General features: G+C 41.7%; 3 protein-coding genes and 1 long non-coding RNA gene across 19 annotated transcripts; 1 reads left to right on the forward strand and 3 right to left on the reverse strand.

The window, feature by feature from the left end:
- Positions 1–2,867: 2,867 nt before the first annotated feature.
- LOC126985393 (uncharacterized) lies at positions 2,868–12,745 on the reverse strand. Of its 2 annotated transcripts, none has more exons than XM_050840197.1 (5): positions 11,673–12,745; positions 9,323–9,373; positions 8,545–8,628; positions 7,992–8,230; positions 2,868–7,147 (listed from the first exon to the last, which is right to left on the reverse strand). In XM_050840197.1, exons 1-5 carry the CDS (start codon positions 11,815–11,817, stop codon positions 6,185–6,187), a joined length of 1,482 nt encoding a protein of 493 aa, XP_050696154.1. In that variant the 5' UTR covers positions 11,818–12,745; the 3' UTR covers positions 2,868–6,184. The 2 variants fall into 2 exon arrangements, with proteins under 2 accessions (XP_050696154.1, XP_050696153.1); XM_050840196.1 differs by having other exon boundaries at positions 8,539–8,628.
- Positions 12,746–12,913: 168 nt separating this feature from the next.
- Positions 12,914–15,981, reverse strand: LOC126985396 (uncharacterized). Of its 12 annotated transcripts, none has more exons than XR_007738680.1 (4): positions 14,224–15,981; positions 13,579–14,051; positions 13,407–13,535; positions 12,914–13,363 (listed from the first exon to the last, which is right to left on the reverse strand). It is a non-coding gene; the product is annotated as an uncharacterized LOC126985396 (long non-coding RNA). The 12 variants fall into 12 exon arrangements; XR_007738677.1 differs by having other exon boundaries at positions 13,407–13,449; positions 13,493–14,051; XR_007738682.1 differs by lacking the exon at positions 13,407–13,535 and having other exon boundaries at positions 13,536–14,051.
- A 212-nt stretch (positions 15,982–16,193) lies between these two features.
- On the forward strand, positions 16,194–38,425 carry LOC126985394 (MTOR-associated protein MEAK7-like). 3 transcript variants are annotated; one of them, XM_050840198.1, is made up of 12 exons: positions 16,194–16,341; positions 16,779–16,968; positions 20,252–20,421; positions 20,949–21,164; positions 21,514–21,669; positions 22,003–22,173; positions 23,296–23,430; positions 24,715–24,817; positions 29,341–29,462; positions 30,417–30,596; positions 31,255–31,397; positions 35,129–38,425. In XM_050840198.1, exons 3-11 carry the CDS (start codon positions 20,287–20,289, stop codon positions 31,360–31,362), a joined length of 1,326 nt encoding a protein of 441 aa, XP_050696155.1. In that variant the 5' UTR covers positions 16,194–16,341; positions 16,779–16,968; positions 20,252–20,286; the 3' UTR covers positions 31,363–31,397; positions 35,129–38,425. The 3 variants fall into 3 exon arrangements, with proteins under 3 accessions (XP_050696155.1, XP_050696156.1, XP_050696157.1); XM_050840199.1 differs by having other exon boundaries at positions 16,828–16,968; XM_050840200.1 differs by lacking the exons at positions 16,194–16,341; positions 16,779–16,968 and adding an exon at positions 17,000–17,108.
- A 2,182-nt stretch (positions 38,426–40,607) lies between these two features.
- Positions 40,608–65,254, reverse strand: LOC126985397 (early endosome antigen 1-like). 2 transcript variants are annotated; one of them, XM_050840201.1, is made up of 16 exons: positions 65,107–65,254; positions 62,764–62,851; positions 61,628–61,895; positions 61,059–61,222; positions 59,788–59,985; positions 58,831–58,965; positions 54,143–54,226; positions 51,184–51,315; positions 50,122–50,262; positions 49,370–49,507; positions 47,773–48,765; positions 47,323–47,442; positions 46,815–46,985; positions 45,862–45,981; positions 45,514–45,681; positions 40,608–44,218 (listed from the first exon to the last, which is right to left on the reverse strand). In XM_050840201.1, the coding sequence occupies exons 2-16, from the start codon at positions 62,791–62,793 to the stop codon at positions 43,991–43,993; spliced, it is 3,090 nt and encodes a 1,029-aa protein (XP_050696158.1). In that variant the 5' UTR covers positions 62,794–62,851; positions 65,107–65,254; the 3' UTR covers positions 40,608–43,990. The 2 variants fall into 2 exon arrangements, with proteins under 2 accessions (XP_050696158.1, XP_050696159.1); XM_050840202.1 differs by lacking the exon at positions 54,143–54,226 and having other exon boundaries at positions 65,107–65,236.
- Between the last annotated feature and the right edge of the window lie 5,950 nt (positions 65,255–71,204).

Raw genomic sequence — 71,204 nt, forward strand, 5'->3', positions numbered from 1 at the left:
CTTGCCTACGTTAAAGGGCATCTCCCATCTATCAGACCAAGCTGAAATTTTGTGCAAATCCTCTTGGAGGCTTTGCTTGTCTTCGTCAGTGTGAACCGAGTTACCAATCTTTGTGTCGTCTGCAAATTTATTAATGCGATTATTGAGTCCGACATCCACATCGTTGATGTAAATAATGAAGAGCACTGGGCCAAGAACCGAGCCCTGAGGGACGCCACTAGTGACCGGCGCCCACTCTGAGTTAAATCCGTCAATCACCACTCTTTGTTGTCTGTTGCTCAACCAATTCGCGATCCATTGGTGTACTTGACCGTCAATACCTATTTGCTTTAATTTGTAAAGTAATTTATGATGTGGGACTTTATCAAACGCTTTCTGGAAATCAAGATAGACTACGTCCAGTGATTTGGTTACGTCATAAACCGTGAAGAGGTCGTTATAAAAGGTTAATAGGTTTGATAGGCAGGATCTTTTGTTACGGAAGCCGTGTTGTGAGTCCCCAATTAATGAGTGGCTTTCAAGGTAACTCACAATTTTGTCTCTAATTATGCTCTCAAGTAGCTTACCTACAACCGAAGTTAGATTAGTGGGCCTGTAATTACCTGGTACTTTTTTGTCTCCTTTCTTAAAAATCGGTGTCACGTTAGCCTTTTTTCAATCCGAAGGGACGATGCCTTGTCGCAAGGACATATTGAATACGGTTGTGAGGGAGGAGAGTATTTCGCTCTTTGTTTCTTTGAGTAGAGTAGGATATACTTTGTCAGGTCCAGGACTTTTATATGTTTTAAGTGATTGGAGGGCTTTCAAGACTTCATGGGTTGTTATTTCAAAGTTAGGCAATGCATGCTCGGGATTTACATCAGTACTGGTGTTGGTGGTAGTGGTGGGAGGACTGTTAGTATTAAACACAGAGGAAAAATAGTTGTTTAATAGGTTTGCAACGTGTTGGCTGTCAGTCACTAGTGCACCGTCGCTGTTTGGTAAGGGTCCAATTCCACTTCTGATCGCCTTTCTGTTGTTTATGTAACTGAAGAAGGATTTCGGATTATTTTTACAGTTGGCTGCAATAGTTTCTTCATATCTACGCTTTGCCTGACATACTAATCTTTTAACTCGTCGCCTGACATCATGGTGAAGTCTAATGTTTTCGGGCGTGCTTTGCTCTTTCTTTAGCCTGTAAAACAACTTTCTCTCCTTGACTGAGAGAGAGAGAGAGAGAGAGAGAGAGATTTAGTCATGGCCAATGAAACATGCATTTTTCCCATCAGTGCTCGGTGTAATACGGTTGACCTCGAAAACGGGAGAACAATATTTTGTGCCCACCGCTCTCTCTCTCTCTCTCTCTCTCTCTCATCACTACTCACCTGTTATTTGTCAAGGCAATGTCACATGAGCTCGTTTTCCGGCTTTCTTTTTTTTTTTTTCTTTTTCTTTTTAAGTAATACGAGTGACTTATGGTTATTGACAAGTCACTCCACGCACACAAAACACGGGAAAGGGACGCGAAGTATCTCCCCAGTTATTTTTAAGATGTTCTCAATGGCAGAAAGTTACTTAGATGTGCCTTTACGAGTACTCTAACCCCTTGGCTCCATCTCCTTTCTCCTCACCGAACTTCACTTACACAACATCACTCACTACGTATTTGAATTATGGGTTTGTTTGTCCGTTGACTTACTCACCTACTGACTGTGACTGGCTGGCTGACTGACTATGTGATTAACTGAATGGCTGATTGATTGACTGTTGACTGACTTAATAGCCGATTGTGACTGGCTGGCTGACTGTGTGACTGACAAACTGACTGTGTGACTGGCTGGCTGACTGTGAGTGGCTGACTGGCTGACTCAACTGATTGTGACATGAAGTAACCACACAATTGACTAGTTAACTGGCTGGATGGGTTTTTAACTGACTGTGTGACTAACTGATTTTGTGACTATATAACTGTGTAACTGATAGACTGACTGGCTGTTGTTACCTTCCTCACTCACCCCACCAACAAGTAATTAGAATGAGTATGTCACGAAGTCGAGGAATGAAGGAATGAAGGGGAAAGTGCAGAAAGGAAGAAGAATGGCGGGAGTGAAAATGGGGTAGGAAAGAAGAGATGAAAGAGCAAATAATTTAAAAGGAGGAGGAAGATGATGAAGGAAGGAGGGATGAAAGAGTAAGGTGCAATAAGGAAGAAGAATGGAAGGAATGGATGTAAGGAAGAAATGGAGGAGTAAAGAGGAAAAGGGGAATGAATAATAAAGCTGTAAGGAAAAGGAAGATGATGAATGAAGGAGGGATGAGAGGGCAAGGTGCAGGAAGGAGGAAGAGTGGGAGAAATGGAGTAGGAAGAGATGGAGGAGTAAGGAGGTAAAGGGGAATCAATATAATAAAGCTGTAAGGAAGAGGAAGATGATGAATGAAGGAGGAATGAAAGGGCAAGGTGCAGGAAGGAGGAAGAGCGGGAGAAATGAATATGGAGTAGGAAGAGATGGAGGGAGATAAAGTAGAAGAGGGAAGAGGAAGAACAGATGTGGAAGGTAAGGTGAGGAGGCAAATGAGGTGGAATGATAGTGACAGAAAGGAAGGTGTGAGAAATAGGTTAATGACACTCACTGTACTCACAATCACCCCTCCCATCACCATACCCTCCTACTGTCACCATACTATTCGTCACTATATACTCCTGTTCACGATACTAACTACTCACTTGTCACCATCCACTCCTTCTGTCACCATACTCATCATACTAACCATTCACTTGTCACCGTACATTCCTACTCTCACCATGCTCATGATTCATCCCTCCTCACCATTCATCCCTTCCATCACTATACTCACCACATTCCACTCGGGCGTAATAAAACATCACATAATTTTCCTCCTATTATACAAAAAAATACAAGTCCAGAATGACATCCTTCTCACATGTTACACCGTTATTCATAATTAAAGCTTTTATAACTTTTTTTGCATAATAAAAAATATGCCGTTCCTCGGTGAAGACCAGAAGCAAAACGTTTCCACCGGCAACTCAAGCAAGTGACAAGGGATAAGCTTTTTTTTTGTTTTTTGTTTTTTCCTGTCTTTTTATGCATTTTTTGTTTTGCACAGGCTGCAGCGATGAGCAGTGTCCACGTATGTAACAACAAAGATCGGGAAAATATCTATAACCATTCTCAACGGAAAATATCGTTCATTTGTTTGTCATCACTAGCCATCAGTAAAACCATAAAGCAGTTTAAAACTATCAACGTAAAAAAGGAAGTAGAAGCTGCGAGTACGTAGTTGTAAGAAACAGTCAAACGGTTGTCTTCTATCGTGGCGAGAGCGACTAATGCCCTAACATAACCTCTCCTCTCCAGGATTCGTCTTTTTATTGCTCTAGGCGTAATCCTAACACACAGGAGAGAGTGAGAATAAAAAATTATAAATAAATACCATCTGCTAAAAAACGCTGACATCACACACATAAAAACGGAAAAAAAAAAGTTCAAAGGATCACCAACATTCATGTACGGAACCCACGGCACCAAAATTACCTGTACCCAAGAGTGTGGTGAGTTTGGAAATTACCAGATCTATTCTGTACACATAAAGTAGCATTTATGAACAGTTTTAAAGATGAATAACCACACGCTATGTTAATCCACCATACGAGCTTTTAACAATGAACGACCTCACACTACTTTGTTAATTCAGCTACCACACCTCCCTTATAATACAAAGGTGTCAGCTGCCTCTGTGTGTGCTTTATAGTATTGTCACCCACTAAAAAGGTACAGATAGTTTTCTTACTGAGGGCTCCTCATCAAAGTATCATCAGTGTCATTTTATTTGGCTGTTAATGACAAAGGAATGCTTCAGGAACCCATTCTTACTTTAAGGATACCAGAATAAGGAACTATGGAGGTTTTCTCTTTGTCATTAACCAGCAACAGAATGACACAGCTGACACCACAGCACAAAACACACTTAGTACTGAGTGACTTGCTTTGCGTGGGCCTTGACATCTCCACGAACCCTTGCAATGGCAACACACAACTCAAACACTACACACTAAATACTCGATATCTCTCGGGGAACCTGCGCCGTAACTCTTGGGTGACAGTAACTTGGGCTGGCAGGGGGACGGGGATGGGAGGGGGTGGCAACACTACACCAGAACACTTAACTTTCTCGGAGGGGGATGTGTAGAGAATTATTACATAACAGTGATTTGATTTTCCGTACAACGCGCAACCAACGTCACACAGCACCACATCGGATCCAAAAAATTCTGTGCTACGGAACGTTTAAACAGTGCAGTGCCCCAGTGCATCTCGGGGCTGCGTATCGTACAAGTCTTGCGTCTCAAAAGTGAAAAATGGCTAAACTACAGTAACACGGAGTCTATGGCACCTCAACACTATACAGGAAGGTTTTCCAAATACACAGACACTATACCAAGAATCTGAAACCCTCTGGATTAAAGGAACTGAATACGTACATCTCTGTCCTACGACTGTGAACAAACTGGTAGGAAAGAGGATGCCTGTCGTGTGGACTTGTAGTATGTGGAGGAGTGTTCTAGTCTGATGAGTGGAGTGTACTTCACACCACATCACTGCATCTCTGTCGTGGGCGGGCAACTGGACTGTTTCCGTATCTTGTATGATGAGTATTAACACTAGTATGTATCAGGTTCAGCACCAAAGTTTCAAAATGTGGGTTCCCAGAACAGAAAATTCCTTCCACACCTCTAGAACATTAGGCAGCAGTTTCCCATTTGCTGCTATCACAGTCTCTTGCTGGTGGCAAAGCTCTCTAATACTGGACTGAAAAGAAGCAACGAAGCAACACACTTTGCCGGGCGGAAAACAACATCAAGAAAAGATCATCTTCGTCTTGATAGAGATTACACTTCTACTCTCACTTGGTGAGAGCACTTCACTGTAGCACTTCAGTTCCTCCCAGTCGCTGCATCACACACACACACACCTGCACACACACACACACACACACACACACACACACACCAACCAGCATCAGGTCACGTTCTCTACACTACCTCCATCACCACCACAGAAAGTCACCTCAGCCTCAGGGATCCAATAACCTAGTGAAAGCACCAGGATTTATTTCCCGGATTGGACGGGACAGATGGGAGCGTTTCCTTCCTCCCTGCACAGCGGTTCACCCGACAGTGAAGGAAGATGCACTGGGTCTGGAGTGAGCCTAAGCTTCTGCGGTGTTGTCATGAGAAGCAAATTTGGCTGGTGTTGAATATTCTTGATGAGCACCACCCTCGTTGTACAGATTGTCACTGTGCTGTGGCGGGAAGATTCTTCTGCATATAAATGTCTTTTTTTGAATGATTTGACTTCTTTGAGATCTTGCAGCAACTTCACTGAACTCTCTAAGAACAGTGAATTGTCAGTAGTTTCATAATGGAAAACTTGAGATCAGCTACACAGTATCTTTTGTGACTTCCTGGTACAATTTAATGATTGTGATACTTCAACTCCAGCTTTGAAACAGATTTAGTTAGACCTGTCTAATACTGAGCCACAGAATTCCCATGGGAATATAAAGTTTGCAGTCACAAACTTTTCTTGATCAGGAAGGAATAAACACATGCTTCCCACTGAAAACATTACTCATACTTCCTAGTGAATCACAATTGCTTTCCTTTGGCCACACCATATCACTGCATATTCAGATAGAGGAAGAGACAATTCACAGAATCCTCAAGTGACACGGAAGATAAAAGTTAGTAACCAGAAGCACAAACCGTCTTCTCGGCAGCACTTTGCCGAGGAGACAAAGTGGCAGGGAAAAGGTGGACATGAAAGATAGCTTACATTTGGGAAGATGTGAAAGCTAAATTGTACTATTTCTGTCTGTCTGTCTGTCTTTGTCTGTTAAACATGAAAGACTAGTTGGTGACTACACTTTACCTACAACCATCAAATATAATCAAGTACAATCTGATTTTGCCAAGGAGTTCAGCATCGGCATCTGTGGCCATCCAGGTGAAGTCCACAGTGACTTTACCGCAACTTTTGAGTGCTGACCGACCTTTCCTGCCTCGGGGATGAACAAGAGTCAAGTAAGTCAAGTAATGGCAGGCTGGACACATCCATATACACAACATTGTGAGCTTAACATCTATGGAACCAAAGGAGAAATAACAACATCAAACGGAGATTCAGCTTGAGGCGGCCTTGTTCTGCAGCATGATGGACACCATGCGCTCCACCGCACGCTTGAGGCCCAGGATGTTCTCGTTGAGGGAGTGGCCCATGGTGCGGATGTTGGAGTTGAGAGTCTTGAGCTGCATGTTCATGTCTCTCTGAGCCACCAGCAGCTCCCAGTCAGGGCGGCGGAATCGGCTGTAAAAGAACTTGGCTTTCCTCTGCCTCCACTTCCTCCTCTTGCTGAGTGTGATGGCAGTCTTCTTCTTGGGCGGCGCCTCGTCATCCTTAGTGTTGTTTGTACCTTGTGGGGCTGCTGCCGGCAGCTCCGTGGGGACGTTCACCTGAGCCAGTGTGGAGGTTTCCCCGGGCTGGGTGTAGGTGATGTAGCTCTCAGAGCTCATGGACAGCGGCGTTGTACTCTGAGGCTCCAGCGGCACCGAGACAGGGGGCGGCAGCGGCGGGGGGACGGTGGGGGTGTTGAGGATGGTAGGGGGCTGAGGGTGCACTGTGGGGGTGGTGGCTATGGGGGGCAGGAAGTGGTGCTGGGTGGTGTAGTGTGGCGGGTGGAACTGGGAGGTGGCGTCCAGCGGCAGCAGGTGACTAGTGGAGTGTTGAGCTTCTGAAGGTGGGAGGGACGGGTGGGAGGGGTTCACTACGTAGGAGATAGGGCTTGTGGCCAGGTGCCCAGGGGGAGATCTTGTGGACGAGGGGCCGGCCGGGAAGCTGTAGGGGGCGCACGGGATGGTGCTGGGGCACTCTGCCATCGAGGGGGAGGAGGCAGGCAGAGTCTTGGGGGTGGTGACATCAGGGGAGGGGGGACTGGGAAGGAAGTCTGGAGTCACTGATATGGTCTCTGGTCCCGACGCAGGAGAGGCCACAGGGTTGGGGCTCACCTTGCGGGACATGGCCAAGCGTTTCAGGTTCCCGGGGGCCGGCAGTGACGGGGTGCTGTTCTTGATGATGTCATCCATCTCCTGCAACACACCACAACACTGTCAGTGAGCTTTGTTGGGTAATATTAGGCATGTTGTTGTTGGTCAGTGCCAGCATAAAATTTAAAAGATATGGACGTGGAATTTAGCTTGATCATGAATACGTGCATTGGAAATGAGTTATGTAAGAGATGCATGTGGTGTGTCAAAATGGGATGGAGAAAGTAATGAAGACGAGTATAACAGCCACAGGAGTGGATTGTGGAGTGGTTGAATGGGTAAAACTGGGCATTCTGAGGTGGTTTGGACATGTGATAAGAATGAATAAGGATGACTTCCTGAAGTGTGTATGAGGGTAGGATTGAAGGAAAGGGTATCAGTGGGAGACCACCAGTGAAATGGATCAATAGAGTGGATGAGTGTTGGAGAGAGAGCTGGCAGGCAAGGGGCTGGACGAGCTGAGAGGAAGTGCCCGGACAGGGAAAACTGGAGACGCTTCAGCCATGTTCTCCCCCTTGGAGAAGTTCCCACCAAGGGAAAGGACGTCAAAGATGTAGATAGGTAGAGACTGTTATGCAAGCATTGTCCTAGTTCATCTTTTTTTCCATAAACTTTTAGATTCACCATATGGTTAGCTGAAAGAATTATTAACAAACCTTTTATGGTTTGCTCTTTATTCAGCAAAAATCAGATATTTGCTAAAGGCTATAATCACTGACAACCTAAAACTACTAAAATATTTCAGTTTTAAGATCCAGTGCTTGGTTCACATTTGGTAAAACCGTTTATCCTTACTCTATAAACAGAAAGTTACAAGAGAGCAAACAGTAAAGTATTAGCAAACCACAGTAGCCTCCTAAAGCATCAACAAGGCTAGTGTCACCACCTCAAAGTACTCCCAGCTGATTTTCTCATCTCCTTTGCGGATGGCTCGGTAGAGGACATTTTTGTACGCTTTGATCAGGTTGTGCCACTTCTTCTCCACAGTGTAGGGCGTAACATCATAGCCCTTCTGGTTCATCTTGTCTGAGATGTGCAGGAAGGCATCACGCTTCTTGGTCACCATCCCACTCACATTGCGGTACTCATTGATGAAGAAGTGGGTCATCTCGGAGTCCCAGGGAGCTGCAAAAGGAGGGGGTGGGATGGGAGGGGCATGGAACACACTCACAATGAATAAATGGTTGTCTGAGCTGTATTGTATCCTTAAGGATGTTCTGTCTGCAGCCTCGAGACTAACCCTGATAACATTTGGTTTATTTTTGTATCTGTTTGTTCCCTACATGCTTGCAAGTCAGTCTTGTTTACACTATTATATTCAGATTACTAAAGGAACATCAGCAAGGAATGTTTACTATTTATCTCACTACCTAGTGAATTAGTTTGCTGACATCAAGAAACTGTTGCAACATTGATGGCCGAAAGACACTGACCCTCACCTTTGCATGTTTTCTGTGGGCGGTCGAAGGGTCCAGCCGAGCCCTGGCGGGAGCAGTCTCCTGACTGTCCTGGGGAGCAGCTGGCTGCGAGGGTTAGACCAATGTTAACCTTCAGCCTGCATGTTGGTTTAGCTCTAACTCGAGATGTGTGAGCTCGTTTCTTTCTGGTTTGTAGACCCCAACATTTAAACCTACTCATTTGTCATTACTTAAATCTGGTGAAGCTATTTCCTTTCCAGTATGTTTGCCTCATATTGTTGTTACTCCTGAAACCAGTCTGCCATCATTATAGGGCATGTGGTGTTAATGGTTTGGCATAAGGCTACAAGCTGCTACACGTAACCTTGACGAGGCTGTGCTGAAAGCTTTGACTCCGCTTGAACTGCATCATTAACTTAGAACAGTTCTATCCCTAAATCTAAACTTACTGACTTCTGCCCTGGCACACTTGAGTCACAAACACAAACAAACCATTTATTTCTCAACCGTACAAGTCCCTGAGGACACACTTGAGAGTCACAGTACTCCCATAACCCTGTGAGGTGCTGGACCTGAGGCTGCTGTGCAGTTATCAACATTTACAAATAACTAAGAGGCTTATTGAATCATTAGTGGCACATGAAACTGATCTAAACCTCATCGTTGCCTCTGAGGACTCCATTTTTGGCATCCTATCTTTGAGATGTTCATGAAAAAAAAAAAAAAAAAAAAATCATCTCCACAGCTTACCAACCACAAACCAGTAAATTCTAAGCACAACCAACAGCAGCATCTTTACCTTGGTCTTCCGTGCCATGCCCATCAAATACTTCGTGGCAGTACACTGGCTCTAGAAATGATGGACAGCTGTCAGAACATTGGCTACGCAAAACAATAAACTACAAAAATGGCAGAAAAATCTTGCACATAAAAAATGTTAAGGGTTTGAAGTAGACACTGAATTGTTTAGTGTACAATGTGCCTGGAAATGTGTATTGAAATTGTATGTTGAAGCAGGAATGCATATAATTTTATTTAGCCATAACAATGAGTAATTTACTAAACACTGAACCTGTCTTTAAAGTAAACAAAGACGTTCTGTCTACAACATATTATCTATTGAAAAACAATCTGTGTTCCTTTTTACATTTACTTTACTCTGACAACACAAAACCATCTAATCTTAGAACAGCTTGAATATTAGCTGACACTTCCTGTATACAAACTTGATATAAAAATAACCTAACCTAACATTAATATCCATGATTAGTAGTAGTGAAAGTGGAAGAGTTTCTAGTGCAGCAAACTTAATTATTGAGCTAAGCATTGTCAGAGGAATAGCTTTAAAAGTGGGGGCATGTGTGGGTAAACTAAATTAGAGACAAGGCACCCTCTGACTAGGACGACCCCACTTACAGCTAGCCTCTAAAAATAATAAGATGAAAAATAAAGTAACTAGCAGTTGCTGCCCTTTAAGTGTTCATTGTTCAGTGACAGTTTACCAAAATATCAGTCAGTGCAGGGCTGTTAGGGAGGGCCATCGTAGTAAGTAGAGGGCCATGGGGGGGGGGCAGTCATGATGTGTGGGGCCATCAGGGAGGTAGAACTGTCATGGTATTTGTGGGGCCATTATGGAGGGGCATCATGGCATGTGTGGGGCCATCAGGAGGGGGCTGTCATGGTACAAGTGGGCCCATTTGGGAGGGGTGTCATGGTAAGTGTAGGGCCGTCATGACATGTGTGGGGCCATCATGTAAGTGAAGGCTGCCAGGGGGGCCAGTCATGGTGTGTGTGGGGTAGTCATGTAAGTGTAGGGCTGTCAGGGGGAGCCATCATGGTACGTGTGGGGCCGTTAGGGAGGGGCGCCATGTCAAGTGTGGGGCTGTCATGATGTGTGGGTTGTCAGGTAAGTGCAGGGTCATCAAGGGGGGACTGTCAGGGAGTGGCATCGTGGTAAATGTAGAGCTGTCAAGGAGGGATATTATGGGGGGCTTTCATGGTCAAGGGCAATCCTGACCTGACACTGGGTAAGGTGTAGCAGGTAGTGCAAGGCAGTGAAGAAACAGTTAGCTTACCAAGGCATCAAGGGTGGATTTAAAGGTCTACAATTTAGCACATTTGACAGAGGGTGGTAAGGACATGCAATGGGGAAGCCATCCTGGTGGTGCTAACAGACTTGAGATAGGAAGATAAAGGAACAAGAAAAAAAAATCAAATATGAATCGACAGGTTTGACTGATAGGAGGGGCATTAGGTGGGTGGACAATGGCGGGCAGTGGAGGATCTGTCTGGCAGTTCATACAGACTTAACAGACAAGATTAAGAAACATAACAGACAGAATAGTGATAGGAGAGAGGATAGAGACTGGATAGGTAAGAAGAGAGAGGCTAGGAGGGAGGACAGTGGCAGGCAGTGGAGGAGCTGTCTGACAGTTTACACAGACTTAACTTGACAGTGATAGGATAGAGGACAGAGAACAGAGGCTGGACAGCTAAGAGGGTGGACAGTAGCAGGAAGAGGAGCTGTCTGGCAGTTTATACGACAAGATGAAGACACACATAAGACAGAATGGTGACAGAGGACAGAGGCTTGACATTAACACAAGGAAGATGGACAGAGGCAGGCAGCGGGGAAGCTGTCTGACGGTTCATACAGACTGGACAGACAGGATAAGGACACAATATAGACAGAACAATGACAGGGACAGGGATAGACAGTTAAGACCGAGGACAGAGAACAGAGGCTTGACATTAACACAAGGAAGGACAGAGGCGGGGAGTGTAGGAGCTGTCTGACGGTTTGTACAGACTTGACAGACAGGATAAGGGCACAGAACAGACAGAACAGTGAAAGAGACTAGAGGATAGACCCAGGACGGAGAACAGAGGCTGGACATTAACACAAGGAAAGACAGAGGTGGGGAGTGTAGGAGCTGCCTGACGGTTCATACTGACAAGACAAGGGCACACACATTAGACAGAACAGTGACAGGGAGGAGACAGAACAGAGAAAAGAGAGGCTGAACACTAACACTAAGAGGATGAACAGAGGCAGGCGGGCGGTGACCAAAGCGAGTGGCACTGCAGAAGAGCCTCCCCAGCCCGCCATTGGCACTCCCCCCAGAGCCAGGAGAAGCCAAGCCACGTACCTGCCTGCATCTGTGCCATCTCCTTGGGCTGGTACTCCATGAGGGTGGTGGTGACCCCGTTGGCGAGTAGTGGCGGGGACTGGTAACCCATCTTGGGGTCACCTCCCGCTGGTGCCGCCGCTGTCAGGGCAGTGTAGTGAGGCATTGCTCTCCCTCTCTCTCCCGTTTGCCTCCCTTCCTTACACCTTTCACGGGCCCAGGGTGTAAATGGAGACACTTTAAATATCTCCCGCCGCCACTCTTGTGTAGTGAGGCATCCTTCTCTCTCTCTCTCTCTCCCTCTCTCTCTCTCTCTCTTTCTCTCTCTCTCCCTCAGCGTGAGAACTCCTCCAGTATGGTTGCCAGCGGTCACCCTCGTTGCAAGCTCGTTCTTTAATTCATGGCGTTAGTTGTGGGTTTTGGCGTGTCTCCCTGAGCCTGCCCATAGTGCCGGTGCCGGGAATTATTGATGTGATAGCGTACATTACATGCGCCGCCCAGGAAATTATTGCGCATTTATTTCTCACCGCGTCCCTCTCTCCCTCTCTTTCTCTCTTCTCTCTCTCTCCCTCCTTTCCTCCCCCCTCGGCTTCCCTCCCTTTCCTTCCGCTGGCGTCGACCCTCCTTCCTCCCTCCGTTCCCTCCACACATCAATGCAGCTGCAACAATGTCCTGCACCGTTCATCACGACCTGCTGTGACCTGCCTGGCCTGTGACCTGCAGCGCCCATGACCACTGCAGGACATGGATGCAAATTGGCTCCAGGACACACATGGCATTATGATTTATTTCCCGTGTCCTTCTTCCTTCCTCCTCCCCCGTCTTGGCTTCCCTTCCACGTCCAGCAAGAACAAAGAAGGGCGTGGAGACGGTCCCATGTATTGCATATTAATGGCCCCGCGTCGATAATCCACCTTGTGCTCCATTTACCCCTTAATCTAGCTCCACCTGCCCCCCTTTAACTCATATTCCTCCCCCTTAGCTTATACTCCTCACTACCTTTACTTATATGGCTGTATGCTACTTACACGAGGTATTTTAGGTACGGTATATGTGCCATTTACCCCTTAACCCCTTAATCTAGCTCCACCTGCCCCCCCTCTTAGCTTATACTCCTCCCCCTTAGCTTATACTCCTCATTATCTTTACTGTATTTACTTTACTGTATGCTACTTACACTTGTGGTATTTTAAGTACGGTATGTGTGCTCCATTTACCCCTTAATCTATATAGCTCCACCTGCCCCCCCCCCCCCCCTTAGTTCATATATTCCTCCCCCTTAGCTTATACTCCTCACTACCTTTACTTATATGGCTGTATGCTACTTACACTTATGGTATTTTAGGTATATGTGTTCCATTTACCCCTTAATCTGTAGCTCCCCCCTTAGCTTATATCCCTCCCCCTTAGCATATATTCCTTCCTTCTTCAACTGCATTGGGTTCCTATGCACTTATATCTACTGCTACTTACACTTATGGTATTTTTATGTGTATGAGAACATCAATCCATCTTGTGCTCCATGGATCTGGCCCCCCTTATCTCATTATCCTTCCCTTTAGCTTATATTCATCTCTACCTTTACTACTGGGGCTCTCTATGCACTCATATCTGCATTGCTACTTACACTTATGGTATTTCTAGATATATGAGAACATTAATCAATCTTTGTGCCCCATTTACCCCTTAATCTTGCTTATATTCCTCACTACCTTTACCACTGTCCCTTATTTTCTTGCTTATGTTCCTCACTACCTTTACCACTATCCCTTATTTTCTTGCTTATATTCCTCACTACCTTTACGTCTATCCCTTATTTTCTTGCTTATATTCCTCACTACCTTTACCACTATCCCTTATTTTCTTGCTTATATTCCTCACTACCTTTACCACTGTCCCTTATTTTCTTGCTTATATTCCTCACTACCTTTACCACTGTCCCTTATTTTCTTGCTTATATTCCTCACTACCTTTACCACTATCCCTTATTTTCTTGCTTATATTCCTCACTACCTTTACCACTGTCCCTTATTTTCTTGCTTATATTCCTCACTACCTTTACCACTGTCCCTTATTTTCTTGCTTATATTCCTCACTACCTTTACCACTATCCCTTATTTTCTTGCTTATATTCCTCACTACCTTTACCACTATCCCTTATTTTCTTGCTTATATTCCTCACTATCTTTACCACTATCCCTTATTTTCTTGCTTATATTCCTCACTACCTTTACCACTATCCCTTATTTTCTTGCTTATATTCCTCACTACCTTTACCACTGTCCCTTATTTTCTTGCTTATATTCCTCACTACCTTTACCACTGTCCCTTATTTTCTTGCTTATATTCCTCACTACCTTTACCACTATCCCTTATTTTCTTGCTTATATTCCTCACTACCTTTACGTCTATCCCTTATTTTCTTGCTTATATTCCTCACAATCTTTACCACTATCCCTTATTTTCTTGCTTATATTCCTCACTACCTTTACCACTGTCCCTTATTTTCTTGCTTATATTCCTCACTACCTTTACGTCTATCCCTTATTTTCTTGCTTATATTCCTCACTACCTTTACCACTGTCCCTTATTTTCTTGCTTATATTCCTCACTACCTTTACCACTGTCCCTTATTTTCTTGCTTATATTCCTCACTACCTTTACCACTGTCCCTTATTTTCTTGCTTATATTCCTCACTACATTTACTACTATCCCTTATTTCTTATGTCTTTACTGCTACTAACGCTTATGGTATTTTTTTAGGTATATGAGAATATTAATCCAGCTCTTCACCCCTTACAATAGTCTGCCCTTAGCTTATATTACTATCTCTATTTCTATGGCTGTCTATGCACTTATATATGTACTGCTACTTACACTTGTATTTTTAATTATATGAGAACATTAAATCATTTTGTACTCCACTTCGCCCTTCATCTAGCTGGGTCTGCCCCCGAATTGCCTTATATTCCTCACTACCTTTACTTAAATGGCTGTCTATGCACTTATGTCTGTACTGCTATTTACACTTATATCATTTAAAGGTATATGAAAACATTAATTCACCTTGTGCTCCATTTACCCCATAATCTGGCTCCATATATGTTCTCCCTTAGCTTTATTTCTCAATATTGTTTATTGATGACTGATTATGAATTTATATATGTACTGCTAATTACATTCATGGTATTTGTAGGTATATGAGAACATTAATCCTCTTTGTGCTCCATTTACCCCTTAATTTAATACCACCTGCATGTCTCCCCTTGGCTTATATTCATTATCTTCTATGGCTGTCTATGCACTTAATATATCCATACTGCTACTTACACATGGTATTTTTAAGTATATGAGAACATTAATCCTCTTTGTGCTCCATTTACCCCTTAATTTAATACCACCTGCATGTCTCCCCTTGGCTTATATTCATTATCTTCTATGGCTGTCTATTCACTTAATATATCCATACTGCTACTTACACATGGTATTTTTAAGTATATGAGAACATTAATCCTCTTTGTGCTCCATTTACCTCTTAATCTAGGACCACCTGTCTCCCCTTAGCATAAATATTCCTCACCACCTGTTCATTGATGGCTGACTATGCAATTATATCTGTACTGCTACTACACTTATGGTATTTCTAACTAAGATCTGGGTGTCATGGCTTCTACAAAATTATGGTGTTTCTAGGTAAATGAGACCTGAGTGCTTTGTTTCACTTCAAGGTTTGGCTGCTTCCGGTGCTCACAATTCCCTCTCATATTTTATTGTCACGAGTTTGTCCACAGGTCTTATACCAGTGCAATACATGTTAGTTATTACAGACTGACAGCTTGTTATTTGATCAGTATTGTCTTTTTTATTAATTGGGGTGATTGGCTTGGTTAGTTATCCCTGCCTAATCACTTTCTTGAGTTTGACAAATGGTGGTTACTTTTTACATAATATCCTGAGTGATTTGTGGGTTTATGAGGACCATGTTATATAAAAAGTAGGCCATAGCATATCTCTCTACCGGCCGTCTGGGGGGTTGCCTTCCTCCCAACGAAAAAAAAAAAAAAAAAAACGTGTAGCTACCATGTTAGAGATTCAAAATTAACTGAGTCATAGCTTTAAGAGGCCATTGGCGGCTTCCAAAAATGCAGACAAACCCACGTGGCCATGCACACGAGGTACAGGAAGCCCCAGACATAGTTACAGGCTGAAAGCGCATTACAGACCCCCCCATTAGGGAGCTTCGACCCCCGCCATAACCTTGAGAAGAAGAGAAGCACCCAGGATTCTGCATTATCACATTTTAAAATGCCTAATTCTAATAGTGTGGTTGACTGCTGGCCACACTACTCTAGGCCACACCAGTATTATATCACCCGTTTGGGCCATATATAAGACGAGATAACAGGAAGGAGAAGCTAATAGGAATATTAATGACAAACTATTGATTAATGGGAGAGTCTGGCCACACGGGTACTGACACTCCATCTACTACGTGCTCCCATCATTCTTCAAGACCCATAAAAGCTTCAGACGTTAAATAAGGCAAGATAAAAGGAAGAAGTGACTAATAGGAATCTTAATGGCAACTATTGATTAATGGGAGAGTCTTCGGCCACACGGGTACTGATAGACTCCATATTCTACTCCATTATTCTCCAAGGCCCATAAAAGCTTCAGGCATTAAATAAGGTAAGATAAAAGATAGAAGTGACTAATAGGAATCTTCATAACAAACTATTGATTAATTTGAGAGTCTTTGGCCACACGAGTACTACTGACAGACTCCATATATTGTTCCATTGTTCCTTGAGGCCCACAAAAGCTTCAAGGCCGTTTATTAAGGACATTGAAAGTTAAATAAGAGCAAGAAGTGACGCCTAGGAGACATCTTAATCAGCCAACCTATTGATTAAGGGGGGACTATTTGCTTACACGGCTTCTGACACGCCACAGATTCATCCATTATTCTCTGAGACCCACGGAATCTTCAGGGCCGTTTATTGAGGACTTGTAAGGTGAAATAAGAGCAAGAAGTGACGCCTAGGAGACATCTTAATCAGCCAACCTATTGATTAAGGGGGACTGCTTAAATACGGCCACACACCACAGACTACACTATTTTCTAGGGACCAGCAAACCGTGAGCCACTTACTGTAGTTGATCCACATTCGCCAGGCAGTAAGGATAGTCAGCATGGAATAGACAGGCGGTCCTTGCAGCAGTGAGGAAGGCCGTGATGATCAGCTGACCACCCAATCAGCTGACTGTGGGCGGCGCCAAGACCTCCTCGTGGCCCCCTCCTCGCCCTCAGCACAGGTGGGTATTTGGCCCCTCACGCCCCCCTGGACCCCGACCCAAGGCTCTAATTCCCCCCCGTGTCTCTAATTTTCCGGTGTGGCCAGCAGGGGTAAAAAATGGTGGCTTGGGTGGACCTATGACATGACCTTGTTTCACAGGTGGGTATTTATGGCCCGTGTGATCCCCCTGACCCCCTGACCCCCGCCCCCTCATGGTTAAGTTTTCCCCCGTGTGTGTATTGTCCCGGTGTGGCCAGCAGGGTGGATAGGTGGTGGGGGCTTGGGTGTGACATTTGAGGTAGGCCTATGACATGACCACTGCTATCACAGGTGGGTGTGTCAGCCCCACTCCTCCCACATTATGCAGTAAAAATATAGGTGGCCTGGGCAGTCTAATTCCACTTATCTAATTACATTTATTGAAATCAAGCCTAACAATTGTAACCTAACTGGTTGACAGGGACAAATGTCCCTCCCCTCGCCCCATTATTATTTCCATCTGACCTAATGAAACAACGTTACATAACCTCCTATGGGGGGCTTTGCCCCTCTTGCCCTCCACATTATTTCAACCAAACAAAACCAAACAACATTCTAGAGAGGCTTTCCCCTCTCTCAACCCCCAATTGTTTTAATCTATTCAAACAAGACCTAACAACCTCTTATGGGGGCTTTGCCCCCATTAACTTTAGGATGTTTTTTCTTTTTTTTTCCTGGACCTGAGTAGACACAGCACTACACACATGACGCAAGATTTAGGTTGTTCAAAGATTGCTCCCTCCCAATAGCACGGGCCTTTGCCAGTGTTGCCCCGACAGACTGACTATCGGTTGACGTCAGCCGAGCCGACCTAGTCAGTCTATTGATGAGGACTTGCGTGTCTCTGAGATTTAGATGAACCATAAGAGTATTCAGTGTGTGGTGGTACACTCACATCTTCCTGTAAGATATCACCTTATTTTCTAAACTGCTTATCCTAAGTGACCTGACACTATCTTCAGAAATCCTGAAAAGTGAATTATTTAGTCAGTCAGCTCTCTCATTACCTCTTGTTCTAACTTATTATGGTATTACTCAAGTGTTTGCCCATACTCACCCCTCTCACTCAGAACTGGCTGGGGGGCCTGTGGGAATGCGGTGGAGAACACGAAACGCGTCGCAAACACATAGTTTTTGAGTTATGGAGGGGTTGAAAAGTACCTTAGATGTAGGGAAATACTGTGATAAAGTCTAGATAATGATAAATTCCTGGGGTAGCTTGCCTGCAGACCCAGCTCAACCCGACCATTTTGCTGCTTGTGGTTCTACAGTCATAGACACCCACATTTTTTAACTTTCATATAGCTTGTGGATATTTCCATGAGTAGTTGTATGACTGAAGTTATAGTTTGACAAGGCATGAACATGAAAAGACACCCATGATATCTCGACTAATCTCCTTTTCTTTAAATTTCATGGTTAGTTCAATGGCCCAAGACTTGGATAAGTATGTAAAATGAAGGCCTTAAGGTTTAAGAAGTGGCAGTTTCTCCCATTACTGCATATTTCTGACCCCCTACCTCTTTCCCCTCACTCACTAATAAATCACTCACTAATAAATCACTCCCATGTGTATAATGCAGGGGTGTGGAGTCGGAGTTAAAAATTTTCCGACTCCGACTCCGACTCTGGGAAATTTTAAAGTTGCGACTCCAACTTGTTATTTTTTATTTATTTATTTATTTATTTTTATTTATTTATTTTTTTTTATTTATTTATTTATTTATTTTTTTTTTTTTTTAGATGCTGCCTGTAGTGCCGATAGACTCACTTGAGGACCTTTTTCTTACATGTATTTACATCCAAATTACGTGTACTCTATATAGACAACATCCAGATAATTTAAAAGAAAAAAACTTCACAACTACATTACTCGATAAGTGATAATGTTAAGGAGTTGGAGTCGGGGGTATTTTTACTGACTCCGACTCCGGCCAAAAGTAGCCGACTCCTCCGACTCCACACCCCTGGTTTAATGTCCTGTATTTCGTCAATGGGGAAAAACATTTTGAGTGCTGTATAACCTAACCTCAAATTTTGCAGGCAGGTAATTCTGGCCCCTGCATGCATACATCCCCTCGCCCTTGTGTATATAATCTGAAATTTATCTACTTTCTGCAGTCTTGTCACATACTGTATAGTGGTTTGGTATGGGCTGCAAAGATAATGTATTTTGGATTTGTAGTTAGATCATCCATTGGTGTGTAGTGACTATATATGTGACTTAAGGGAAACCTAGGCTAACGTGAATGTTTTTGTTGGTGTGAAGACACAGTAAGCTGGTTTGCCAAAGGTTAGGGTTTTTGGCATCCAACAAGGTCTAGGGGAAAGTGAATATCTTCCTGCAGTATTAAAGAACATTTAATTAATTGGGTCCTTCACTGAGCTGGACCTGCCATCTGGTGTTATGCTCTCAAAATCTTATAGTAGTGGTGGAAGGTAGTGTTGAAAATTTTGCCACTCAACATTCCCCCAGCTGGCATGCCGCTGCCTCACCACGATGCATTCCTCTGTCCCTCCAATCAGAGCATGGGAGGTTGTTTACACTGCTGCTAAACATTTTGTACGCTGCCGGGAGCAAGTATTATACTTATTTCATATTTCTAATTTAAATCATAATACACATCTTTAGCATCTTATAATATTACATTCATTATATTGAACTTTAAAAGAACAACATATAGCATGTGACGAATGTTTATGTGGGAAAAAATATATTTAAATTTCCTATTTCATGCATTTCCCCATTTCTTAAATACTATTAGTAAGTCAAGTGTCTCTATACCGTAGCTACGAGAAAAATATGTGATTTCTAAATACTAGCAAAAAACTAGTAAGAAAAATTATTTGGACGTACGCCGCATGCATAGTTTTTTTAGTAGTTCCACCAAGGCCACCAGATGGCAGGTAGAGCTCAGTGAAGGACCCAATTAAAAAAAAAAGCACTTGTCCATCAGGTGATATTTCTGTAACATTACCTGGTTTGCTGGGATCATCGAGTTCACAATTATTCTATTTCAAATACTTTATGTAGGCTAGAGAGTTTGGTTAGTCCCCCTCTTTCATTAAATGTTCCCAGAATTGTGTGCTTACCAGGCTCACATCCATTCACAAAAGTAATGCCCTTGTATAATTTTAACGATGTAAATACTCCCTTTTGAAAAGGTTCCAAATGAAATAACTCCAGAGAAATATATAATATTTAAGATTGTTATGAATATTTTGGGACGGAAGGAGTTCCTTATGTATCCTTCTGTTGCCAGTGTTGTGGTGAAGGCACAGCAGCAGCAGCAGCAGCATGGGGGCCGAGAGCAGCAAGAAGGTGGTGCGGGCGCAGAAGGAGTACTTCACCCCAGAGGAGCGTCAGAGCGTGCTGGCCAACGGACAGAAGCTGGCTGGGAGCAGCGGCAACATAACTGTGCCATCAATGGAGGTGAGGGGAAGCCATCACTCCTACAGCAGCTGCCTCAAAGCTTCAAACTCTGCAACATATTTATTCTTAAACTTGTTATCATATTTGTAGTTGGCATGCAGTCCACCTAAGTGTTCATTCTCTCTTTTGAGCTGGTTGATGAATGGGTACCTGGAAAAGGTAAACTGTGGTAATCCATTTGCTGTGTGTATCAGAGTAGTGGGTTTTTATTCACCAAGAGCCAATGATACAGAGATGAGCACCGAGGCCTTGCCATGCTATAACGTATGCCCCCAAATTTACCTTACCTTCACTATGTTTATCAAAGAGCTTCATCCTATTTTTATATTTTTATTCTCTTTCTGGTATCTGGCAGTTCATGTTACTTTAACTTATTACAAAGTTACTCCATTGGAATCTATTATCCCTTTTTCAGTAGTAATAACATATGTTTATACAAGTAGCAGGTTCTTCAGGTATCATATATATTCAAATTACCAATTTTTACTACTACAACTATACTGAGTCACATCACTGGTCCGTTACAGAAACACATCTCCAAGTACTACGGCCCAGAGATTGCCGCAAGGTTCGTCAAGGTGTTGATTAGAGGTAAAACGCCCACCCCCACCTTCCTGAGCTGTCCCATGCTAGTGGACAGCCTGGGGCCACTGGTGAAGGGCACCGTGGAGCAGCACCTCTACCTCACTGTCACACTGGCGGGTGGGGACCAGGCGGGCGTGGACAGTGACAACATTGTGAAGGTAAAGTGTGTGTGAGTGTGTGCTTGAGGAAACATGGAAAAGGATTGTTAAATCTTGTGGACAAAATATCAAATTGTAAAGTAATAAGCATTAATAATATTTCTGTGGATCTTAGATTAATGTTTTACCTGAATTAATTTATCGATCAGAATAATTTGAGTGGCATGAATCTTAAGTGTCGTATGTTCAGAAATCCTAATAAGTTAATTATTTAATCAGTTATCTCTCTCATTACCTTTTTTTCTAACTTATTGTCTTATGTTCCAAAGCCACTATCTTCCTTTAATTTGTTTAGGTGCCTTATGATAAATTTATCTTAGTAAAAGTTTCATACACTGCTTCGTCTCAGTACCTGGAGATGGTCCTTGGCGTGTACCTGCGGGTGATCTTGGGCGGGGCGGGGTGTCGCGGCTGGGCGAGTGGCGGCTCAGGGGACAAGAGCATCGGCCAGGTGTGCCGCGCTGTGCTGCACGACCTGCTGCACGCCGGCGCCACCTTCAAGGAGGTGAGGCAGGACTTTCTCACTGTTTGTCTGTGGTCTTTCTGCCTTGTACTTTATCATGAACATGTCGATAATTATTTTTTTTATGTAATTAATTTTGTTTCAGTCATGACGTGATCTTAGTTCTGTCTTCACTTTCTGTTATTCCTGGTGTATTTCACTGCCTTCTGTATTGTTTGTTTCTTTGAGTCTCTGCCTCTTCAAATTAACTTAAATACATTCTCTGCCATCTCTTGCTCTCATATTATTGCTTTTTTATCTTAAGACTCCCCTTCTTTGTTTATTTATTTGGTTTCTTTCTTCTTTTTCTTTATCTTTTTTCCCTCCTTTTACCAGACTTGGGGGAAACCTCCTCCAAAGGCCCAGTTCTCTTATGAGGCGTTTGAAAGATGGTACCTCGGCCACTCCCTGTTCACCTCCCTGGAGGCGGAGGTGGTGGGCGGCTGCTTCTCAGTGTCCACCGCCGGGCCCACCAACCTCCTGCCCCAGCCGTCCCTCACCCCCAAGGTAAATACTCTTAAGTGTTGTTTATTGTTGCTCATAACAGTAAACCTTTTCCTTAACAAAATTATCCCTTTTTAAAGAATTGGATATACCAAACCACATAAACATACCAAACCAAAAGCTATGTATTTTTTCTTTTGATATCTGTCATGTTATAATACGACAAAGCAAAGTTTTTAAGCAAAACAGTTGACACAATTGTATTTTGATAAAATGGTATTGACTTTTTTCAATATCTTTTGGAATAGAGGGTTTACTATATAACTATGTTTTTGTGGAATTTTATTCCAAGATTTATTAATGAAGAGCAAGAATCACTATTAATTGTTACCTAAAACTGGACTGTGTTCATATGTGTTATTTGTAGGATTTTTTTCACTGAACTTTTGTATCAGTGTTAATATATTTGCAAATTTAGATGTTCACAAGGATCCTGGAAACCTGTCCCTGCAAATATTAAAGGAAAGCTGTACTATTATTTCATTCCAGTCGGTTAGATTCAGACTTATGAGACAGCATTCGTATGGAGTATGCATCTCATGTGTGGGGGGGTTCCACTCACACAGCTCTCCTTGACAGGGTGGAGTCAAAGGCTCTTCGTCTCATCAGCTCTCCTCCTCATGCTGATATTCTTCTACCTCTCAAATTCTGCCGCCATATTGCCTCTCTTTCTATCTTCTATCGATATTTTCATGCTGACTGCTCTTCTGAACTCGCTAACTGCATGCCGACACACAACTTTCTACTCATGCTCATCCCTATACTGTCCAAACCCCTTATGCAAGAGTCAGCCAGCATCTTCACTCCTTCATCCCTCATGCTGGTAAACTCTGGAACAATCTTCCTTCATCTGTATTTCCTCCTGCCTATGACTTGAACTCTTTCAAGAGGAGGGTATCAGGACACCTCTCCTCCCGAAATTGACCTCTCTTTTTGGATGCTCCTTTGACCTCTATTCAGGAGCAGTAAGTGGCGGTCTTTTTTTATATATTTTTCTTTACGCTCTTGAACTGTCTCCTTAGCTGTAATATAAAAAAATACATATCACAGTATTCATACTTATAACAACATTCAGACTTAAAACACATCATTTAGGCTCATGACATGTCATTTTCCTCCCCCCAGAGCTTCCCCAACTTGCTGTCTGCTGCCCAGGTGCTCTTTCTCAACAGTTCCCTCCCGACAGCTCTCCAGAGTGAGTGGCGCTTCATCTTCTCCACCGCCACGCACGGGTGGAGCTTCAGCATATTCATGAAGCAGGTGAGTGGGAGTGTGGCGGTGAGCGAACCTGCTGTGCTGAACAAATGTGTTGCGGTAAGAGGGTCTGCTGTGTGTGTGTGTGTGTGTGGTTTCACCACGGCCTGATCACGAGTTGGACCCACAGTCACCAGCAAATTCTCTCCCAACAAGAGCAAGCTCATTATAGTTGATCTCTGGGTACTGCTGGGACCTCCACACACCACACATCCCATCCCCCTTGCTCAAGGGGGACAGTAACCACTCCTTGTCAGCGGAAAAATCCCTGCCTGACCGGGGCTCAAACCTCCATCTGTCAGGTCGCAAAGCCTGCCAGTGCAGAGCTTTTAACCACTTAGCTACAGAGCATTGTGTGTGTGTGTGTGTGTGTGTGTGTGTGTGTGTGTGTTTACCTAGTTGTGTGATTGGTCAACAGGACTATGATTTTGCTGTCCAAAGCCTTTCATCAGTGCATCTGTATGGAGAGCCTTATATCTTGGTACTCTTCAAGCACTTTGTATTCAGTTTCTTTCCGTGTTCTTTTGTTGCTTCACCATCCCATACAAACAAATCTTCCCCAGCAGTTCTCCTTACTGCAGTTGTGTCACCTACAGCCTTTGGCAAACTCAGTTTATCTGGTCTTGCTTTGTATGATAGATTTTTCAGACTGGAGACCATCTTGGTTGATTGATTTTGATCTCATTTGTTTTTAAATTTTTTGCGATCATAGAAGTCAGGGACACTTGAGCTATGGCTAAGAGGCTTTTTCTTATTCCCTACTCTCATCATCACCACCACATCAGCTATTTATATAAGCATGAAAGTTGAGCTGAGAAACTTTGAGCAGGCAAGGAGGGAGTGTCTGGATAGAGAAAGTTGGAAGCTCTTCTGCCATGGCCATCCCCTGGTGGGAGCTCCTAGGAGCAGGCGTTGATGAAATGATGATGATGATGAAAGTTTTCTGCCTTGGGCAAAAATTCGACTTCTATTTCCTAACGATCTTACATGAAAAAGATTTTATTTAATTTGGGAAGGGATACAAAATTTAGCAATTTAATATGTCACAAGTCTATTTAATTTCATTACTTCAGAATTTAACCTTTTACTTACATTCTCCTTTTTAGCAATAATTTTAATGAACTTTGTTTAGTAGCATTAGGATACAGCCAATTACTTCTTTTATGATTTTTTTTTTTTTTTAATAATTCATATCAGCTTTAGAACAGAACCATTTACTCATGTACTCTTTTGAAAAGTAAGCCATAGGAACTTTTAAGTTTTCTTTCAGCATCTTGGCTCATTTTTCAGATTGTCGGGAAGGGACCCACGTTGCTGATCATTCAGGACCAGTCGGGGAACAAGTTTGGTGGTTTTGCACCGGTGTCGTGGGCAGTGAAGCCACAGTTCCAAGGTAAAAGGATAGGCTTGCTGCTCTCAGGAATCTTTCTTGTATACCAATTACCAACTGAGATAGTATTTCTATGTGTGTGTGTGTGTGTATTTACCTACCTAGTTGTATTTACCTAGTTGTAATTTTACAGGGCCTGGGCTTACGCTCGTGTGGTCCCGTCTCCGTATCTATAATTATCCAACTTTTCCTTGAAGCTCTGCACACTCTTCGCCGATACTATTTCTTCACTTAGTCTGTTCCAAACCTCTATATTTCTTTGTGGGAAACTATATTTCTTTATGTCTCTTGAGCATCTTCCCTTCCTCAACTTTTTACTATGTCCTCTAGTATTCCTGCTGGAAGGTTCTTCTCTCAGTAGCAATTTCTCGTTATCTACTTCTTCCATTTTACTCAATAACCTATATATTTGTATTAGGTCTCCTCTTTCTCTTCTTTGTTCTAGTGTTGGTAAGTCCATTTCCTTTAGTCTCTCTTCATATGTCAGGCCCTCCAGTTCTGGAACCATTTTTGTTGCCATCCTCTGTATTCTTTCTAGTTTTTTTATGTGTTTTTTCATATGTGGAGACCACACTGTTTCTGCGTATTCTAGTTTAGGTCTGATCATTGTAGTAATTAATTTTTCATCATTTCTTTGTCCATGTAGTGGAATGCTATACCTATATTTCTCACCATGTTGTATGTATCACCGAAGATCCGATTTATATGACTTTCTGGTTGCATATAATCTTGCATTATTACTCCCAGGTCTCTCTCTTCATTTACTTTCTTTAATATTTCACCATCTCCCATTTTATATGTCAATTTTGGTCTTTCTACACTTTTTCCCATTTCCATAACATGACATTTCTTCACGTTGAATTTCATCTCCCATTTCTGACTCCATTTCCAAATCTTGTTTAGGTCTTCTTGCAGCTCCTTGCAGTCTTCACTGTTTCTTATATGTCTTTGCAGTTTAGCATCATCTGCAAACAGGCTCATGTAGCTGTTTATTCCCTCTGGCATATCATTAATATAGACTAGGAAAAGTACTGGTGCTAAAACCGACCCCTGGGGCACTCCACTTTCCACCGTTCTCCATTCCGATCTAGTGTCCTTAACCACGGTTCTCATCTCTCTTCCTCTTAAGTAGCTTTCCATCCAGCACTTCATTTTCCCTCTCAGTCCTCCTTTATTTTCTAGTTTCCACAGCAGTCTTGAATGTGGAACTTTGTCAAATGCCTTCATTAAGTCTAGGTAAATGCAATCCACCCATCCGTCTCTTTCCTGTAATTTGTCCGTCACTCTTGAGTAAAAGCTCAGCTAGTTTGTCACACATGAGCGGCCTTTCCTAATCCCATATTGATTGTTTGTGATTAGATTATGTTCTTCTAGAAATCTCATCCATTGTTCTTTTATTAATTTCTCACATATTTTACATACTACACTGGTCAGAGACACCAGTCTGTAATTTAGGGGTTCTTCCTTTTTCCCACTTTTGTATATAGGTACCACTTCTGCCCTCTTCCACTCCCTAGGCACTGTGCCAGTTTTTATTGAGCACCTAATGATGTCATATATCGGGTCGACTAACTCATTTCTGCACTCTTTAACTATAAAACCTGAAACTCCATCCGGTCCCACGGCCTTCCCTTCTTCCAATTCCCCCAATAGTTTTTTTTATCTCCTCTTTATCTATTTTGACCTCTTCCATATATACATCTAAGTTGTTTTCTTGTGGTTCAATAATGATTCTTTGGTAAACACTTGCTGGAATTTTTTGTTAAATAATTCCGCCATGCCTTTGGGATCCTCGATCTCTACATTCTCTTCAGTCAGTCTTTCTATTGTTTCTCTTGATTTAATTTTTCCATTTATAAATCTATAAAATAGTTTAGGTTGTTCTCTACACTTTTCCACAATATCCTTTTCGTATCATTTCTCTTCTTCCTTTCTCACTTTCACGTACTCATTTCTCGCTGCCTTAAAGTTTTCTTTGTTTCTTTGATTTTTGTTTCTTTTCAATCTTGACCACGCTTTGTCTCTCTTTTCTTTTGCCTTAAACCAGTCCTTTTTAGCCCTCTCCCTCGGTCTGTATTTTGGTACGAACTTCATAAAACCTGTGTTGTACACCTTCATGAAAATATCATACTTTCCTTGAACTTCGCTTGTACTCATTAACTCTTTCCAATCCATTTCACCAAAAAACGTCGAGGTTTTCCACCCCATCTTTCGTATGGTTTAATCTATCGCTTCTATTAGTCTCGTTTTGTTCCCTTCCTCCCTCCTCCATTTCCATCTCTATGAGCATGTGATCACTTTTTCCCAGGGGGCAATCATACCTCAATTCATCCTTCACGTGAATTTCTCTTGTCAACACCAAATCCAGTCTTGCTGGTTCGTCGTCTCTTCTATATCTAATGCTTTCCTTCACCATTTGTAACATCAAATTTTCCATCATTAAATTTAAGAATCAATTCCCCCATGCCACATCACTACCATTGCTCTCAAACCTCTCCCAGTCAACCTCTTTGCAATTGAAACCGCCGACTATAGTCGGTCCAAATTAGCTTGGCCAATTTGCACCGAGAGGCCCCTCCCCCATTCTGGCTAAGCTCTGCCCCCCTTTCACCTGATTGGCTGTTGATGACATCATAGATTGTATCAAAGACATGTACCAAATATACATGATTGAGATAATCTAGCTTCTTTCATGATTAAAAAATATTCGAAACTTAAGTGAATAACAACACTCTACTTAAACAATCAATGACATCACTTAAGAAACAAAGTACAATCATAATACTGCAAGTTTTCAAGGTAGAACGGGCCCTGCAAAACGAGCACTGAAGGCGATGATAGCAGGCTATCTATAAAGTAATGCACACTTTCCGTCATTATTTCCTACATAGCTCATTCACATAGGCATACCTAATATAATCACATAAAAAATATATTCTACAGTAGCTTCATACAAGTAGGAATCATTGTATTGAGGAATAAGTTTCGTATCTGTGGCTGTTGCGCTGAGCATACATACGTAGCCTACCCGTCGCTCCAAGCCACAGATACATATCTTATTCCTCAATACAATGATTCCTACCTGTATTCAGTTATTATAGAGTATATTTTTTTATGTGATTATATTTAATGTCAACGCTTAGCCAGAATGGGGAGGGCTACCGACTATAGTATTACTCCTTTGTTTGCCTTTAGTAATCTCCTCAAACTCTGTATGGTGTCATCAATCATGTTTTCATAATCTTCTTTACTCCATGATGTAGTTTTTGGTGGTACATATGTTACTGCAATCGTCATCCTTTCTCTATTCTTGTTTTCTAAGCTTACACTCACTATTTCTGCTTTTCCTTCTCCATATTCTATTGATTTTACTAATAACTCTTTCTTTATCATTATCACCACTCCTCCTCCACCTTTGCCCATTCTATCCTTCCTCCACACATTGTATCTTTCATCTAACTCAATTTGGATGTTTTCTTTTAGTTTAGTTTCAGTTAGGCAAACTATCATGGGATCCTTCTCTTTTAGATAATCTTGCAGCTCTAATTTACTAGAGATCAACCCATCTACATTTGTGTACATTATTCTTATTCCCCTCTCTGTATCTTTCTTATCTAGTTTTCGCTCCCCTTTCTCTTCTCCCTTATGAACCATTTTTTGATTCAATCCCCCGAAATTCTCCAAAAAAATGTGTGTGTTCCATTCTTGCATGCTCCTGCCTGTGCACTTGTGTCGTCTTGCCTCCACATTCATATTCATTCAATTTATCCTTAAACTTATGGATACTGCTTGTTTAAACCAACTGGACTTTGACTGCTCCATTTGTCAACAATTCTACATGGGCATCTGAACTGAACTTCTCGCCTTTTATTTGACATCTTATACTTAAACTCGTTTTCAAATGTTATTTGTTTGAAAATCTTTTCTGTCCACTTTTCAGAATCCATCATTTCTTTATATACCATGTGTGTGTGTATGCTTGGGATGGGAAGGGGGCCTGCACGGAGGCTTGCATGGAAACCCCCCCCATAGATTGATTACGTATGTGTGTGTGCGTGCTTGCGTGCTCACACGTGCACTTGTATGAATTCTAACCCTTAGGAAACTCATATTAACATAATTTCAGTGTAAAATGATAAAGATATCTATATATGTCTGCAAGGGAATGTGTGTTGGAGGTATTGTTACTTTATGTTTTCCTATTCCTTCTTGTGCAGCATTTTCATTGTGAGGATGCCACTTTGATTTCTCACTGGTAGGGAAATAATACCATGGTGATGATTAAGAGACAAAAAAGATATAATGAATGTAGCACAACATTTATATATATATATATATATATATATATATATATATATATATATATATATATATATATATATATATATATATGTATTATTTTTTCTTGATGCTTATAGTGACAGTAGGCTCTCATAATTTTGTGTTGTCTCAGTAGAACAGGTTTGAGTCAGTGTTGCAGCAATATTGGCAGTATCAGTTGTGTAACCGTGTTGTACCCCTGCCAGGCACACCCGACAGTTTCCTGTTTGCGCTGGAGCCCCAGGTCGGCATCTTCCACTCCACCGGCTTCAACAACAACTTCATGTACCTCAACTACCTGGAGAAGAACACCATGCCCAACGGCCTGGTGAGGAGACGGGTTTATTTCTAAGCAATGGCAATCAATAAGACAGAGTTTGGGAGTGATGAAGAAACTCCTAGTTTTGTCCATCTCAGGGTTGTTTGATTTCATAGCTTACTGCATTAATATTTATGCCTGACAGAGAATAATGGTGTCTTCTTTTCTCTCTTCATCAGTTCCAGTTGTTCTGTTATTTCTCTAAGCCTTAATTATTTTATTGTCTGTCTGCCTGCATCTCTGATCTTAACTACTTAAGTTGGTGCATTTTATACATGGGATTTCATTTAAATTTCACGGCACTACTTTCTCACTTAACATTATGTATTAAGAATCTTTACCTCGACATTGCAACTATCATCAGCAGGTCACCAGTCCAGTCTGATGTCTTTTCAGAGGATCATTTTTGCAACAGTCTTACTTACCTGTTTCTTCCACCTTATTTCTGGTAAACTTTTCAAACTCTGCCACTTCTTTTTCTTTCCTACATTTGAAAAAAGCCGAGGGTATGCAGTGAGCTGGGCTGCAGCTTCGCCATTAATGCAATCAAGTGAATAGTAATCTATTTTTGTGTAATTAGTTAAAAACAGTTTATATATTAACAAAATCCCTCCTTAACCTAATGGTCTGGATAGTAGACTGTTGCTGCTTAAATAGTAATCAATTGCTGCCAAGGATGATAACCTGTCAGCACTTACTCAATAACATATCTCCGTCTGGCCTGCTCAATAAAGTGACTAAGGTATTTGGCATTAACTGAGCTGCTGCTCCCTAAATAGTCCTCCACACTGGGCAGAGGCTGACTCAGTTGATAGCTACATGCTTTAAAAAAAAAATGAATAACTACCTTTATTGTCTTTTGTGTTTATGTGGTGAGTAAGTGTCCAATAATTTTATGTCTTTTTCATCTGATCAATATAGTCCCAAATGTTTATCCTCCTGTCTTTATTTCCTTCACAACAGGGCATGGGGGGCAGGGAGGAGCTGTTTGGACTCTGGCTTGACTACGATTTTGGCAAGGGTTCTGTTGCCCCAACCTGCACCACCTTCCGCAGCCCCCAGTTCAGCCCCAACCAGGAGATTGAGGTGAAGGCCGTGGAGGTGTGGGCACTAGGGCCGGAGGACGAGGACTCTGATGACGAGGTGGGTGCTTCTTGTGTCAGTATTTTTTTTTTTTTTATTTTTTTTTTTTTTTACAACAAAGGAGGCAGCTCAAGAGCTCACAGTATGTTCCCCTTCACTCAGTATCTACCATCCAACACTGATTTTGAGACCGCCACATCTCGGCTAAGTGGATGTTCTTGTGTTACATAGTCTCATTTTCCCTGTGTTAAAGTGCTTGGTACCAGTAGAGGCATGTGGCCATCAAAAAAGTTCCCTACTTCCACATGGTGCTGTTAGTACAAGGCAAACACTTACAAGCATATATGGACCCTTTGAAAATGAATAGTTTTGTTCACACATTAGCTGTTGCTGCTCTACAGATCCTTAACATCAAATTACTATCACTATGTTGGACCAATTCCTCTTTGTTTAACACATGCTGATATTCCCAAAACTTGCCATGTTTATCTTCTGTTGTTGTCTACATGCAGGTAATTTTTGATAGACCTTATGGATTGTTGAGCTTATTATATGTTGTCTGATGGGTTTGTTGTAGTTGGAACTTTTTATTTGTGTATGTATTTAATTTATTTTTATCTCATCTATTTAATTTCCTTATTAATGGATTTTCATCTAATATCTCATTTTTTACACATATTTTTGTCCTTGTTGCTAATCACTCCACTGTTGGCAGCAGGAAGGGAAGAGGAGTGCACTGGACAAGAATCCCGAGGCGAGTGCCATGCTGGAGATGATGGGCAAAGGGCGGGTCAGCGATGGCTACAGGGAGGAGGACAAGGAATAGCTGCACCACCACCACCTCCAGGCCCACACCCTCTGGTAAGCCTGGCAGGAAGTTCCTCAATACAAACCTCACTGATGTTTTCCTCACTCCACTGCTCAATGAACTTTTGATTCCCCCATGCTCGTAGGAATTTTAGCTGCCTCCACCACCACCACCACACACGCAGCCTCTATTAATCTCAGCTGGTGTAATTTCTTATGTATAGACGCTGTCGATTTTCATCCATACGTGTATATATAGATTCCCCGCAAGTGGGCATTCCAGATTGACATCTATATATAGACTCTGCCGCAAAACTGAACAAACATTTGAATCTATATATAGATGTTATTTAAGTTAGATTGGTTATATGTATATTGATATATTTATATGAAGGTTTAGAGTGTAATCACTGACAGTACATGAGTCAGGATCATCAAAATCATCCAAAAAATCAGCAACTATATCCTCAGCTACCAAAGAAGTCATTTCTTCCGGCTTAAGAGGTCTCTTTCTCCTTGACATGATAGACTATAATAATAAAAGAAACTAGAAAAAAAATGCAAAAATTCCCAGTGTTAGCTGATGTGCGTTGCATATCCGCCGCCGACAAACCACAAGCGGTGACTGTCCTTGAGAGGCAATGTCGGTAAGTGTCAGGGGGTTTGAGATGCCTAATAACGATTTATTTTGTTAATTTTGTTAGTAGTAAGGAATCATCTATATATAGACCATGCTACAATCTAATGTGAGCAAATGAGAGCAAACGTCTATATATAGACGCGCCGACAAAAAGTCCCAATTTTGAAACGTCTATATATAGATCCTTCGCCGGGAAGGGGTTAAAATTTGAATTATTCAATTCCTTTACTTCCCTATTTGTAAACAAGTTCTTGCCAATCTCCTTTTAGAAGCAGTATTTATCCAACTTTGAACCTTCACAGCCCAAAACCTTTCACTCCACACTCTTAGGGATTTCAGCCAAGAAATAAATCATAGTTTATTTACCACATGGTTAACAAAAGTCTCACAATCAAATCTCACACTTACAAACGAAAACCAATATGATTGTCCACCTCTTTTACAATTTATAGCCACCACCATTGTCTTTGTTTTGATTCACAGAAAAATATATGTTGCACAGTTATTTATAACACCAAGAAAGGTATACAGGCAGGGAAACCTTAAAAGTTACAGAATTGTTAGCTTTCTTCTGTAAACATTATCTATTAAAACTAATAACTAGTACCTTCACAATTCAAAAATAGCTTTAATATAGCATATAGAAAGTAACTAAAACATCCGAGTATAAAGTTGTAAAATTAATTCTGAAAAAAATAGCAAGTACATATATAAAATAATTCATTAGTATTTTCCTCTAAATACTGACTAATTTGAACATACCTGATCATTTTGTGTTGGTAACAGATACAGAAATGTTACAGCACAGACACAGGACAGAGAGGGTGTAGAGGCAAGGTGACAGGTGGCGGTGGAGTGTTTACTTGCTTGCACTTCAGAGCTGAGAGGAGCAGACAGACCTCGGGAAGTTATAAACACTTCCGTACAGGCCAGACTGTACCCCTAAAGCTCCAAAGGTCACCACACTAGTGAGCTTTTCATCCTGATTGTTTGGATATGTTCATTGACTAATTTCAGTGCAGACATCACCAAATCAACCGTCCCACAGCCTGAAGTTTAAAGTTTTGGTAATTCTAGATAGTCAGACTGCATTAAAGTATTAAATTCTTACTGTTTAACCTAACCTAAAGGACAGTAATCAGATCCCACCAAAAAGTATCTAGCCCCACTAAGATACTAATTTAATTCTATTAGTAGGGCAGAGGTTTGTCTAAGTTTATCTAGAGGGAGTAGAGTCAGGACTGATCTAGAATTACCCAATTTTTCTAAAATCATATTGTGGGGAGATGGCACTGATTGGTTGTTCATGAATCGAGCAACGTAAGACAATAAACCAAGCAGGAAGAGGGCACAGCCTGCTCATGGGAGTCGCCTGCAGCATAGTTGCATTAGGTGGTGAGGTGCTGAGGCCGTGACAGGAATGTTTGGCGGCTCCACTCATAAGACTTAGATCAGTGGCATCTTGTTGTACTATTGTTACTTTACTTTTTCACTCTCCAGGAATATTCAAGAATAATCACAGGTTCATTATTTGTGCAAACTTGCAATTAACTTCACCTCTTCCTAGTGCTGAGTTTCTCTCTTCTTGGTTCAGAGAGCTTTGCAATGCTTCCTCTTTCTGTCTTGCGGGAAACAGTTCTGGTCAACCAAGGCTTATACACCTCACGGTATACCTCACAACACAGACGTGAGCTTAAAATAAATATCATTTATGTAAATATCATTAATGGACAGTTCCAGATTGTTGTACAGGCTATTTTTGTCATGTCAGTGTAACATTACATTTGGTGTCATTTGACTTTACAAAACCTTATAATTTATAAATATATATGCAGTTCAGTCATTGGAGCATTACCTCAATAATTTAACTGGTGAAATCACATCAGCAGCCATTAGATTAACAAGTATGAGAATTTTTGCCATTTATATTTCTTGCTTTGAGTATTACTGGAAAGGCAAGTTACAGACAGACATTTGACTTCATCACACAAGCCTGGGGAGTGAGTGGAGGGCAAGGCAGAAGGGAGGAAGGCTATGCTGGCTGTGAGGGAAGAAATGAGAGCACTTGAAGGTTTAGGAGGGAGGGAGAGGAAATAAGTGCCATCTGTACAGTGTAAACTCACAAAAAAAAATATAGTGCTCTCACTCATCCAGGTAAATTAATTTGTGTAATGAATGCCTTGTAAACTGCTTCGGGAACAAGTTTCAACGATAAACTTTGGCAAACACTAACAATGTGAGGCTGCTGTGGTGGTGTGTGTCTTTTCCTCAGCCACTAAGAAGCCGTATTTGTCCTCAGATCAGCAGTGTTCTGGGGCACAGGTAACATGGACTAATTGTTACCTTTAATAGCTCCCAAAATACTTATGAAAAAGGGTCCAGGGGCAAGTACTGCATCCTGTGAGGTAATATTATATGTACAAGTAAGATTATTTAAAGCCAGAGATAAAGGCAAGCATAAATGAACTTGCTCCAAGCTGCGTAACACACACACGGCAGGCGGGAAAGAAACACTTGTCCACAGAAGTAGCAACGTCAGACAGAGAACAAGGAATCAAAAGAGCCACAAGCCACTCATGACCACAATTCTGTATAGATATTTAAAGAACGTTTATCTAGGGGACCATACTCTCAGGAAATCTCTATAGAGCACAAGGAATTGAAAAAAAGTCACAAAATGCTTCCAAAAATTTAGAATGGAACTGAGACATGCCTAAAGTAGCATATTCTTCAAGAAATATGTATAGAGCACAAGGTCACAAGGTCAAAAATATGCCACAAATAACCAGAATTCAAATTGGGGCTCTGAAATATACAAGACACTTTCGTCCTTCATGAAATGTGTATCTTCAGCATAGTTACTAGTGGAATATTGCATCTCTTTGGCTTTCTTATTCCCTATATTTGGGCATAAGCAAGTACACTGATCCTTGCTCTTTGGTTATTCAGTTCATACAACATTTATGGTGCTTTACATCATGTGATCCAAAATAATGGGAATTGAAGTTTATCATTCAACTATGGGACGTATTGTTTTCTTTAAAGGAGCAGCATATTTTTTTACTTTATACCACTTATTGAGCCCTGGGTATGTCTGTACTACTGAAAATAGAAAGACATTTAATTCATGGCTTTTTTCTTACAGAGCAACAAGGTCATGGCTGGTCACTGTTGTTGTGGCTGTTGTCATGGGGGGTGGCAGCTTGCGACGTCCTATTAATGCATCCCTTTCAGTACTGTTAATGTCCACTGTAGTCACCCTTATTTATGCTAGTGTCTGTCAGGTAGTTTTTTTTTCAACTCCCATGGGTCGGGCAAACAAATTATACAAGAGAGATTGGAACCTAGGATCAGGAAGTCATTATGTGGAGGTCTTAGCTTTGTCATCACAGAGAGCTGCTAGATACTAATTAGGGTATGTTCACTCATTTATATGCACCATTCCAATTACAGGTGACCCCCACTTTATGAATGGGTCACATTCCTGAAAAAACATTTGCTAAGCAAAGTTTTGTCATGCAAATGCATTAATTATGACAATTTAAATGGAGATGGGTTCCAGGACTTAGATTTTTACCCCATCCACCTGCATTAAAACATTTTTTGCTCAAGCTAAATCAATACTCAAAGTTAATCTTGCTGGAGTAACCACTGTCAACAATGTGTTGCTTATGTTCACGCTTGAACACATTTGAAGCGAGTTGATCAGCACGGACAGACTCATCTGTACTCCATGTTGTCTAGGCCTGGACTGGGATTTACAAAACGTATAAGTTACATCATAAGCTAACATTTGTAGTTTACAACTTATGGGCAACCTGTGTTACTGCCTAATTCAGAATGAAGGTTGCAGCAATGTTGCACAAAAACTATAGCTGGAGAAAGACAGCTGAGTGATGAATGCCTTCTTGACATTGTCTTGATGGCATTGAACTTGCCAGGGCATCACAGTGGCCTACTCAAAATATGCCAGCCAGTCACAAGGCAGCTGCTGCTCAGCCCTTACAAACTTCCTACTAGGTAGGTTCAGCAGAAGACAAGGAGCAGCACCTTTGATGTTTGGGAGAGGCAAGTCACCTGACTGTGAACATGCTTTCTCCAGTGCAACAGTTTTCTAAGGAGTTGAGTTGAAGGGCAATTTCAAAGATATGCAAATATGTCACAAAAAAAGTAGAAAATATTTAGTAAAAATACAGATTGATTAACCTTTCTTGCTTTCTTGATTAACCTTTCAGTTGAAACGGATGAGCTACATAATCTTAATATTTACCGCATGACAGTAACTCGTACTGTTCTGGATGGTAGGGCGGGTGTGAATGGCACACATTTTCTCCATTATTGGCACTGTGGTGGAGGAGAATGCCAGTTCTGCTTACCAAAATTGGCTGACTGGATACTCAGATTAGTCGCTGAAGGAGAGGGAGGAGGAGGGAGGTTGTTGGAAATTAGTGAGCTGATAGCGTGCTCGGACAAAAATTACCCAGAGAAAAAATGCAAGATTTGCAAAAATCAATTTTCATTTAGTGGCCATTTGTAAAGTGGATGTCGCTTGCAGTAAGCATATGACGAAAAAACTACTTGCAAAAATATTTACTATATATGAAAATGAGCATCAGAATGTTATTGATCTTTATTTTAAATTTGTATATTACCTCACCATAATTTTCAAGAATAGTTTTATTCTTGTTGTGAGTGTTGATTGGAAGGGTGCATACAGAGGGACAAACATGCCTTAAATAGTCTGCTGACACTGTTCTTTTGAAGTGTATTTTCACCATCACAGAGGTAGCCAACATGCTAGAGCAAGTCTTGGCTGGGGTATGTTTATAAATTTGAACACAGCAGTTCCAATTAGTACTTATACCAAGGGAAGTATAATATGGAAAATTGAGCTGATATATAAAAATTCAATGCTGTCAAAATAGCTGCAATATTAATCTATTTTGACCATATTCAATTTTTATACCTCTGCACAAATTTCCAAAGTAATTATTTCCTTGGCATGATTACTAAATGGAATGGCACACACAAATTTGCATACATGTCGCAACACTAGGCCGGTGTTAGCGTTATGGCACAGCACCGAGGCACCAGCACCGCCACGCACGGCTGGCCGCATCACAAGACCGTCCACGAGACCAATGAATCTCCGCCACTGCTCTGTGTTCTCCCGGCCGGCTGCCACTTATGACCCAAGTGGCAAGAGGTGAGGTGGGAGGAAAGATCAAGCTTTGCACTCCATGGATGAAGCGTTACTTTGGTCTTTCATCAGTTTGGATTTTGGTGGTTTTGTTGACTTTCTTTGTATGGGTTTGGTATGATATTCCATTGCAGTACATAACGAGTGCTGTAATTGTTGCTTTCAGTGTTTATGTTCATGTATATAGTCTTAGGTTAAGTGGTGTTATTTAAAAGAAACAAGAAGTGTGCAATTTTGCTAGTCAAGAAGAAAGACAGTTACTGCGAGGACTGAATATCACTAATGATTTCAGGATTGTATTGTTTTTTTCAGAATCGCTGAATGCATTCTTTTCCTCTTTCTTTATACAAGTGAGCATCATGCAGGGCTTGATGTTCCTTCTTGCAGTTAGGGTGCATTTGCCAGTCTCTGCACCATTCCAGGCAGTACACAAAAAAATATTTGAAAATTTGAAATTAGGCACAAAAATTAAACTACTGACAGTATGAAGAATGTATCAGTCTTTATTTTGACAATTTATCTTCATGGCCCAGATCAGTTTCATAAGTATGTATTTTGTTGACGTAATTGCTAATTGTAATGTTGTGTAGGACTTGGCAAGCACACTGACACGAGCTGCTTGGGACATGAGCGAGTTGTGCAAGGTTTGGGGGAATATAGAGTTGACTAACATTCCAGAGGTGTCTTTGTGGTCTGACTTTGGACAAATGAAAGTAATTTGATGTGCTAATATAAGACTGTAGATGATTGTACATTAAGATAATCCATGTCGTAGTTTTAACTGTAGTTTTAAGTCAAGGGAGAGTACTGTTTAGAAGCGATAAGAAGTCCTTCTGTCTTGTCACTTCTCAAGGGAAATGTAAGGAGTGCTTGCTAACTTGTACACACCATTCCAGTTTGTACTCACATCAGGAAACAAACTAGAAAACTGAGCTGTGCTATATAAATAAGCTAGTCAAAATATAGGTACTTTATTTTGACTAATAAATTTTTTATACTCCAGTCCAGTTTTGTAGAGTTCCATACAGTCGGCCCCTGTATTCATGGGTTTCACATCTGTGGCTCAAAATTACACTCGTCACCCCTCATTTGTGAGGGTTAAGGGACACTGACCCCCCGTGAACAGAGAATTTATGTGACTGTTTGGCAAGCCACCCAAGTCTCAAGATCCACAAATAAATACAGCAAATTTACACAAACTGTACCTAATAAAGCATTTATGTTACCTGAAAGCAGCATAAACTTTCGTTAATATCATCATTCATCAGCTACACCCACTGATCTCAGTATCTGTGGAGGGTCCTGGAAACAGTACTTTGTGGGTAACAAGGCCGACTGTGTGTGTGTGTGTGTGTGTGTGTGTGTGCATTACTAATTGGAGTTGTGCGTAAGAATTAGTGAACACACCCCAAGGTACGGACTGTTCATGACTATAGTTGCATTCTCCGAGTCTGAGGTATGCATTATCGTGTGTCAATCTGCTATCTCATGGCGTGTTGGATTTCATGGATAACCTTCACATAGGATACAGTTGTCAGTAATAATACTATGCAGGCAGCAGTGATGAATACCATCAATTATAGTTATTTTTTTTGTTTCAAATAACTAATGATAATATTGCAGACAGCTGTTTTTTTATATTCCACAAAGAGCAGTGCCAGTTTTATGTAATAATTATGATCAGCAACCTTTTAATGAAACAAAAAAAGCTGTCTTCAGCATTATTAAATTGAAACAAATCAACTATAATTGATGGTGTTCATCATTGCTGCCTGGACATTATTGATACAGGCAACTATTTCCTATGCAAAGGCTATCATGATAAAATTCATAAAATCAGACACAGTGACAGCAGGTTGCCAGAACACAATAATGCCCACCTAAAACACGGGCGACGAGACTATAAGAACCACTTCAACCTTTCCATCGTTCCTTCCTGATGACTTCCCTCTGCTGGCCTGACCTCACAGACCTGTCTAAATGTAAAGGTCTGAAGGGACTGCACCCACCCACGCACCGTCTTGTGTTTCACGAGGTGGTGCACTCATTCAGTACCCGACACACAAGGGACAGGAATGTGATGGCTTGGCAGCTTTATGTTTGAAGTAAAAAGTTAGGTATATTTCACTTATACATGCTATTTCAATTCATACTTATATTGGGTGTAATCAAAGTAATGGAAATTGAGCTGAAGTGTTGAAAATGAAATATCACTAAAAGCAATTGATTTACAGCTCCCAGTTTGACAATACAGTAAACCCTCTGGTATCCGGGTTAATAGAGCCACGGGGGCACCCAGATATGGGAAAAACCCGGATATGGTGCAGGTTAAGTCTACAGACCTAAGAACCAAACTTTCGCCTACCGCATTTAATATATCGTCGGCACAAACGAAGCTACTTAAGATCACGCCCATAAGCCCACGACAGCCTTCCATGCCCACGCATTCGTATATATATGAAACATGTGCAGGGACGATATGTTATAGCCATATAAAAAAGAAAAATGTTACGGGGTACATTTCAGCCACGCCACCGCCACCCCGCCCCTCTCGCCCCGAGAATATATATCCTTATTATTTCACAAACGGAGCTACTTAAGTTCACATCTGTACGCCCACGTCAGCCCTATATGCCTGCGCACACTTGGATATATGAAATGAGTGCAGGAAGGATGTATTATAGCCATAAAAACGAAAAAATGTTACAGGCTACGTCAAACTTGCCCCGCCGCCCCGAGAATGTTTTACCTTGTTTTCTGTAATATTACATTATCTACACTAACACCAGTGTAGGCAAGCCTTTCCCCATCCACAGTGAATGCGTGGGCATTGTGGCGTCTCTTGCAAACAGTAATTAGTGACTTAACGTATGAAAAATTGTCAGGGCTCTGGTCACCACCCGCCATGGCCCCAAGGACACGGGTGTTAAAATTTGCTCCTAACGGGGTAATTAACGTTTGTACACCTGACCTATATCTCTCTCTCTCTCTCTCTCTCTCTCTCTCTCTCTCTCTATCTATCTATCTATCTATCTATCTATCTATCTCTATATATATATATATATATATATATATATATATATATATATATATATATATATATATATATATATATATACAAACACCCCACACAGGCAAAGCAATGCCTGGAGAAGGTAGGGCACACACACAAAAGCAACGAATTGGGCCATGGTGAACGTAAACAACGGCGGGCGGGGCGCTTGTTGTGTTGTGGTGCGCAAGGTAGATAATCTCTTTACCTTGGTGGTGCAGTACGCTGCCTGGGCAGAGCTTAGAGGCATCGCGCGGGCAATTTGAATGACTTTTGGTGGCGCACGCCTTTTTTTTACTTTTTTGGAAAAAATCACATTCTTGAAAACTCCCAGATACAGGCGAGGTCGGATACGGTGTACCCAGATAACTGAGGGTTTACTGTAGTTCATTTTTACACCACAGCTCATTTTCCAAAGTATTTTTCCTTGTATGAGTGTTAATTGAAATGGTGCATACAGGTGAAGAATATACCTTAATCCACATTGCTGAGTGGAAAGGTGGACTGTGTTTTGAAGGAGCCGGAGGCGGGCTGGCTGATATGGCGGGAAAAGGAATCTGACAATATGTGGTAGGACATGAAAGAGAATCATAGTGTGTAATGCAGGCATTAAATTAGCATTGGCAAGATTAGTGGCAGTTTTACAGGTAATATTAAAGTAGATTTGTAAACTCGAGTGACCAAGTGAACCGCGGCAGCCACAAGACACCTGACACTGGCTGAGGCAAGGCAACTAAACATTGAGTCGTCGTCATTCACCAAACCGTAATCGTCATAACGCACAATTCCTCAACAATATTCTCTTCCTTATGTAAACTCTTCCATACTACTCCATCACTTGGACACTCACCATACAAACCCAAAAATACTCCTTTTGTGAATTAATGTACATAGGAAGAGCATATTTTTGCAATAAACAATTATGTTGGATTTATGTTTCACTGTACAAGTAGCCTATGAAGTGCAGGTGATGGCAAGAGGCTCCGCAGTGAAGCAAGGTCACTGAGGACCAGCAGCAGCACCACTTCTTAAGAGGTATGGTTACCATTGTGTAGACACCCTTTCAATTAGTACTCAAATAAAGCTCATGAAAATTTATTAGTCAAAATAAAGGTTAATAAACACATTTTATTTTGACAATGGTTAATTTTCATAACTGACCTGATTTCCAAAATATATTTTTAATGAGAACTAATCACTAGGGTGTTTACAAAATAGCATACCCTATGCATCAACAGATTTCATGCATTTGCTGTCACAAGAAGATACTCTTGTGAACACATCCAAAGTAACTCACTTCTCTGTGGAGTAACTCACAAGTCACCTGGTATAATAGTGTGGATGTGTTTGCCACTACGTACCCACCATCCCAGTTGGTGCTCATATCAGGAAAAAATACTCTAGAAAACTGAGTTGCTGTATGAAAAATAAATTTCAGTCAAATCAACATTTACCAATCTATATTTCGCCAGTATTTTTAGTCTAAGGGCGTTTTTCAACAAGTTGGAGGAGGAGAAAGGAAACAGATGTATTGAGGCAAGTAAGTCCCTGACTAGATTCACTTTAGACTTCTTCAGGGGAACTGATGTGGTTCAAGTATCATCCATCTACATATCAGGTCACATGGGAAGCCCCACTCCCTCCTCAGAGATCAGGTCACCAGCAAGAGTCAACTGTCTGGACACTGATGGTAAGGCAGCACAGTCACTTTCACCCTGGGTCTCATTGCTCCATTGCTGCACACACCCTCACTATCAACTTACCACATCACATCCCCAGATCACATGTTAGCGTTGAGGTTTGTGGCGATGTAAAAGGCCTCCATGAAGGTCCCTTTTCAGTGCTGTTGCACTTTCCCACTTCAGCAAGCACCCCTCTTGTGACCAATGGGACTGCTGCCTTTGCGTTGGAGGCCAGACGGTTGGCACTGCAACTGGACCTCTGAGCAAAGAGTGGGGCATCTCATGTGTCCTTTTGTGTATCAGGATGATACCTGAGCCACCTCAGTTCCCCTAAAGAAGCCTTAAGCAAAACTAGTCAGGGACACACACCTTTAGGCACCTGTGCTTCCTTTCCCCTCCTCCTCCATATTCAGTCTACCCCTTGATTAAATTTTCCAGAGTTATACATAGTCTCCCTGACAAGAATACTGAATGAAGTGGTGTGTACAAAGGAGAACACACCCCATGACTTATACAGTCACCTCTTGATTAACACGAGTTTAAACAAGACGTTTTTGATTTAACACGAGTTTGTATTTAAGGAGATACGATTAACTAACACAATATTTTCAATTTAATGCACGTTTAATCGATGACATCATGCGCACCCACGCTACTTCTGGGGTGCATTTGAGAGAGCGACTCGGGGCGCCTGGGACGTCCCGGGTGCTGTCAAACGCATGACGCTGCAGCACGAGTTGCCAACTCGGGACGTCCACGGGCTCCCAGTTTGGAGAGGTGGAGCGCCTCCATGCTGTGATGATGTCATCAGCAAATATGGCGGCCCATTTCACCTCTCTGCACTACCATAACCACTGCAGCTTCCTTCTCATTCTCTGTTGCAAGGAGCTCGTCGGCCAGAACAGCTTGTGATGCATGTTTAAACGTCGTCATGAAGATCAGCAGACGCCATTTTACTTCCAGAACAGCTAGTAAATGTCCTCAGGAAGATCAGCGGACGCTATTTTGCTGCCAGGAGATGCCGTTACCATAGCAACAACGAGGCACAACTGAGAGGCGCACAAAACCATTTGATAGCGGGGTCCGGGTGGTCTGGGCGCACGGGGCGACCCGAGTCGCTCTCTCAAACGCACCTCCAAACCAGGCTGCAGCGGGCGGTCCGAGTTGGCAACTCGTGCTGCGGCGTCACGCATTTGAGAGGAACATGTGTTTTTGTTGTATCCGTGACCTATTAATGTATTAATAATGTGTTTTTTAAGTTTTTTAAGGTTAGAGTGTCAAAATCCCCAAAATAGGCAGACTTTCCCAGTGTCCAGGAACATAACCCCCCTATTACTATTGTTTCTTATGGGGAAATTATGTTTAAATAACACAATTTTAAATAACACAACATCTCCAGGAACGTAACCCTTGTGTTAATCAAGAGGTGACTGTATTTGTGATGTGGACAACTGCAAGAGAAAGATTAAAAACAACAACAAGGGAGATATGAGTCAGATCTGCTCCCAGGGTTTGGCACAGGATCAGCCAAGGGAGTAGAGTCCCTAACACCTGTGGCCTCTTGCTGTGGTGAATGTGTGTTGATGAATGCACTGGCAAACTTCCACGATAAGTCCACATATGATTAACTTAAATCCCTCATATAAATTCTTTTCCCTATCCGTGAATCTCAAGGTAAATTATATGAAAATCAGCTGATAAAAAATTATGAGTCTTGTAGTGTAATTTTAGCTGCAAGAGTCACACAACTTTCTTCTGGCCCGTTTAAAGCACTCCAGTAAAGGCGAGTCTACCAGCCTGAGCACGACCTTCCACCCAGTGCTCATCATATCAAGGAAAACACATCTGGAGGTATAAATAGCATAAAAAAATCTTAGTCAAAATAAAGATTGGTAAACATTCTCTATTTCAACAAGTTCATTTATAGACCTCAATTCAATTTTCCAAAGTAAATATTTTCCTTGATATAAATAGTACTTTCGGAATGGTGTTTAGCCACTGACAGACCTGCCGTGTAGAAACATTCAACAACCAAGAAATGCAACCAACCAGGAGACGTATTTACAACCACCTCTACAACTTGGCTGTCAGTTCGCCGTAGCAGCTATCACAGACCCTCACAGACTTCTTGTTGGCCTCCAGCGGCGCTTGTTTGCTGGAGCAGTCGTGGCAGAATATCTGTCCACAATTTCGGCAGTGGTGGCGCCGCACCGTCACTGAGAACCCTTTAGAACAACTGTTGCAACTCACCACCTCAGAGTCATCAGCCCACTTGCGCTCAGACAGCTTCCTCGTCTCCATCTGGGGGAATAAAACCTCTTAACTGATTTGTCAGGCACGTAGTTTCAGATGTTTTCAGCTCTCACAACAAAGATTTCCAAAGGCCACAAAGGAGATTAGTTGGGTTCTCATTACTGTTTTTCATGCTCACGGTGCAGAAGTCTTGACAAACTATCACTAGGCTCATAAAGCTATCCATGTAAATACACAGCCTCTACCATTTGAAGCCTTACTTAATGCAGGTGTGTAAACTCTCAAATGTTTGATATTATGGGCCACAGACGACAGAGATGTGAAATGAGAGACCAAGTTCCATTACACATCTTCCTGTTTTGATTTTTTATATTAGCACAAATATACTCACTGAAAAATAAAGAAATGACAGAAAATAAAACTATTAGTATTAGACTGCCATACACAAGGCTATAAGGAGGCTTCAAGAGGCTAGATGTCCTGCACAAGGCAGCTCCTAGAGTGGACAATTCACCAACTTCCCGTCCCATCCATTAGTAGATCTAACCTCCATTTAAAACTCAGTTGTCTTTAATTACATATCTCCTCAGTTTGTTCCACTCATCCACAGACACTCTTTGTTAACCCGTTCTGGCCCATTTCCTTCCTGAACCTGAATCTATCAAATTCATACCCATGACTCTTTGTTCTTACACTTGTTTTTACTCTGAGTACTTCATTTTAATCACCCTTATTGATCCCTTAAACCCACTCAAATTAAATCCTCTCGCAGTTATGTTTTTCCAAAGAATGTAAGTTAAGAATAAATCCTTTTCTGTATGGTAAATTCCTTAGTCTATAGATCATTTTTGTCATTCTTCTCTACTGATTCAAGGAGGTCTATATCCTTTATGTAATAGGGGAACCAAAACTAGACACCATAATCTAGGAGAGGCTTAACCAGTGCCAGATGCAATATAACGACAAGTCAATAAAATCCAAAACTTTGCATGATGCCTGGCAGTAAAAAGTGATTTCTGGGTCAAAGATCACAACTTACACACTCCTCCCTCGGGTCAGCTTCAATAAAGTCCCTCCACCTCAGTTTTGGTCATCTTCCTCCAGGTGGCTTTATTTCTAACTGTTCAACAAAATAATTTTCTCATCTCTTCACATGTCCATACAATCTTAATCATGTGTCCTGTGCTTTTACCAACATCTCTACCTTTTACTGTTCCCCCTGTGTTCATTTGTAACCCTGTCATGCCTTTAGAAACTACTAATAAAAGGCTGCCACATTGCCACACTTGCCTCCCCTCCTTCCCTTGCTCCCCTCTCCCTCCCTCTCCCAGCCCACCACACACCTGCAAGTTCTGGTTCTCGCGCCCAAGCTCATGCAGGGCAGCCACAGAGTCGTCCAGTTTGCGCCTCAGCTGTGTCAATTGTCCCTGTAGCCGCTCCACCTCGGACTCAGCAGCCAGACAGCGCTCCACCAACCCCTGCTGCTCCTCTGCTGATGCATCCACCCGCATCTATAGCAGCAAAAGGAAGAAGAATAGAAGTAGTAGAATAATACAATGTTTATACGGATTTATAAATGGTGTTTGGCAATATCCTTAATTTCCCATAGAAGTTTTTTCCTTGTTATGAGTACTAATTGGCATAGTGACTGAACTGCTGCTGCTGCCCCTTCAAGGCCCCCACACACCCACCTGCAGCTCCAGCTTGTCCCCGGCCAGGCCCGTCACCTCAGCCTCCAGGGTGGCCACGCGGCCCTCCGCCTCCACAGCCTTCTCCTGCTGAACCTCGAGCTGCTGCGTCAAGCTAGTGATCTGTGTGTTAAAAAGATATCATGCAGGATCTTGAGTGGTCTTCCCTCTGCTCTCGCTGGAAAGCTTATATGCTTGTACATGTCAAGCTAATTCTCTTAACCCGGTAGCAGCAACGGGCCAAATTTGTGGCTTTACCATGCAGCAGCGACGGGCCAAATTTGTGCCATGATATAAAAACCCCAAAATAGATGATGCATAATCTGATCACAAATGCTTTGATATATATTATGAAATGGTTTGTGTGAGGGATGAGTTTTTCTGATATTTCTCACTTAGAGGGACCATTAAGAAACATGATCCCTGCTGCTACTGGGTTAATGGCAGTTCTCCAAGAGTATTTTTTTCTAACAGCTAAATGCCATACTGATACCATTCCCCTTAATGCAAGGGATACAAGATTATCACCTACATTACACTCTCTCCTTCATGGGCCATTCCCTTGACATCAGCTCCAGCAATATCAGGATGCTTTCTATGAGCCACTTCTTTAAATCAATAGCAACAGCCAACATATTGTCTCCAATGCCACAAAAATACCAAGAAAAACTGAATGGAAGTATGTGGAATTCAATATAGGTGAAAACAATTTAAAAACTGCTGTTGTATTTTGAGTTGGTAATAGTTGCTATCTCTTGGTAAGGGTGAAAATTTAGTTTTTGTTTTTTTTTTACGACTACGCCTATAGCAATGGTAGGCTTGCTTGAGGGGCCTGGATGGTAGTTGGCTCCAGCCCGTCATGGCGCAGGCAAGTGTTTATAGTTGCGCCATCTTCTCTGGTCTGCAAAATCACCGTCCACAATGCCAAGAATCTACTGCAACACAAGATCACTCACCTCCTCCAGCTGCGCCTTGGTGAGCTGGTCGTGCTCCTGCTGCGTCCGGGCGAGCATCTCCTCCAATGTCTGTAGCCTTGTCTGGGCCTCGTCACGCTCCTGTCGTTCTGCCGCCAACTGAGCCGCGTGCTGCCCCGTCAAGGCCTCGCGCATGGACACCTCGTCACTGAGCTGCGGCACAGAGGAGGAGGAGGAGTGGATGAGATGGAGGAAAGGAAGAGGATGAGAAATAGAGAAGGTGGAGTAAATGAGAACAATAAGTGATAAAGAAGGTGGAAGAGAGGTAGAGAGGATGCAGTACAAAATGAGTGGTGAAAGTGGAGTAAAAATGGAAGAAGAGGAGTGAAGGTGGAGTAAAGGAGTGGTGAGGAAGAGAAAGTAAAGGGAGAGGAAGAATGGTGGGGTGAAGGAGGAAGAGTGGTTGAGGTGGAGTAAAGGAAGTGGTGAAGGTCAAGCAGAGGAGTGATGACAAGGGTGGGGTAAAGGAGGAGTGGTTCATGTGTGTTACCTTGTCCTGGAGGTCCCTCTTGTCCTCCTCCAGCTTGGCTTTCTCCTGGGTGAGGGTGAATGTGTCTTTCTGGAAGCTGATGACCTGTCCCCCCAGCTCCTTGCACCGGGCCTTCGCCTCCTGCAGGAGAGGCACGTCACACATATATATTTATTGAGCACATGCAGACACATACACAAGTTTTAAATTGAAGAGTATTAATGTTAAAAAATATCAAGAAATTTAGTATCCCACAGAGAACGCCTGACAAATGGAATGGTCTACATCCAAAGGTGGTTTGAGCAAGGAACATTCACAAGTTTGGGGATAAGTTGGATAAACGAGATATGGAGGCAGGATAATATGAGCATCACTCAAATCCTGTAAACAAGTAAACATACCTACGTAAATACACACACACACACACACACACACACACACACACACACACACACACACACACACACACACCTGCAGATCCCCCTTGGCAGTCTTCAGTTCATGCGCCGTCAGGTCTCTGGACTTCTCGACGGACTCCTTCTCTGACGTGACGGTTGCCACTTGTTGCGCAAACGCCTTCTTCTCCTTCTCCAGCCCCTCACACCTCCCCTTCAGCGCCGCCAGCTCCTCACTGCTCCGGGCCTCCTGTTCCTTAGCTGCTGCCTCCGCCTGGGTCTTGGCAGCCTCCAGTGCACTCAGGGACTCCTGTAACTGACTCTTCTCTGTGGCAAGACGCTTCAGCTCGGCATCCAGGCTGGTATTCTTGGCTTGGTTGGCCTTGAGCTCTGTCTCCAGGGTACTGTTTTGGGTCTTCAGCTTCTCCACCTCGTCCTTGGTGCTCTCCGCTGCGAGGAGTGCATTGGTGAGTTTCGTTTTCAAGTCCTTCTTCTCTGTGACCTCCAGTTCAAGTTTCGTCTGTAACTCCTCAGCACTGTGGGATTTCTTCTTCAGCAAGTCCTTCACTGTCTCCAGCTCGATCCTGAGAGCCTCCTGGGATGTCCTGGTGCCGGCAAGAGCCTCCTTGGTATCCTGCAAAGCCCTCTCACCCACTATTATCTTGCTCTCCATCTCCGTCACCTTCCCCTTGAGGCTCTGAATCTCCGTGTCCCTGTCCTTCACCAGCGCCTTCTCCTTGACCAGCTCTGTCTTGAGGGCCTCCATATCCTTCAGCTGCCTCTTCAGGCCATCCGCCACCTTGTCCTTCTCCCTCAAACCAGTCTCCAGGGCGGCAATCTTGGCAGCTGTGTCCTTGAGGGAGTTGCCAGAGTTGGTGAGCTTGTTGTTGAGCTGTTCAATGGTCTCGTTCTTGGAGGCGAGGGCGCTCTCTGCCGTGTTCCGTGCGTGCTCCACCTCCCTCAGACTCTTCCTCAGCTCCTCCACCTGCTCTGTCTTCTTCTGCAGCACCTCACTCTCTTCCTTGGAGGCGTCGTTCACCTTCTCGCGTAGACTCTCCAGTTCACCGGTCTGATAAAGAATGGAGGACGTAAGGAAGAGGAAAAAAGAGGGAGAAAAAGGAAAGGAGAAAAATGGAAAAAAAGGAGAAAAGAAAAATGAAAGACAGAAGAGAGAGAAAAGAGGAGAAACACAGGAGGAGAATGAGGGTGAAAGCTAAGGTTGTTTGTCTTGCTTATGGTAGGAGAATAAACCTGCATCATTTTTATTCACTGGTCTGAAGGAGAATTAGGGAGAAAGGTTAGGTCATTTGTCTTGCTTATGGTAGTAGGACATACATACATCACTTCCCTTCAACCTCTTCTTCCTAATCCTATACCCACCACATTCTAACTCCTTCAACCTCTTCTTCCCAATCCTACAACCACCCTCTTCACTTCCTTATACATCTTCCTAATCCCACACTAACTTTCTTCACTCCTTCAACCTCTTCTCCCTAATCCTCCACTCACCTCACTCCCTCAACCTCTTTTTCCTAATCCTCCACCAACCTTCTTTACTTCCTTCTACATCTCCCTAATTCTCATCTACCTTCATCACTCCCCTCAACCTCTTCTCCCTAATCCTCCGCCCACCTTCTTCACTCCCTTATACATCTTCCTAACCCTCCACCCACCTTCTCACTCAAGTCCCTGGTAAGCTTGTTCTTGTGTTCCTCGGCCTCCTTTAGCCTGGTCTGCAGTGACGGTACTTGCTCCTTGAAGCCCTCCAGCTCGGACTGAGTAGCCGTGTACTTCTGGCTCAACTCCGACACCTGGGGAAGGAAGGGAAGGTGAGAGATGAGTTGTGAGTGGTATTGGTGGGGATCCGAGTGAACGTGGTGGACAGACTAGTACCTGGGTGTGTAATGAGTGACTTTTGGTTAACAGAGAATGGAGAATGTAAGGAAGGGAAAAAAAAGGGTGAGGAAATGGAAGAAGAATGAAAGACAGAAGGGAGAGAAAGAAGGAGGAAGAAAAAGGAAAACAGAAAAAATGAAAGGCAGAAGGGAGAGAAAAAAAAGAGGGAGAAAATGGAAGAGAAAATTGAAAGACAGAAGGGAGAGAGAACAGAGGGAGAAAAAGGAAAAGAGAAAAATGAAAAACAAAAGGGAGAGAAAAAGAAGAGGGAGAAAAGAAAAACAAAAATGAAAAACAAGAGAGAAAAAGAAGAGGGAGAAAAGAAAAACAGAAAAATGAAAAACAAAAGGGAGAGAAAAAGAAGAGGGAGAAAAAGGAAAACCGAAAAAATTAATGACAGAAAGGAGGGAAAAAAACAAGAAAGACTGAGGGAAAAGGGAAGGAAAAAGAGAATAAAAAGGAAAAAGAAGGAAGACCCCCCCCCTCCCCCACAGGTCCCCCCACTAGTGCCAGGTCCTGCATGGCCCACCTGTGCCTCCATGGCCTGGATGCTCTCCATGTAGTTGGCACACTTGGCCCGCAGTTCCTCGGTTTGCTGGCTGCTCCCCGACAGCACGGCCTCACGGTCCTCAAGCTGACTGTGGAGTTGTGCCGCCTCCTCATCCTTGCCCTGGGGGGAGGAAGAAACTGGTGGAGTCATTGGTGGAGTGATGGAGAGACTGGTGGAGTGATGGAGAGACTGGTGGAGTGATGGAGAGACTGGTGGAGTGATGGAGAGACTGGTGAAGTGATGGAGAGACTGGTGGAGTGACTGGTGGAGTGACTGGTGGAGTGATGGAGAGACTGGTGGAGTGACTGGTGGAGTGATGGAGTGACTGGTGGAGTGATGGAGAGACTGGTGGAGTGACTGGTGGAGTGATGGAGTGACTGGTGGAGTGATGGAGTGACTGGTGGAGTGATGGAGAGACTGGTGGAGTGAAAGACATAGTGATTGATGGAATGATTGACTGATGGAGTGATTCACTGACTGACTGATGGAGTGATTGATTGACTGACTGACTGACTGATTAATGGAATGATTGAGTTACTAAGTGATGGATTGACTGACTGACTGACTGATGGAATGAGACTGAGTGAATGACTGCATGCTTAAATGACTGACTGACTAATGACCAATTCCAAGATAGAGTGATTGAATGACTGACTTTTAAACTAATTCACAGTTTGATTCATCCATTAAATAATTCATTGGTTGATTGACTAACAGACTGATTCACTGACTGTGGGATTAACTGAGACTGATTCATTATCTGACTCACTGATAGACAGACTGAATGATCAACTGACTGACTGACTGACTGATAAAACAGACTAAAAGTGACCAGGAACCAAACAAAAAATCTGAACTAAATTAAAGGACTTGAAAAAAATAAATAGTAGTGGGCTTTTTTTTTATTATTGTTTCTTTTTTTGTGCCCTTGAGCTGTCTCCTTCGTTGTAAAAATAAATAATAATAATAAATAAGCCAAATTTCCCTACACAATAAACTACACAGAACAGGTAGGAGGAGACTAATTAACCTGCCACCCACCTGCAGCCTCTTCTTCAGGATGTCCACCTCGTCCTTCAGGTTGCGAATCTCCTCCTTGAGCGACGCCGCGAGCTCGGACTTGGACTTGAGGTCGCTGTGCAGGGTGGTCTCACGCGCCTGAAAGCTGCCCGCCTGGAGGAGAGGAGGAGGAGGAGGAAAGAAGGAAGGACAAGAAAGGGAGGAAGAGGAGGAGGAGGAGGAGGAGGAGAAAGAGAACGAGGAAGAAAGGAAGAGAAAGGGAGGAGGAGGAAAGAAGAGAAAGGGAAGAGAAGGAGGAGGAGGAAGAAAAAGGGGATAAAGATGAGGAGGCAGAGTAGAAGGAGGAAGAAAAAGTTAACAAAAAGAAAAAGAATATCAAAAGAATAGAAAAAAATAAAAAAATAAAAGAACAGAATGAAAAAACAAAAACAAGAAACAAACAACAACAAATAAAGAACAAGAACATCAAGAAAAAAGAAAAGGATTGAGAGAAAGAGAATAAAGGGCAGAGAGGGAAGGAAGAGAAAGAGAGAGAGAGATAAGTCACAAGGTACACAGACTCTTTATCTCTCCAGTTCCTTTCCTTTTCACTTTTACTGACCTGTTACTCCTCACCCATCTCCCCCTCACCATATAGTATACAGTAAAATACATATACAGTGAAATCATATACAGTAAAATACATATATATATACAGTAAAATCAATGCATTACAGGACTACCATAAACAGAGAAAGCAATATATCACTGGGAAAAGTACGGTAGTGTGCTTAAAAAATATTCACGGATTTACAGAAAGATACAAGATCATTTAAAAAGATGGGACACTACAGGCATAACTTAATCCTCTAAAAACACAACTAGGTAAAACAATCAGGTAAGAACACCAGAATCACACCCCCCCCCAAAAAAAATTAGTAACATCTTCAGACTAGTAATAATATAAAGAAATTTTACTGCAGATTTAAGAGACAAGAAACCACAGTGGCAATCAAGTGTTATCTTTAGTTACCTTATTTCCTACCTGGTCTGCTTCCCCTACAAGACTAATGGATGCAATGAGCTGTGGGTGTAATGGTTTAACTAAAGGAAGGAGGAGAAAGAGAAGAGGAGGAGGAGGAGAAGGAGTAAAAAGTCATGAATGAGGAAAGAGGTAAGAAAAACAAAAGAGAATCAAAAGAAAAGGAAATAGAAAAGAACAGAATGAAAAAAAAAGAATGCGTATCGACACCTCTGCTCTTAATAATGATCTTAATAAATAATAATTTTGAATAGTAATCTTAATCTTTCTCTTCACCTATGGCTTTCTTTTTAGGAGCATAAAGCTGTAGATCCTTTTTTTTCTTTTCCTTTAGCCTTGGTCTGTTCTTGGTCCATCTCATCTTAGCGTAAAAACAAACCTCATTTTCCTTAAGTTTCCATGGAAGAAAAATGGACAAGTTCAGTGAGATTCAAAGACAATATAAAATGACAAAACAATAGAAGTTACCAACATCACCTTCACCACACTCCATATCATCTTCAGTACCACAAGACAAGTGAAGGAAGAGCTGAGTGGAATAACAATATGAATGAAAAGGCCAATCAGTTTTTCCTTAATATCCCTCTCATTCAACACCACCACCTCAATTTCCTATTTTATTGCCAATAGTAGAGCAACATAAACAAAGGACAGCCAAGTGCAATGCAAGCTCCAATAGACAAAACCAAACCATTCAGTATTATCTCAATCTTATTTTTAATGATAATCACTCAAGTTGTCTTCTCTTTAATCATTAGCCCCTTGACTGTGGATTTCCTATAAGAAGACCTCACCAAGCTACAGGAATGGAACAAAAAGTGGCTGCTACATTTCAATGAAGAAAAATGTATAGTCCTGCACCTTGGGAGGGGATATCCAGCACACCAATACAACATGGGAAACACTCCACTATCCACCACAGAGGCAGAGAAAGACCTGGGGGTATATGTTATCAGGCTACTAGTGAAAACCAAATCTATGCCAATCGCAGCAGACGTGTTAACCCTCAGACAGCACTGGAACTATATATACATAGACAGTCCAAAATTCAGTCAGTCAGTTTTGTATGGCAGAAATATAACAACATTCCCAGAGTGTGGTAGAATCTACATATAGACGATAGTTAAAACACCCTTTTATGCAGCGTAACTATATTTATGCTATGGTCCTAAGGTCGGCAGTGACTATGTATAGACGATTGATTTTGGGGGAGCTACTCTTCAAATGCTGCCATCGTCTAAGGGTTAACAGAACAAAACAATACCACCTCGGTTTCCTATTCCATCACCATCACCAAAGCAAAATGACCAAAGGACAGCCAAATATATAATGCAAGTTTGAACGGAAACAACAGACATCAATCATCATCACCTCAATCTCATTTTTAATCATCACCGCTTCAGAAACAGCCCAACACACAATCACAGCCCCCCCCCCCCAACCAAACTATATTCTCCATAATGGTCAGGATTTAAAAAACAGACATCAATCATCATCACCTCAGTCTCATTTTTAATCATCACCGCTTCAGAAACAGCCCAACACACAATCACATCCCCCCCCCAACCAAACTATATTCTCCATAATGGTCAGGATTTCTACTCTGCACCCAACACTAATAAGATTTACTGCACAAGCTCCAGTGGCAACAAAACAGACAATTATGAAGTAGGACAAGCAGGTCTCTCAGCAAAAGCCACAGATCAAAATGAAAGAAATTTGTCGAGATACCAAGATACACGAGCGAAAATTAATAGTAAGGAAACAGCTCAAGGGCAAAAAAATAAAGGAAACAATAATGAAAAAAAAGCCCACAAATTAGTTCAGTGTATCAGATATCCTAAAGTCACTAGAACAGGCTCAGTATCCAACACATTCTCCCACTATTTAGGGTGCCACAGTACCATAATGGACAATACAAGCATCAGTAGCAAGAAAACACACTCCCGGCGACATTACCTCAATCTCCCTCTCGATCAGCTTCCCCCTCAGGCTCTGCAGCTCCTTCCGAAACCTATCCTCCAACACCTTGACAGAAGCACCCTGAAAACACCGTCATGCAGCAGTCTAGTCATACACAGGTCAGGCAGGTGCTCAGGAAGGTCTGGTGTGCATGGTGACACACACATGCACAAACACACAAGCACAATCAATCGTAATTTGTGAAGTGCTTTAAGAATTCTTCGTTGTCATTTATTTAAGCCAGGAGTGAGTTACTAGGTTAAGAAAGTCTCCCAGTTATGTTATTAATACCCCAGTGAGTTAAACCATGCATGCCATCCACCTCTGAGCTTGTATAGATTTTTTTAATTTTTTTTATTACAGCAGTGCAAGGGCATAAAAAAGAAAGAAAACAATAATGAAAAAAAAAAAAAAAAAGCCCGCAACTTACTGCTCCTAAATAGAGTAGAGTGGCCAAAAAGAGAAATCAATTTCGGGAGGAGAGTGTCCTGATACCCTCCTCTTGAAAGAGTTCAAGTCGTAGGCAGGAGGAAATACAGATGAGGGAAGATTGTTCCAGAGTTTACAAGCATGAGGGATGAAAGAGTGAAGATGCTGGTTAACTCTTGCATAAGGGGTTTGGACAGTATAAGGATGAGCTTGATCAGAAAGTCGTGTGAGGCGAGGCCACGGGAGGGGGGGAGCCATGCATTTAGCAAGTTCAGAAGAGCAGTCAGCGTGGAAATATCGACAGAAGATAGAAAGAGAGGCAACATCGCAGCGGAATTTAAGAGGTAGAAGACTTTCAGTAAGAGGAGGAGAGCTGATGAGACGAAGAGCTTTAGACTCCACTCTGTCCAGAAGAGCTGTGTGAGTGGAGCCCCCCCACACGTGAGATGCATACTCCATACACATATAAAAAACACATACAAATACTACACATAAAGACAATATAGTGAGTAAAACCAATGAAAAATACAAGCAAGCACATACACAAACACACATACAGACAAAACAGTGAATGATTAACAATGAGAAGTATAAGCAAGCACATACACACACATACGAACAAAAAAGTAAATGAGAAACAAAGAGAAGTAATACAAGCAAGCACATACACACATACAAACATACAGACATTAACACACATAAAAATAAAACATTAGTGAATAAGTAACAATTAGAATTCAAGCAAAGAACTCACTCCAAAATATGACATAGTTGCATATTTACCTTTGAAGAAGCGAGACAACACAACATGAACACATAAAAGTTGCATTAGAGGTAGTTATGTTTAGACTGACAACTGAGAATATATAAAAAAAAAATGGCAAAAAAAAAAAAAAAGGAAAAAAGCATAAAACTAAAAAGAGTGAAGCATATTAGTTGTATTAAAATATTTTGGCATGGATTAAGGACTCAGAATAGCACATCATTAAAATTTTGAAAGAGAATACATTGAAGAAAGACCCAGAATAGCATATCATTAACCCAGTAGCAGCGACGGGCCAAATTTGTGGCTTTACCGTGCAGCAGCGACGGGTCAAATTTATGCCATGATTTTAACCCCCCATAATAGATGATACATAAACTGATCACAAATGCTTTGACATATATTATGAAATGGCTTGTGTGAGTGATGATTTTTTCTCATTTTTCTCGCTTGGAGGGACCATTAAGAAACATGATCCCTGCTGCTACCGAGTTAACGTGTGTGTGGTAAGATTTCTGAGGGAGTAACAGGAAGGCAAGAACAAGAACCCAAACAAAATAAGACATAAAGAGATCACATACAAAAGAAGATGCATGGAGAGGTCACAGAGTCTAAGTTAAGCTAAAACGAGAAAGAGCATAATTAGTTACAAAAATAAACTATATAAGACTTCCGAGACAGTAATGGCAGGGGAAGTTAGAAGCCATACAAAAGAACACACATTAATAGGTCATACTTTAGCACTCTAGCCATAAGGGAAAAAATGAGCATGATTATGGTAAGAAAAATAAGCTATGTATACGAGACTTCTGATGCAATAACTGAAAGGCAGGAGTTAGAAGCTATACAAAAGAACACACATTAGGTCATAGTCTAACTTTAGCGCTAGCCATAAGGGAAGGAATGAGCATGATTAACCCAGTAGCAGCGACGGGCCAAATTTGTGGCTTTACCGTGTAGTAGCGACGGGCCAAATTCGTGGCTTTACCGTGTAGTAGCGACGGGCCAAATTTGTGGCTTTACCATGTAGCAGCGATGGGCCAAATTTGTGCCATGATATAAACCCCCCAAAATAGATGATACATAAACTGATCACAAATGCTTTGATATATATTATGAAATGGTTTGTGTGAGGGGTGTGATTTTTTCTAATTTTTCTCGTTTAGAGGGACCATTAAGAAACACGATCCCCGCTGCTACCGGGTTAAGGTTGGAAAAATTAACTGTATAAGACTTCTCAGGCAGTAATTGCAAGGCAGAAGATGGAAGCTATACAGACGTCATAGCATAAGTTTAGCTACAGTGTACAGTATAAAGAATAAAAAGAAAAAAAAGAAAAAAAAATGTCCGAGACTTCTGAGGGAATGGGAAAGCAGGAGTTGGAAGCCATACAAAAGATGACACATTAAGGGGTCGCAGTCTAAGTTTAGCTACTAAAGAAAAAAAAGAGCCTGATTACGGTCACAAATATAGACATTACGTAAAAGACTGATGAGGCGGTGACAGGACGGCAGGAGTTAGAAGCCATACAAAAGAAGAGAGGGGTGAGGGAATCTGAGTTTAGCTATAAAGGGAGAAAAAACAAGTATGATTCACCCGGTAGCAGCAGGGATCATGTTTCTTAATGGTCCCTCTAAGCGAGAAAAATGAGAAAAAATCATCACTTACACAAACCGTTTCATAATGTATATCAAAGCATTTGTGATCAGTTTATGTATCATCTATTTTGGGGGGTTTGAATCATGGCACAAATTTGGCCCATTGCTGCTACACGGTAAAGCCACAAATTTGGCCCGTCGCTGCTACCGGGTTAAGGTGACAAAAATCAACTATCTAAGAGCTCTGAGCAGTGACAGGAAGGCAGGAATGAGGTAAGGTAAAGTTGGGAGCAAACACTATTAGCTGCACATGGCCACAGTGCTCATTTCCGTACTATTAGCCCTTGAACCTGTGGTGGAGAAGAACCCATTGCCCCGGGACACACGGCCAGTGCAACACCCGTTGTTGGTTTTTTTTTTGTTGTTGTTGTTGTTGTTTTTGTTTTTTTACAACAAAGACAGCTCAAGGGCACAAAAAAAGGAAACAATGATAAAAAAAAAAGCCCACTACTCGCTGCTCCTAAAAAGAATCCAAGGAGGTGGCCGAACACCAACACCACCACCATCACCACCACCATCACCATTACCAACACCACCACCACTACCATTACCAACACCACCACCACCACTGCCAACATTACCAACACCACCACTGCCAACATTACCACCACCACCATCACCACCACCACTTAAACACAGCAGGGATTATTATAAGGAAAATTAGGAAAAAACAAAAGAAATATGAGTTATGACAAATGTTGAAACAGCACCACTAACACCATCACCATCATCACCACTCCATCAGATAATTGACAGCACCACCACCACCACTACCATCACCACCGCTTGCATCACCAAATAATGTGCATGCACCACCACAACCATCACCACCGCCTACTTACCGACCATCACCAAATAATATCGCAGCAGCATTGCCATCACCACTATCACCACCAGCATCGCCAACTAATTTTAAGTTAGGGTCACACATATGTGGTTCAGCGATACGGTTCGCCGCAGACAGCTATCCGCAATGGAACGTATAGCCATCCGCCATAATCCACCACTATCCATAAGTCCGTACGGAACCACCAAAATTCAATCCACATAGAAACATAACCCTGAATCACATATATAAAAAAAAAAAACCTACTGTTGCTCCTTAAAGCTTTCCAATGGCCTAATTAAATCTGATGAGTCTGAAATGGCAGTGTTTTGCTTCTTCCTTTGCCACAGTTTATAGTGAAGTACTACAACCACTTCCTGCCTCACCAAACATCTGTCTGTCTCCTTTCTAACTTCTACTGATGCTGGGAGGATGTTGATAATGTTCTGTGCAAATAAACTCAATTGTATCAATAGGCCCTAACTACACATGCACACCTGTTGAAAGAATGTGCACAAGAGCTGCCTTATCCTTCAATATATATTATCACCAGATCTCTGAAAATAAAACATCCACTCAATTATCTAGAAAAAGTCCACTGTAGTTCCCACATTAAAGACAGGCTCTAGAGATGGCCGGCCCTATGATGTATGGACCTGTGGCTCTGACTTCTATATCGTCACCTTCATAAAATAATTGCCTAATATAGCGATTTCCAGGTTTTTGTTTACATCAAGTTTTTAAACACGTGACGCCCGTTTTTGTATAGTTGCCTTCGTCATTCAGGGTTTGAGTGTTCTAGAATTGGCCTTTACATTTCTGCCTAAATATTAAGCCAAATGAGATAATGACGGTTCTTTTCCTATTTCCTGTAAAGTAGAAAATACTGACTCAGGTGGCTCGCTTACGAAGGTGACGATATGCTGTAAGTCAATGGGGTGAGCACAAGCAACGGTGATCCATCTTACCTCCATACCACACACCACTACCATCACCACCCACCCCTCACCTCCTTCTCCCGGGTGGCCAGCTGGTCCTGTAGTCTAGTGACCTCCTGAATCAACTGATGGCTCTCAGTCTGCTCCTGGCTGTTCTGACTGGCCCGCGTTGACCTGATCTCATGCAGCTCAGACTCAAGCCCAACCTGATGGGGGGATGGGACATGAGGGATGGAGAGAGGGAGGGAGAGGGGAGAGCATGAGAGAGGGAAGGAAAGCATACGATAGGGAGAGAGGAGAAAAGTGAGGGGAGAGAAGTATGGGGTCAAAAGAGAGGGAGGAGAATGTGAAGGGAGAGGAGGGGGAAGTATGGAATGAGAAGAGAGTATGAAAGAGGAGGAGAAGGGAGAGGGGAGAGAATGAGAGAGGGAAGGAAAGCATACGATATGGAGAGAGGAGAAAAGTGAGGGGAGAGAGAGTATGAAAGAGGAGGAGAAGGGAGAGGGGAGAGAATGAGAGAGGGAAGGAAAGCATACGATATGGAGAGAGGAGAAAAGTGAGGGGAGAGAAGTATTGGGTCAGAAGAGAGGGAGGAGAGAATGTGAAGGGAGAGGAGGGGGAATCATGAAGTGAGAGGAGTGTGAGAGAGAAGGAGGGAGAGTGTGAGAAAGGTAGAGGGAGATAATTAAGAGGAGACGGATGTTTAGAGGAAAAGAAGGAAAGGAAGGAGAGTGTGAGTGTAAGAAGAAGAGAATAGGAAAAAGGAGAATGTGAGAGGGAGAAAAAAATAAATAAATGAAAATAACCTAAGCTAACCCACCCTAGCCTAAAAATGAATAAATAAAATAAAGTAAGTAAATGAATAAAAAAACAACCTGCAACACACATACAAGCATAAAAAAAAAAATATAATAAAATAAACAAATAAATGAAAATAATCTAACCTAACCTAACACACCCTAACCTAACCGATTCAACGCTAACACACCCTAACCTAACCTTACCTAACCTTTCACCCTAACACCTACCTTCTCGGCCTGCAGGGTATCCAGGGTGGCACGCAGCTCGGCCCTCTCGACGGCAAACTCCGAGGCACGTGTTTCCAGCGAGTCCTTCTCTTGCCGCATAGTTCCATTGGCCTCGATCGACTCCGCCAGCTGTTTCCGGAGCAACACGACCTCCGAGGTGAGCAGACGTTTGGACTCCTCTGCTGCTTCTAACTGTGACTGTGGGGGAGAGAGAAGGGTGAGAGGAGAGAGAGGGATAGAAGAGGCAGGAGTGAGGGGTATGGGAAATAAGTTAGAGGTGTGAGACATAGTAAAAGACAGGGGGTAAAGAGGGAAGGTGTGTAAGAGAGAACTTTAACCCGGTAGCTGCGGGGATTGTGTTTCTTAAAGGCCCCTCTAACCGAATTAATGAGAAAAAATCATCACTCACGCAAACCATTTCATAATATATATCAATGCATTTGTGATCAGTTTATGCATCATCTATTTTGGGGGTGTTTATGTCATGGCAAAAATTTGGCCCGTCGCTGGTACATGGTAAAGCCACAAATTTGGCCCCTCGCTGCTACCGGGTTAAGTGTAAGAACACAAACCAACAGTTACAAGCTGGATAACGTCATGTTCAGGAAGGAAATAGGCAAGAGCTGGTACAAGAAGTGGGTGATGGATGAATGGAACAAACTGAGTTGGTATACAGCTGAGACAAACACTATTGAAAGATTTAAATGAAGGTTAGATGTATTTATGGATGGGGTTAGATGTATTTATGGATGGGAAAGGACTCTGCCGAATAACCCATTTTCAAGAGCTGCCACGTGTAGGTCATCCAGCCTCTTGTAGTCTCCTTATAACCTGTATCCTTGTCTAAGTCTCCCTTACCCTACGTCAAAAAAAAAATGACAAGAGAAGAGAAAAAACAGAACGGTAATTAAAAGAACCAACAAAAACTCCAACAAAGGGATATAAATAAATCCAAACTAGAGGCGTTACCCCCTAAAAGTCTACTTCACCCTCACTAAACGAAAATGGGAAGAGAAACAGAGAAAGACCAGAACGATAATTAAACGAACCAACAAAAAACACCAACAAAGGGCAATAAATAAACCCAAACTACAGGTGTTACCCCTCAAAAGACTACCTCACCTTATGTACAAAAAGAAAATGGGAAAAGAAAGACCAGAACGATAAACAAAAGAACCAATAAAAAATACCAACAGGAGCCAATAAATAAAAAAATGTTGGGCAATAAGGAAAAAACAATATACATGAGTTACCCCCAAAGCCTCCCTCACCTTATGTACAAAGTTGTCCTCCCCTCCATCCTTCTTCTTAAAGGCCTCCTGCAGGCGCTCCACCTCCTTCTTGAGCTCCTCCGAGTACCACCGCTCCTCCCGCAGGTTGGTGGAGAGCTCCGTCAACTCCTCCCGTAGCGCCTCCAAGCTGTGGCCGCTGGTGTCTGGTGGGGCGGGAGAGAGGGAGAGAGAAGAGGGAGTTAGTAGGAGTGAAGGTAAGGAAGTGTGTATGTGTGTGTGTGTGTGTGTGTGTGTAAAAGAGGGAGAGAGGGAGAGGGAGATAATAAGAATGAAGGGAAGGGAGAAGGGAGTATTTATGTGTGTGTTAAAGAGGGAGAGAGGGAGAGGGAATTAATAAGAATGAGGGTAAGGGAAGGGAGAAGGGAGTGTTTATGTGTGCGTAATAGAAGAAAAAATGAGAGTGAGTTGTGAGAGTGAAGGGAGTGTAAGAGTGTGAAAAAGAGGAAGAGGGAAGAGTTAAGGAGAGTCAAGATAAATTGTGAGTGTATGTGTGTATGCAAAAGTGAGATCACCACCACCACCACCGCCACAACCTTCCCCCCCCTCACCTTTCATGCTGTGTATCGTAGTGTAGTGCTTCTCCAGTTCCTGCTGCGAGTTGAGTCTGGCCTTGCACACGGGGCAGAGGTAGTTGGCCGCAGGTTCGATGTGCTCAGCCTCGTAGTGGTCCTGCAGTGACTCTGGGGTCGGGAAGCTCAGGAAACACGTTGGGCATAGGAACCCCTCCACTGCCCCCCCGGAAACACCTCCGTCAGGCCCTTCGCCATTCCCCTGGGGCGGTATGGTGGGTCCTGCCTCCCTCACCCTCTCACCCACCTGCGGATAATTATTATGTATCATTTTTTTTTTACAGTTATTGAGGCAGTTCAAGGGCAACAAAAACAGGAAACAAAATAGCCTGCTAACCACTGTTCAAGCAAAAACTAGTTAGTATGACAGGCCAGAGGAGAGGTCAAATTTGGATGGAGATGTGTTTTGATGCTCCCCTTTTGAAAGAGTTTAATTGCAGACAGGAGGAAATACAGACGAAGGAAGGCTGTTCAAAAGACTACCAGTGACAGGGATGAGAGAGTGCAAATGATGGTTAACTTTTGCATAAGGGATTTGGATAGAATGATGAAGGGTGAGTCAGCCAAAGTCAAGTATATGTGTGTACACTTACTCTACAGGTTGTACAGGTCTCTACAGGTGTTTGTTCAGTGCAAGGTGGTTATCAATTTACAGGAAAGGAGGCAGTTGAAGGGCAAAACAAGATGAAAACAAAAAAAGCCTGTTAATCAAATGGAACAGCTAAACTAAAAGCCTGCTACACATAATATTATTAATACTTTAGAATCTTACAACTACTCTTCATATCATGGCTATTTATTTCAATGGTAGAGAAAGAACGATTAAACTGTATACCATTCACTTGAAATAATGCTAAAACACAATAATATCAAGATCTCATGACTACAAGTTATATACTCTGTTTTCACTAAGTAATAAGATTAAATTATGCATCATGCACTACAAACACATTGATAAAGTTTTAACCAAATCTTACAAATATCACTTTTTTATCTCCTTTTAGAAATTATAACAGACAAATTCTGCATATCAGCTCCAGTCAAGACCTCATTCAGACTCAGCTCTCTGCAAAGGGGAATATTGTCTGTGGTGTGAGGTGAAGAAAGACACTTACCTTATTCATGAAACTCTTTAGGGAATTCATGGTTGTGGCTGTTTCCTGTACACTGTGTCTAAGAGGAGAGATGCCACTCCCTCATTTCCTGTGAGATAAGGACAGTCATTAGTGCATCCCGACAAACATGACTGAGTACAGGTATCACCCACTTTATGATTGGGTTATCTTCTACTTCATCAATATCATCATCATCATCATCTTCTTCATTTTCTTCTGTCTCAACTTCTGCTTCATCGTCATCTTCATCTGTTTCTTCATCTTCTTCAATGTCTTCTTTATCTTCTTGTTCTTTTTGTTTAACATCCTTATTTTCCTTTAAGTTTAAGGGGTTGGATGGGTCGATGAAGATGTTGTCATTGTTCATCTTTGTGAGGAGCAGAACTTTGTATTGGGTTATGTTCTAAAAAAGCATCAAGAAGTGAAATAATTGTATAATGATCTTGAGGTTTAATTAATAGGGATTGCCTTTGCTCTCTTTAAGATCCGTTTGGTTTGCTTTTATGATTAGCTTAGTTTATTTATTCCATTTTCTTATATTTATTTATTTAACTGTACAGGTAATACATATTTTTGTTCACTTTGGCAATGAATCGGATACAGTACTGTCCATAAAACATCGTTAATATTACTTATCAGGGGGGATGCATTCTTGGACTCGTATATGGTAACCTAAAACCCCGGATAAGTAATATTAATGATGTTTTACGGACTGCAGCATATCTGATTCATTGCCAAAGTGAATACAAATATGTATTACCTGTACAGTTGAATAAATACATATAAGAAAATGTAATAAATAAACAAAGCTAATCAAAATAGCAAACCAAATGGATCTTAAAGAGAGCAAAGGCAATAAAAGAATGAGATTTGTAAGAGCGGAATATATTAAAACAAGCCATCGTAAAGAGGGGGAGACCTGTACACTCCTACAAACATCACTGCTAATTTGACCAATAAAATAAATAATAAAATTTAGGCTTATTAATTTGGTATGTCAAAGAAACATTTACGGTATTTATCCTTAATTAACTATGATTTAGGTGTGTGGGGGTTAGTTTTTAGTAATCTAAGACATTTTTACTTTACCTTTTGTTTCTGTAAATAAAGGAAGAATAGGAAAAAGGAGAAGGAAGAGGAGAGGGAGAAAATAAGAAGAGGGGAAGATAATAGTAATGAGATAACTGTAATAATATCCCTTATACTCCGTGATAAAATGAGTGGGTGGTTTTAAGTTACGTACATAAAAAACAGGTTACTAATGTTAGTAGGTGTTCCCTTGCTTACCTTAGTGTTCATTCAAATTATTGTAACAAATACTGGGACAATTATATATCATTTGAAAGCCTAGAAGTTGCTCTTTGCTATGGTATAATGATAAATAAACAAATGGAACTTATATATTCCTCTAGATGGGAAACCTCCCATATCACCTCACACTCATCATCTGACATCATCCTTATCTAGGTCAATAAGAAGACAAAAAACAATTCTCACGTATTGTCATGTATCATATCATGTGCATGAAATACTTATTTACTCATGCAAATACATATATATCTGCTATCTTGCCTAGAAATGGGAAAAAAAAAGATAAAATACAGCACACATCGTGACCGTGTACTCACCGCAGGAAAATCTGAAGCCTGAATACTGTTATGAATACAACATAAACAAATCCTTGTAAAAGCTGGGATGTGATTGGCCAAGCATCTAGCATGTTGGACACAAAGGGCCAATGATAGGGCTTGATGTATGGCACATAGCCTCAAACATAAACAAACTGGGTGTCATAAAATGAGCCCGATATTTAATGGAGTTTAACGTAAAAGCCACGATCGTGCCTGACGGGGTATAAGGGATAATAATAATAATATCCATATAAATAATAATAATAATAATAATAATAATAATAATAATAATAATGATAATAATAACTACTGGTAAGTGATTGTAAGAGAAGTAGTAGTAGTAATAATAATAGTAATAGCAATAGCAGTAGTAGTAGTAGTTAGTAGTAATAATTATAGTAGTAATAATTATAGTAGTAATATTTGTCTATCTACTTTATTCCCTCTATCCCTAAATCTATGGCAGAGTAACTTACATTATTTGTACTCCTCCATCTTCACCCACCTAACTGTCTAACAATAACAATAATAATAATAATAGTAATAATAATAATAATAAAAATAATACCAGTAGCGGCAGGCCTGGGTGGGAGGTGCCAGGGCGGCGACCATACAGGAGGCGGTCATTTAACCCCCCAGCTCCCTGCCACGCCTTAAATAACACCGCCAGTCAAGTTCCCAAGCCAAAATAACGCTGACTGAAGGGTCTTACATGGTATTCCTGCAAGTGTTGATGGCGGGCTGGTAAATATGGCAGGGCGGGAGGCGGAGCAGCCCTGGGCCTCCTCGACATAAACAAACTTGTCCTGACGGTGCGCGCCGAGACGTCTTGGCCACCTAACCTAGAAATGGATGTTATATATATTTTCTACCTTATTTTGGTGTTATAGCAGTAGTAATAGTCTTTTTTCTTTTTTCTTTTTCGCATGCTTATATATCACTCATCATCTCCTACTGCCGTTATGACTTGTGTGCATTGATGTCTTGGGCGCCGCCTTGGAGGAAGAATACAAGGAAAGGACATGACGTCACAGAAGGGAAGTGGTCTTGGGCGGACGCGCGACACACACACACCTCAGCATTTTGCCTTCATACCGGCTTGCTCTGCCTTTCGTTGTGCCCACAGATGGCAGTATAGCGTTTCATCGGTAAGACAAAATGATATTTGTGGTGAAACATTATATAGGAAGCGAGAAAACTGAGCTTGAAAAAGAGCGACACAGAAGAATACTGTTACGCCACCCCCCCTACCACACACCGTACACGAATACGAATGATTCCTTGTTGGAAATTTCAAGGAAATCATCTGTAATTCATCTCCCATGGTTTTTACACACAAACAGGTCACATTACTGGAATGTAGAGGTCTGTCGGTACTATCAGAAGTACCATGAACACATATATAGTTATTTGAAAACATGTAAAATAAGAGTGTAAACCTGGGCAAGTTACAGAGTCGATTCAACCGGGCATATAGAAGGCTGTACATGCTTCTACATTAAAAGTAAGACCATGGTCAATATATAGTGAACATTATTCAGAGGAAGTGTGAGGGATCGAGGCAGGTGTGGAACATTTCTTCTTAGCTTGTATGGAATAAAGACAAGGAAATGCTGGTGTTTTTGTATTAAAACCTGTACATGCATCCTTAGAGCAGTTGAATAACTAAGAAAACATATGATATACTTATGTGGAAGAAATAAGGCAGACAAGCTCATATCCGCCGACGATCTAGGAGCGAGAAAGGCAATGTTTTGGGTGAAATTTTGGCTCCGCCCACCGGCTAAGCTCCTACCCCCCCCTTGCTTCACCTCACAGTGAAGAGCGACCAGGGCCATTCCATGTATTATTCCTCCAAGCCTCAGGCGGCACCGTCTTACTACTGTTATGATTGATGTGTGCCTCGATGTCTTGGGCGCCACTAACCTAGAAATGGATGTTATATATATTTACTACCTCATTTGGGTATTGAAGCAGTAGTAATAGTCTTTTTTCTTCTTTACCTCCTCATCCATCAGTCATCAACTCTTACTGACATTATCATTGCTGTCTGCGTCGATGTCTTGGGCGCCGTAACCTAGAAATGTATGTTATTTTTCCATTTACCATTTCATTAGCCTGTTAGAATAGTAGTAATGGTCCTTTTTCTTTCTTCTCTCTTCCTCATCCATCATTCATTAACTCTTGTACTGACGTTATCATTGGTGTCTGTGTCGATGTCTTGAGCGCCGCTAACCTAAAAATGGATGTTACATATATTTACTACCTGATTTTGGTATGAGAGCAGTAGTAATTGCCTTTTTTCTCTCTTTCTCACTGTTTTACTTGCAACAATAAACTATCAATCAATCAATCATCAACTCTTACTACTGTTATGATTGATGTCTGCGTCGATGTCAATTGGTAGCGCTGACCAATACGGATACTCACAAAAGACTCCTGGAAGAGGGTATTAAGCTCCCGGTCACTAAGACTGGATTCTATGGTCAAGTAGTCATTGTGGTCGAGGCATTTATAGTCTACGAATGCAGCATAATCAAATTTCTGCTTCGGATTTTCCATGCCAATCCAATTTTCTGTCGAACTCTACAACTGATTTGGCGTTAACTAGTAACTGCAAACCCAGGGAGGCTGTTTCGTTCACCAATCTGTTGCAGAAGGCATATTTCCTAATGTTTACTCTTGTCCTTTCCTTATATATCCTTTTTCCATGCCCTCGTGTCACCGAATCATCCTGGTCTAATAATAACCCTTCACTCAAATGCACGTAGCCTACACGACACCTTCGCTTCTCACATCAGCTATTTCTAAAGGTCAAAGAGGGGGTCAGTCGGGTTTTAATTAGTTGTTTCTTCAGGTTCATGATACAGAAGAAGGATCAGACTACCACCAGGGTCATGAAACTACTCCTGGAAATGCCCTCAACTCACACGAAAGCCTTGTCAAATATGTGAACTTGGGCGACGAAATGTTTTAAAATACGACCCATAATCTTGAAGGTCTGCACCATATCCCCTCTTGATCTCCGGTATGCTGAACTTGGTAGATGCAGCTTTTTCAGTCTTTCTTGATAGGGGAGTTCCTTCAGCGTATATGGCTGTTATAATTTATTTACCACCTCATTTACATATATTGGGGTAGTAGTAATAGTCTTTTCTCTTTCTCTCTCACCCATCAGTCATCAATTACTATTATCTTTATCTTCATCAATGTATCCGTAGGCCGGTCTTATTTATATATTGAAGTAGTTGTAATTGTCCTTTTTTCTCTCTCTCCCATCAATCATCAATTATTATTACCTTTATCTTCATCAATGTATGCGTAGGCCGGTCTTATTTACATATTGAAGTAGTTGTAATTGTCCTTTTTTTTTCTCTCTCACCCATCAGTCATCAATTATTATTACCTTTATCTTCATCAATGTATTCGTAGGCCGGTCTCATTTATATTTTGAAGTAGCAGTAATAGTTTTTTTTTTCTCTCACCCATCAGTCATCAATTATTATTACCTTTATCTTCATCAATGTATCCGTAGGCCGGTCTCATTTACATATTGAAGTAGTAGTAATTGTCCTTTTTTCTCTCTCACCCATCAGTCATCAATTATTATTACCTCTATCTTCATCAATGTATGCGTAGGCCGGTCTCATTTACATATTGAAGTAGTAGTAATTGTCCTTTTTTCTCTCTCACCCATCAGTCATCAATTATTATTACCTTTATCTTCATCAATGTATGCGTAGGCCGGTCTCATTTACATATTGAAGTAGTAGTAATTGTCCTTTTTTCTCTCTCACCCATCAGTCATCAATTATTATTACCTCTATCTTCATCAATGTATGCGTAGGCCGGTCTCATTTACACATTGAAGTAGTAATTGTCCTTTTTTCTCTCTCACCCATCAGTCATCAATTATTATTACCTCTATCTTCATCAATGTATTCGTAGCCCGGTCTCATTTACACATTGAAGTAGTAGTAATTGTCCTTTTTTCTCTCTCACCCATCAGTCATCAATTATTATTACCTTTATCTTCATCAATGTATCCGTAGGCCGGTCTCATTTACATATTGAAGTAGTAGTAATTGTCCTTTTTTCTCTCTCACCCATCAGTCATCAATTATTATTACCTTTATCTTCATCAATGTATCCGTAGGCCGGTCTCATTTACATATTGAAGTAGTAGTAATTGTCCTTTTTTCTCTCTCACCCATCAGTCATCAATTATTATTACCTCTATCTTCATCAATGTATGCGTAGGCCGGTCTCATTTACATATTGAAGTAGTAGTAATTGTCCTTTTTTCTCTCTCACCCATCAGTCATCAATTATTATTACCTCTATCTTCATCAATGTGTAGGCCGGTCTCATTTACATATTGAAGTAGTAGTAATTGTCCTTTTTTCTCTCTCACCCATCAGTCATCAATTATTATTACCTCTATCTTCATCAATGTATGCGTAGGCCGGTCTCATTTATATATTGAAGTAGTAGTAATTGTCCTTTTTTCTCTCTCTCCCATCAATCATCAATTATTATTACCTCTATCTCCATCAATGTATGCGTAGGCCGGTCTTATTTACATATTGAAGTAGGTAGTAACTGTCCTTTTTTCTCTCTCACCCATCAATCATCAATTATTATTACCTCTATCTTCATCAATGTATGCGTAGGCCGGTCTCATTTACATATTGAAGTAGTTGTAATTGTCCTTTTTTTTCTCTCTCTCCCATCAATCATCAATTATTATTACCTCTATCTTCATCAATGTATGCGTAGCCCGGTCTCTTTTATATATTGAAGTAGTTGTAATTGTCCTTTTTTCTCTCTCTCCCATCAATCATCAATTATTATTACCTCTATCTTCATCAATGTATGCGTAGGCCGGTCTTATTTACATATTGAAGTAGGTAGTAACTGTCCTTTTTTCTCTCTCACCCATCAATCATCAATTATTATTACCTCTATCTTCATCAATGTATGCGTAGCCCGGTCTCATTTACATATTGAAGTAGTTGTAATTGTCCTTTTTTTTCTCTCTCTCCCATCAATCATCAATTATTATTACCTTTATCTTCATCAGTGTATGCGTAGCCCGGTCTTATTTACATATTGAAGTAGTTGTAATTGTCCTTTTTTTTCTCTCTCTCTCCCATCAGTCATCAATTATTATTACCTTTATCTTCATCAATGTATGCGTAGGCCGGTCTCATTTACATATTGAAGTAGTTGTAATTGTCCTTTTTTCTCTCTCTCCCATCAGTCATCAATTATTATTACCTTTATCTTCATCAATGTATGCGTAGGCCGGTCTCATTTATATATTGAAGTAGTTGTAATTGTCCTTTTTTCTCTCTCTCCCATCAATCATCAATTATTATTACCTCTATCTTCATCAATGTATGCGATAGGCCGGTGTCGTGGAGCCGCTAACTTCGAAATGGCTGTTATATATATTTACCACCTCATTAGCCTGTTAGAGTAGTTGTATTCGTATTTTCTTTTCTCCCTCACCCATCAATCATCACTTATTATTACCACTATCATTACTGAGTGTATGAGGTAACCTTGTAAATGGCTGTTATATATATTAATCACCTCATTTACCTTTTCTTTTTCTATCTCACCCATCAGTCATTACTAATTATTACTATTATCATTATTGAGTGTGTGAGGTAATCCTATACATGGCTGTTATATGTATTAACCACTTTATTTGGCCATTTCTGCAGTTTGATCGTCTTTTTTTCTCTCATCCATCAACCATTAACTATTGTGACTAGGCTATTATCGTGTGCCTGGATGTCTTAATTGGGCACCGCTAACCCTGTAATGTCTGTTAATTCATTTACTACTTAATTCGCGTATTTGAATTGTAGTAATAGTCCGCTCTCTCTCTCTCTCTCTCTCTCTCTCTCTCTCTCTCTCTCTCTCTCTCTCTCTCAGCCATCAATTATCAACTCATCACCATTACCATCATTATTGTGAGCGTCGGTGTCTCATAATAGGCGTGAACCGATATGGCTGTTATACTTATTTACTAACTCATTTGCTTGTTAGAACAGTATTAATTAATGATAGGGTACGCAGTATAGATAAATGATGGCTTAGTTTTGTCGATGTTTAAGGGTAATATACTGTTTGACACGCCATATGTCTTTTCTAAGCTTAAATGGTATAGAAGTAATTCTTTTTTTAGTTAAGCATCCATTATTTATTTTGACATATACATAAGATTGGGTCAGTATTCTCAGATGCTTCCAATTCTCACGTTAACTATTTATAAAGGCAGAAAAGGAGGTTAATCGGATTTTCATAAGTGTTTTTTTCACGTTCATGGTACAGAAGAAGGATCAAACTACCACCAGGGTCATAAAAGCACCTCTGGAAAGGCCTAAAACTCCCCCGAAAACCCTGCTAAAAGTGGGTGTTTATGCGGCGACGAAGCTTTGAGAATATGATGGTCCCTGCCAATGTCTTTGTTACTATATAGACATTTTTTAGTGGTAAATTTAGCGGTAGTAGTGATTGTGTTGGCAGTGGTAGTGGTGATGGAAAGGATGCAGTGCTAGGTTTTGGTGATGACATGGTGTTGTTATTGGTGGTGGTAGTGGTGATGAAGGCATTGTGGTGGTAGGTTTTGGTGATGACATGGTGCTGTTGTTGGTGGTGGTAGTGGTGATGACATGCATGGTGTTGTTATTGGTGGTGGTAGTGGTGATGAAGGCAGTGTGGTGGTACGATTTGGTGATGACATGGTGTTGCTATTGGTCCCAGCGTTACGAGTCTCGCTAAGGTGTCTTCACGCGA

The sequence above is a fragment of the Eriocheir sinensis genome, chromosome 59, assembly GCF_024679095.1.
Source record: "Eriocheir sinensis breed Jianghai 21 chromosome 59, ASM2467909v1, whole genome shotgun sequence".
NCBI lineage: Eukaryota > Metazoa > Arthropoda > Malacostraca > Decapoda > Varunidae > Eriocheir > Eriocheir sinensis.

What these genes read in the sequence shown, in the direction of transcription:
- LOC126985393 (XM_050840196.1), bottom strand. Translation starts at nt 11,817, where the DNA reads ATGCCTCACTACACTGCCCTGACAGCGGCGGCACCAGCGGGAGGTGAC. An exon ending in GATGGCACAGATGCAGGCAG is followed by an intron (nt 9,374 to 11,672) that starts GTACGTGGCTTG and finishes CATCATTTCTAG; the next exon opens with AGCCAGTGTACTGCCACGAA. An exon ending in TCAGCTGGGAGTACTTTGAG is followed by an intron (nt 7,148 to 7,991) that starts GTGGTGACACTA and finishes GGTGTGTTGCAG; the next exon opens with GAGATGGATGACATCATCAA.
- LOC126985394 (XM_050840198.1), top strand. Translation starts at nt 20,287, where the DNA reads ATGGGGGCCGAGAGCAGCAAGAAGGTGGTGCGGGCGCAGAAGGAGTAC. An exon ending in ACAGTGACAACATTGTGAAG is followed by an intron (nt 21,165 to 21,513) that starts GTAAAGTGTGTG and finishes GCTTCGTCTCAG; the next exon opens with TACCTGGAGATGGTCCTTGG. An exon ending in AGCCGTCCCTCACCCCCAAG is followed by an intron (nt 22,174 to 23,295) that starts GTAAATACTCTT and finishes TCCTCCCCCCAG; the next exon opens with AGCTTCCCCAACTTGCTGTC.
- LOC126985397 (XM_050840201.1), bottom strand. Translation starts at nt 62,793, where the DNA reads ATGAATTCCCTAAAGAGTTTCATGAATAAG. An exon ending in TCCTGAAGAAGAGGCTGCAG is followed by an intron (nt 50,263 to 51,183) that starts GTGGGTGGCAGG and finishes TCCTCCCCCCAG; the next exon opens with GGCAAGGATGAGGAGGCGGC. An exon ending in CCAAGGCGCAGCTGGAGGAG is followed by an intron (nt 45,982 to 46,814) that starts GTGAGTGATCTT and finishes TTTAACACACAG; the next exon opens with ATCACTAGCTTGACGCAGCA.